Raw genomic sequence first — 72089 nt, 5'->3', positions numbered from 1 at the left:
ATGGACTAATCATTTTTTACCTATCCATCCGAAAAATACAGTAAAAAGAATGAGTGTATACACTGTAATAATTATGAAATAAATAAATTTAAATTTGGTCTTTACAAAATCAATTTTGTAATCCAAATTAAAACAATTTAAAATATTGGATGTTTAATTAGTATCATCGTTACACATTAAAAATTTTTGGTTTCATTTTTCGAAATAATATTAAAAAAATAATATTATAATAATTAATTTTAATTAATATTATAATAAATTTTTATTAAATAAATTCAGTATGAAGTTATCATTAAAGATGAGTTTTTGTTAAATTTTAAATTTTATTTGTTTTTTAATTGAATTTTAGATATTATTTTCTTTGTATTTATTATTAATTGTAATACTTGCATGAAAAATTATAACTTATCTATTCTATCAAAACTTTTCACAGGTAATATTCTTGTACTCTTGAACTTTAAGATTCTTATCACTTTTTTTTAATATCATTAATAAAATAATATTTGAATTGAGAATAATATTATTGATAAAATATTTGAATTGGGAATATAAGCATTTAACAGTTTTATACTTGCATTGATAGTATTTTGAAAACGTTAAAATGTTCTCTTTGATAATACCTTGTATCTGATAATACATATGGTCTTCATTTTTTTTTTGAGTTAGCTATAGGCCTAGGAATACAATTTAAAGATGATGATTATAGTTTTCTCTGGATGAAAATGGAAACCCAGAATTATGAAAATGGTTTAAAGAGTTCTTTAATCCTGTATACAATCTCTTTATTAAAATTGTAGAAGTCAAAACCATCTTTTAAGATTTGGGGTTTGAAGTGTGAACTGACTCATCAGTGTAGCGGAAAGCTATACAATATCATATTCACTTTTGATTTGATTATTATTGTATGTATTGATACAGCTACACCATCAATAATATTTATACCACCAATTCATTCTTCTCTCGTTCCTTCGTGGTTCTTCAAAAGATAAGAAATAAGTCATATATGCATGGTGGAAGAAGCTTAGGTTAATTGGAGCCATATAGCAAGGTCAGCCTTCTGAGTGATGTTGAATTTCTCTTAATTTAATTAGCTTGGTACGTTATAGATTATAATCAATCTTGTTTCTTTCTCAGAGGGAATCATTATCATCAACGAAAGGGAGATTTTGGTTACACTGGCAAAGGTGGCGGGTTCGGACGAGTTTAGAAAGTTGAAGGCGGTGGAGGATGAAGAGGGTGGAGGCTCATCATCATCACAAGGTTGTTCATCAATAGTATCAGAGCTGGAACAACTAGTATCAGGAACGCACGCCAACCCACAAGAACAGTGGTGGGGCCATGAACAACAACAATCTTCTATGATGCATCAACAGCATCATCACGATGATGATGTTTCTGCCTCTGTTCTTTGGGGTGGCCATAAAAGAGGGCGTCAGGAAGAAACTAATATTCAGACTGCTGGTACATCTTCTCATAATCAATTGTTACAACATGTCACTACTCTTCATGCATCACAACCAAGTGCAGGAACAACTTCAAGCGAAAGTGGTACATCCTACGAAGAGACAGGAGAGAGAAAGAGGAAATACAGAGGAGTGAGGCAGAGACCATGGGGAAAATGGGCCGCAGAGATTCGAGACCCTCACAAAGCAGCAAGAGTTTGGCTTGGAACCTTTGACACTGCGGAAGCTGCCGCAAGAGCTTATGATGAAGCCGCATTGAGGTTTAGAGGAAACAGAGCCAAACTCAACTTCCCTGAAAATGTCAAAGCAGTCCCAGTACCACCACAACAAACAACTGTCCTTCAGGCATCTCCCGTACCAGTTTTTCGGCCGGTGATGCAGGGGCCACGGCCTCCTCTTCAGGTCTCTCCTGAGCAGATGATGAATGACTACTTGCAATATTCTGAGTTATTGAAGAGCTCTGGTGACCACTTTCATGGACAGTGGCTTTACCGTTCACAAATGAATTTGGCAGATCAAACTTCGTTATTATTATCAACGTCTTCGGGTTCGTCTTCGCTTTCATTTTCGTCTTCATTGCCGGCTGAGTTTTCACCGTCTACGAGTCAATCCTCCTCTGCTTCATTTCCTCTGCTGTTTTCTTCAGTTCAACAGCAACCAGGACATCAACCAGGATTTTTCCGTCCACCGAGATATTATTCTGACAATATCAGAGGAGCAAGCGGCGGATTGAGTTTTCCACCACCTTCAACGTGGTCAGATACCCATGGCTATCCTCCTCCGAATTGACGTGGAATTTTTTTTTTTTTAATTATAGTGAAGACTCTAGTTGTAAGTAATTAAGAACTATTGCATAAACCTTTTAACTTATAAAATTATTTTATAGTTTTTAAACATTAATTTCATATAAATATAATTATATATTTTTATTTTTAATTTTATATATAGTTTATAGAAAAAAATTGTTATATTTCTTTTTTTAATACTGCTTTTATTTTTAAAAATTAATTTTTTTAGTATCAGTAAAATAGAAAAATTAGTTTCCTCCTTGTATACTTAGAGCCCATTGTATTTTGACGTAGTTTTGAATAGTATTTAATTTTCTTTTTGGTGTTATTACTATGATCAAAGGGATTAGAGTGAAAAAAAAAAAGTATATCCTAAATCAAAATTTTAACATTTTTACTAACCGTAGATAATTAAAGTAGACTTAGAAAAGTAAAGCTTTAATTATATTTATATCTTACATACTTAGCATAAATATTAACAATTTTGTTAATAAATGATTTAATATTTAATTTTTACATAAACCTATTAATAAGGTAAAATTGTTACCTTTTCTAAGTCCACTTTAGTTATCTCCACCAAAAATTCTTGAGTTGGATTTCTGTTAATATAGATGGAATCAAACAATCAATAAATTATGCGGCACTAAATTCTGAATGCTGATAATCTATGGAGGTATCTTTAATTGTTCATTCCCTAATTGATGTAACATAAAACGACAAGTATAATAGTGTTCCAGTAAATTAATTCATTCAAATAGATCTCAATTGCTTTCTATACCTCTTATTAGCAGTGCCAAGAAAATATTAATTTAAAGTACAATGGAATTACGTGAGATTAATGTTCACGTTTGTCGTTGATAATGAATCTAAGTATAAAATCCTGTATGTCATTTTCAGTCTATCTCTATTTAACAATAAAGTAAGACACTTGCAATTCATCGTATATATATTGACTTCGTAGCATTAGCTTTTTTATTTATAAATTTAAATCTAAAATGTATTTTAAGACATTTATAAAATTAGAGTAAAATATATATAATAACAACATAATTTTCATTGAAAACTATAGACATGTTTGGATATGTGATGGTGTCATTTACTATATATATATATATATATATATGTGTGTGTGTGGAGGGGATACTTTGTTATAGATAAGTGTACTCATTGATGTACTCACTAATATACTAGTATTTAAGACATTTATAAAATTAGAGTAAAATATATATAATAACAACATAATTTTCATTGAAAACTATAGACATGTTTGGATATGTGATGGTGTCATTTACTATATATATATATATATATATATATATATATATATATATATATATGTGTGTGTGGAGGGGATACTTTGTTATAGATAAGTGTACTCATTGATGTACTCACTAATGTACTTACTAGTAGAGATATAAATATATCTGTGTAATATATATAAAGTAATTTTTTTTTATTTATAAGACTAAGACAGTATAACAATTGAAATATTCTTTTTACTCTATTTCTCTCTCCAACTTTACATTCTCTCTCTAACTCTACTTTTCTTTAACACAAAGTCTTGAACCGTTTTTACATTTGTACTATTTAAAGATCTTTTGAATTAATCTTCGCATTTCTAATGACTTAAGAAACTGTATGTTTCGTTATTATTATTCCACACAAAAGAAATGTTATACATATATATATATATATGGACTCATTGATGAATTAAAAGGGTAAGCATGAATATACATGATTATGATGTGCATATCAATCGGTTGATGCAATATTCAATGATGTTATAACTAAAAATTGAGAGAGTTCTACTTAGATCGTAAACCCTGTAATCTATAGAATGTAGCATGCTTTTCAAGTTTTTGTTACTATCAGTCTTATGATTTACATTATACAATAATAGTGATTAATTAATATTTAATTTTTTAAACAATATTTAATTATATAAAATCGATGTGCTGTAATATTTTTTGTCTAATATATGTGTAATATAATATCAATCATACAAAAAAATACAATATATGCCAGCTTTAAGTAAATATATATAGGGATCACAATAAATTTCTTCGTTCCATTACTATTGATAAATAAAAATTAACTTTTTATAAAATAAAGAATAAATTATTTTTTATAACATGTCTTATTATGATTATATGAAATATTAAAATAAGTTGGTCTATTATGATTAATTTTAACTTTTAATTTAATCTAAATTTTGGATTCAATTGCTAAAAAAATAATTCATGTCATAAGCTTAATATTACAGTTTGAATGTCTATATTTAAGCAAATTAGGTTTTCTTTGTAGTAAGACAAGTTTCTGCTTTTTAATTTTTCCAATATTTGATCACTTTAGAACATTGAAGGGTACTATTAAAAAAATAAGGAAGAAACGAAAGTGAATATAACAATGAGTTATAGAATTGAACAGCTAAAGAATAACATGATATAATACATAAACAACATAGAAGAGTACTAATAATTTTTTTTAATGGGCCAACTGCTATTTTGGAGCCGATAAATTTTTATTGGGCCATAGTGCCGATTGGTTTCTAAACAAGCCTTCCTTAAATTTGTCACTATCTGTGCAAAAAAAAATTGTTTTTGTCACTATTAATGATTTTCTATTAATAAGATAATTGAAATTGATTTTCAAAAAATGTCTATTTTGATATTTTTTGAATTTTTTAGCTAAAAAAATCCTAATAATAATAATAATAATAATAATAATAATAATAATAATAAGTTTACAACAAACAGACATATACTAAAATGAATTACTTAAATAACAATGTGAAACAGTATAAACAAATTTTAAAATCAACATCAACAATAATATTTTATATTAACTTAATGATTATATTGTTAAAACAATTCAATCATGCTATATTTTTGGTGAATGATTCAATCATGCTATATATACATTAAAATCAGACACTGATATAAAATATATATTAAAATATAAATATATATTAAAAATAAATTAAATTTATATATTTATACATAAATATATTAATAATTAATTTTAATGTACAAATAATCTTTTATATATATATATATATATACCATTATTTGATGAGCCAGTAGAATTCAACTAAATTTAGTATGTAAAAACACGATTGCATAGTCCTCCTCTAGGAGAGCCTACTTATTGCTTTTGGTGTGATGGGAATCACATAATTAATCGAAGGAAAATTGAAAAATTGGTATTAATTCATATTCAGATACTTGTAAAAGTTAACATTAGACATTAGTAATCAAAGAATGAAATGTTACCATTTACAAAATCGCCGATATATTAACTTTTTTATTATATTTTTTTATTAAACTGTCTCAAAAATAAATTTAATAAGATATATCAAGAAGAACGTACATAAAATTTATAATTTTATATCATTATTAGTCAATATTTTTTAATTAGATTATAATGAGAAAATTATTACCTATATATATATATATTAACTGAAAAAACAATAAAAAAGAATGATGTATATTTCTTTTGAATAATTTAAATAACTGAATATAAAAAGTATAACCTATAAATTAATAGGATGAATAATGTGTGAGAGCCGAAGATAGTACCACAATGAAAATAGATCCTTTCAATTTTTTTCATAATTATTTGATAAAGTATAATCTTTCATCATTTAATATTTTTTCTCACATATTTTTTTTAGAACTATTCAAAAAATGCATAGTAAAAGATTATACTTTATAAATCAATTATAAAAATGAAGATAATCCATTTCTCACAAGAACAATATTTATTGTTATTAGCTTTAATTTTTGAAAAAAATTTAAAAAATACTAAAATAAAACCTTTTCTTCCGTGGAAATAGAACTTTTTAAAAATAAATTCTAATTGTCTTATTGATAAAACACTGTTTTTTTTTTTTGGTCAGGGATAAAATACTGTTTAGATGGCATAAAAATCCAAACTGGAATGGCAGCATGGCCCAATAATATGGCCTCCAAAACAGCAGTTGGCCCATTAACAAAAAAATATTAAACCAAACCTTTTATTAAGCACATTTAATTACCTATATAGTGCAAACTTGACCAAGAAAAAGAAGATATCATGTGTGTGAGTGTGGTGTGTGTGAATGTGTAACTTAAAACTGGAGATTGTTGTCCAATTCATAAAAAAAAAAAAAAAAAAACATGCTAGCATGAGACAAAGTTCTGCTGGTGGCAGCCTTCACATAGCATCAAGTCATCAACCGAAGCTGCTATAAAGTTACTCCCATCACGCGTTACATAAGAAAATGTAACCTCTAGAATCTATAGGCGTGAATGTTTTTTACCATCACCATAAATGCTTTTCAAAATAATAGATGAAGTTTTCTAGTAGAAACGAAAAATTTTTTTGAAAAAAATAAAGAAAGCAAGCAAGAGAAAATTATCAAGAGAGAATTTTAAAATTTTTTAAATGTTTTTTGTGTCTTTTGATTTTTTTTTGGAGATTTTTTTTTTGTTAGAATTCATTAATTGATGTATGATTTGAGAAAAGAGGAAAAATTGTAAAATTAAACTTCTAGTAACTTTTATAATTTGCAAAAAAGGTTATATCATAGTTAACTAGTTAGGTTAATAAAATTTAAATTAATTAAAAATTAAAATTAATTATGATAAGTTAAATTTATTTTATTCAATAATAATAAGACATATCATAAGAAATAATTTATTTTTTATTTTAAAGAGGGTTAAATAGATTTACTAAAAAAAATTATATTTTATTTTTATTATTGTAAGATGTTTATATTTATCAATAATTCTCAAAAGAAGGCAGATCTTCATAAGTATAATCTAGGTTTAATGAGTAAATAGTTAAATTTTTTTTTTGAAAAATTATTTATTCTCTAAATTGGTCTCTAAAATATTTTTAATTAAATTTATCTTTTAAAAATTTTAAATTAATTAGGTTGCTTAAAATTTAATTATTTTATTAGTTTCTATAATTTCATCAAATTTATAATTAAGTTTTTATTCTTTAAAACTTTTTAATGAAATTCTTATATCATTTTTTATTTTGTAATTAAGTTATTTTCGTATTAAAAATAATGTTTGTTAATAGAATATTTTTTGTAAATTAAAAATACCAATAATTAAAAAACTAATTAATACTTTTGGACGTTTGCAAAAGTGAGAGGAAGGAAGACTAGTGCGCGACTAAATCCCTTAGGCAGCGTTTGTTTTGAGATACTGGGATAGAGACTGAAAGACTGAGACACTGAGACTCAGTATCATGTTTGTTGGTTTAGAGACTAGTACTAAAATTTTTGTCTCTGTCCCCAAAATTTTAGTATTTTAGTACCTCCAAAAAATAGAGACACATGGAACTGAAATTTTTAGAGATGAAGACTAAAACTTTAATAACATTTTATACCTAAAATACTCTCATTTCAATTAATTAATTTCAATTTTACCCTTTGTGCAAATTAAATTAGAGCTTCATTCTTGTTTCAATTTCTGTCTCCCACTTTGCACCAAACAGAATACTAAAATTTATTTCAGTCTCTATCTCTTAGTCTATGTCTCTTAGTCTTAGTCTTTCAGTCTCTGTCTTTGCACCAAACGCTACCTTAGATTACCATTGGATTTTTGGCAAGGTTTTAAAAATCGGACCGATCATTAAACCGCTCTAATTACTGGTTTATTAGTTTATTGGTCTAATCGGTCTAACTGTGGTTTAACTGAAAAAACTGTTTATAATAAAATAATAGATAAATAATAAATAAACATTCTAAAATATAAATATAGTTTAATATAAATCTTAAAATATATTCTAAATTTAAAATATTACATAAAATGTCATCATCCAAAGCCAACTATATGATCTTATCAAAATACAAATACTTTAATAAATAAATATAGACAAACAACTCTACCACAATCAACAAAAGGTAAAAAGGAAGAGAGAACAGAGAGACAAACAACATATATCACACATTCATGTATACAATAATTGACAAGTAGAGACACGAACTACATAAACAAATTGGAAGCTTGCTGAAAATAGCATTATCAAAACTGCAGTGTCGAGTTTGCAATCTCCCAATCTAAAAACATGAGAAAGTACCTATGAAAGTTCTCAATTATAATTGTTACCAAATAGAAACCAAAATAAAAATGGGTCAAAAAATGCAACTTACCCATTTTTAATCCTAAGCTTCCCTGTATATCCTATCATGATCACCAACCTAAAAAATATCAACTGATACGGTACCTGTATCCTCGGTCGCCCGGAATACTCGGCACACAAATATCCGAGGCTGACGTCACGTTAAACAAGCTCGGAACAAAAGCAGATAAGCTCGGCCTCACCCATTCAAATATAAGACACGTGCATCATAAAGCTCGGTCCCGTATCAGCCGTCCGAAAATCTCGGCACGTGATCAGGACCGAAACAGCATCACTCAACTGAAAATAGGAAACGTGCTCAACTAGTTTATAGCACCAAAACAGAATATCTCAACTAACCTATAAACTAGGACTTATCCACTAACGGGCAGAAGACAACTTCTATAAAACCTAGCTAATATGCTTGGCTAGGTCTGAGGTTCCATCACTCTCAGTCTCTTACTCTATACTCTAAACTCATTTTATTCATTTACTCTGAATCACTACTGACTTGAGCGTCGGAGTATCTTGTGCAGGTATTCCCGCCGCGGTGTTTGATTCCGGCCGACGTAAAGCTCTTCCCCCTTATCGGCGACTTGATCGGAAGGGCTTAAGCTCGGCCGCCCTAGTGTTCGAACGAACCACTTGGCGCCCACCGTGGGGCCCGGAGTACATCTAACCCCACTGTTTCCTTTGTTTAGTCTTTTACCTTATTTTGCAGGATCCCCGATCCTCGGACATGGCTGACAAGGAAAATCCACAACTTTCACAGGATGACCTCCTGGCTCAGATCGTTGAGCTTCAGGCGGAGGTACGAAGGATAGCCGAGTTCTCAACACAAAATAATGGAGAGAACTCCAAAGGCTCAGCTCAAAGTACGGCGGACCCTTTAAACATCGTCCCGCCAAAGGAAAAGCTCACCCTCGACAACCCCTTCTCCGAGGAGATCACAAATTACCAGATGCTAAAAAACTTTACGCTGCCCACCGCGCTGGAGCCGTACAAGGGGTTCGGCGACCCCCGAGCCCACGTGAAGAAGTTCCAATCGATGATGTTCTTCAACGGCCCGAACAATGAGCCCGTCCTCTGTCGAGCATTTCCCGTTTACCTAGATGGTGCAGCGTTACTCTGGTTTTCTAAACTTTCTGCAGGTTCGATCTCCTCCTTTGAAGACCTCGCCAGATCATTTATTGATTACTTCGCTGCATCAAGAATATATGTACATGGCTCGGACTTTCTCGGCACCATCAAACAAGGTCAGCACGAGAGTCTGAAAGACTACATGACCAGATTCGCGGATGCCACTATGGAGATCCAAGACTTGGACCCGGCCGTCCACCTGCATGCTCTCAAGGCCGGCCTCAGACCAGGAAAATTTCGGGAAACCATTGCCATAACAAAACCAAAGACGCTAGAGGAATTCCGAGAAAGGGCGGCTGGGCAAATGGAGATCGAAGAACTCCGAGAAGCCCAGAAATCAGACAAACAGCCACATCGGAGAGATGAGGAAAGGACTTTCAGATCGCCAGGTAACAGGGACACAAAGAAACCTCCTAAGCCCGCGTCAAAGTACAACACATACACCAGATTTAACACTAGAAGAGAGAACATCATCAGAGAGATCCTCAACGCCAGAATCATAAAACCACCAGCCCGAGCAGGGAACTACCAGGATCAACGATTCGTGGACAAGACAAAACATTGTGCCTTCCACCGAAAGTTCGGTCATACCACAGATGACTGCATCGTTGCGAAGGACCTCCTGGAAAGACTAGCACGCCAAGGTCTCCTGGACAAATACATTGAGACCCGGAAGGGCAGAGGAGGAAACTCGGACAAGGCAGAGCATAAGCAAGCAACGGCTGACGACAAAAAAGAGAGGACGACTCCTGATCCGCCAAGAGGAGTCATCAACCACATATCAGGAGGATTCGCAGGCGGAGGAGAAACAAGCTCGGCCAGGAAGCGGAGCTATAGAGCAATGCTGGCAATCGAAGGAACCATACAACCAAAGAAGGGCAAAGAACCAGACGTCACAATATCCTTCAACCAAACAGACTTCAAATCGGCAAGCCCTAACCTCGACGACCCCGTGGTAATTTCCATCCAGGTCGGAGAGCTGTTGGTAAGAAAAACATTGTTAGATCCAGGTAGTAGTGCTGACGTTTTATTTTACTCTACTTTTACAAAAATGAAATTATCAGAGAAATTGATACAACCCTCCTCTGGAGAGCTAATTGGGTTCTCCGGAGAGAGAGTCCCCATCATGGGGCATATATGGCTAAAGACCACAATGGGAGAGATCCCTATGTCAAAATCAATTGATATTCAATATCTAATAGTAAACTGTTACAGCCCTTATAATATTATACTTGGGAGACCCGCACTGAACATATTCAGGGCAGTGGTGTCCACATTACACCTGTGTGTCAAGTTTCCAGTGCAGGAAAACAAGATCGCTACGGTGTACGCCGACCATCAAGAAGCTCGGCAGTGTTACAACGCTGGTCTAAAACCAGTCCAAACAGAACAGGAAGCTCGGCCCCAGGTTCAAGCAATCCACACGACGGCCAACTCAGCAACACTAGCCGATCTAGACCCAAGGGAAGACCTCGGCAAAAGACCTCAGCCAATGGACGATCTTCAACAAATAACACTAACAGCAGACGACAAACAATGTACATATGTGGGAGAGGCATTAGAAGGAGCAGACCGAGCAAGACTCATTCACATACTGCGTCAGAACGCCGACCTTTTTGCATGGACACCAGATGACATGCCCGGAATCAACCCAGAAGTCATCTGCCACAAGCTAGCAATCGACAAAACAATCCTACCAGTTGCACAAAAGAAAAGGAACCTCGGAGAAGAGAAAAAACAAGCAGCACTCGAAGAAACCCAGAAGCTCCTCAATGCAGGTTTCATCAGAGAGATTCGCTTCACCATATGGTTGTCCAACGTCGTAATGGTAAGGAAGAGCTCAGGTAAATGGCGCATGTGCGTCGACTTTACAAATTTAAATAAAGCTTGCCCTAAAGATGCATATCCACTGCCTTGCATTGAGAAATTAGTTGATAACGCCTCTGGTTATAAAGCTTTGAGTTTTATGGATGCATACTCTGGCTATAACCAGATTCTAATGCACCCAGAAGACCAAAGCAAAACAGCTTTTATAACAGAACACGGGAATTTTTGTTACAAGGTAATGCCCTTTGGCCTAAAGAATGCAGGTGCGACATATCAAAGGCTAATGGACAAAGTGTTCCAACAACAGATAGGCCGCAATATGGAGGTATACGTAGATGACATGGTAGCAAAAACACCTATGCAGAGGTCACACTGTGACGACCTAGTAGAAATCTTCAGACAACTCCGAGCATATAACATGAGACTTAATCCAGACAAATGTGCGTTCGGAGTATAAGGGGGGAAGTTCCTGGGATTCATGTTAACATCTCGAGGCATCGAGGCCAACCCAGAAAAGTGCAGGGCCGTGCTGAACATGGCAAGCCCAAAAACGGTAAAGGAAGTCCAGCAACTTGCAGGACGAATAGCTACCCTGTCACGTTTCCTACCTGCAGTGGCAAACCGATCTTATCACTTTTTCCAGACATTCTCTAAAGGCAGGAAGTTCAACTGGACAGACGAATGCGAAAATGCTTTTACCGAACTTAAACAACACTTAACATCACCACCAATCCTCCAAAGACCAGAGACAGGTAACCCACTGTATTTATACCTATCAGTATCTAACCATGCTATAAGCTCGGTTTTAGTAACAGAAACAGGAAGAAAGCAAAACCCAGTATACTTCATCAGTAGGGTGCTACAACCAACAGAAACAAGGTACCCGAAGATAGAACAACTGGCGCTAGCACTAATCACCACAGCAAGAAGACTGCGGCACTATTTTCAAAGCCACACAATCATAGTACGAACGAACCAACCGCTAAGGCAGATATTAACCAGACCCGAGCTCGCCGGCAGATTGATAAAATGGTCGGTTGAGCTCTCCGAGTTCGACATCCAGTACGAACCAAGGAAAACACTGAAGTCACAGGTGCTGGCCGACTTTATATCGGAGATGACTAATGACACACATAATACAGAGGTCAGGTGGAGCATGCATGTAGACGGAGCATCAAACAAAGAAGGCAGTGGGGCAGGGATACTACTAAAAGAAGGAGACAAAGTGGTGGCCGAACAGTCACTACAGTTCCGCTTCAACGCAAGCAACAATCAGGCAGAATATGAAGCCCTACTCGCTGGGCTAAAGCTCGCCCTACAACTACAAGTACCCCGAATAACAGCCTACTGCGACTCTTCCTTGGTGTACATCAAATAAAGGGCGAATTTCAGGTAAAAGATCCTGTTAGAGAAATATTGGCTCATAACAAAGGATCTAATTTCAAAATTTAAAGAGTTTAATATTATCCATGTAAACCGAGAACAAAATACCAGGGCCGATGTGTTATCTAAGTTAGCCACAACACGGCAAGCCGAAAACACATCGGCACTGTCCCAGCTAACACTTGACAAACCCAGTTTTGAGCAAGAAACAATTTTGAGTATTACACAGGTCCCAGATTGGCGAACACCTTTTATCGATTACATTAATACAAGCACCATTCCAAATGATGAGCCGAACTTGCCGCTCTTCCGAAGAAGAGAAAGCTTCTATACACTGCTCGGAAACACCCTATACAGGCGAGGACACTCACAACCATTGCTCAAGTGCATCAGCAACGAGGAAGCCGAGGAGGTTATGGCCGAAACGCATGAAGGAGTCTGCGGCAACCATATCGGCGGCCGAGCATTAGCAGCAAAGATATTGCGAACAGGATACTATTGGCCGACGATAAAACGGGACTGCATCACAAAAGTCAAAGCATGCGATAATTGTCAAAAGCATGCCACCCTTTCAGAGACCCCAGCCGAGGAGCTCCATACCATAGAGGTAAGCTGGCCTTTCGATAGGTGGGGATTGGATATCCTCGGACCCTTTCCGAAAGCGCCAGGCCAGGTAAAGTTCCTCCTAGTGTCAATCGATTATTTCTCTAAGTGGATAGAAGCACAACCACTAGCACACATAACATCAGAAAAAGTACAATCTTTCCTATGGAAAAATATCATATGCAGATTCGGTATCCCAAGAGAAATAATCTCAGATAACGGAAGACAATTTACAGACCATAAGCTCGCCACCTTTCTGACAAATTTTAACATCAAACATCATTTCGGCTCAGTAGAGCACCCGCAGACTAATGGACAAGTTGAATCAGCTAACAGAATTATCTTGCAGGGATTAAAGAAAAAGCTCGGCGAAGCTAAAGGAGAATGGGCTGACCTCATTCCAGAAGTCCTATGGAGTTACAACACCAGCATTCAATCCGCCACAGGGGAAACTCCCTTCAAATTGGTATATGGCGCAGAAGCGCTCATCCCAGTAGAGGTCAGCGTCCCCACGTTAAGGACCGAGCTCTACAATCAACCAAACAATCAACAAGCTCGGTTAGCCGAATTGGACCTCGTAGATGAAGACAGAGACATCTCCGCCATAAAGCAGCGAGCCAGAAAACGATACCTAGAGCAAAAACACCACAAAAGAGTAGTTCACAGGTCTTTCAACAATGGAGACCTTGTACTCAGACGAACAGAAGATGCACGTAAACCACCAGCACATGGCAAATTAGCGGCGAAGTGGGAAGGTCCTTTCCGAGTTCTCCAAAATCTCGGAAAGGGGGCTTACAAACTAGAAACCCTTAGAAGAGAACAACTCCCAGGAACATGGAATGTCTCCTCTTTAAGAGAATATCAGTCATGACATAGCCTGTATAATAGCGAATGATGGTACTCTTTTTTCCCCCCGAAGGTTTTTTCCCAAAACGCAAGGGTTTTACTCGGAAAGGGTTTTAATGAGGCCAGACGCAAAAAATCATTGTACCCATACAACTTAATGTGCAACCAAAACAGTTCTCATTTTGACAGTTAGCATACATTTCAATTAGTAAACACTTCAAATTATCCGAGCATAATCCTCGGAACCCTACCATCACGATCCGAGCTTATTCCTCGGAAAACCTTCACCACAAAAACAAGTCAACGTTTTTTCCCAATGAACAAACTAATCCGAGCTTCATCCTCGGAAGTTTACAAGCACATACCGAGCATAAATACTCGGACAAGTACAAAACTAACATTTATCACGACGATTTCTACCATACAAATAAAAATTTCAAAGAAATCCGAGCTTCATACTCGGAAAGCAACATACGCACGCCGAGTATACTACTCGGAGGAAGTACAAACAAACAATATCATCTAAATTAGTCAAACAAATCTTACCGCATTTCCATTCAAAAATACAAGAACTACGTTTAGAACATCTACTCTCATTTCCAACAAGTTCACCTAAACAGAGAATGGCTTTGGCCATCTTCGATACACATATACGATTACTTCCAACACACAATCATAAGTTTATCCAAAAAATCAAAGTTTATAAGATAAGTCATCATCAAGCCGAGCTATATGCTCGGAAAACAAAAGTATCGCAACCGAATTACATACTCGGTACCCAAAATGTTATCGCCAAATATTCGAAAACATAGTTCAAGATAAAACAACCACAAGTTTCAAGCATGCTACAAATATACAAAATAAACAAGATCAAATACTAAAAGACTAGTCTGCCTTGTCACCTATGCTAGATCCCTCACTCTCACCAGCACCTTCATCTTCAACAAGTTCACCGTTAACAACCACTTTCATGACATCAAGTTTTGAAGGATCAGCTTCCGGATACACCACCTTGACCTGGGAAACAGCACGGTCAAACCCTTGGGCAAAAGCCTCATAAACTCCGCCTTCCAACTCTTTGACCCGAGCAGAGAGCTGATCGTTCTCAGATTCCACAACCTTCAATTTTTCAGACAAGGACTTTTGAAGTTTTTTCTCATCGGCCAACTCCAACTCCTTTTTCTCCATAGAAGCAACAAGCTCAGCAATTTTCTTATCTTTTTCCTGAATGATCCCAGACAGCTCTTCTACACGGGAAGCTTCAATCTGCTCCCGATCCAGGGCAAGCTCCTGTGCTCGGCCAATGGCAACAATCCGAGCACCAATCACCTACGACAATAAAATAATGTAATAAGAGACATCAAAAAGCCACAACCATAAACAAAATAAACTATACCTGCAGAAACCGACTAACACCAGCTCGGCCGACTTCCTCAATCATTTTCATATCGTCCGGAAAACAACACAGTTCGTCAGCCATAGTACTGAAAGGATACAACTTTGCCCACAGAGACCTAGCGTGCTCATTCTCGTCATAACCGTGAAGCCTTTTCTGCGACTCGTATGCAGACTCAACCTTCTCCAAAATCATAGAAGACTCCCCCTTACCCTCCAAAACCTCGGCAAGGCTGCCCTGGGCTTGTCCCCTCTTCCTCTTATGTTTCGGCCCATGATGAATCAAGGCAGCTACACCTTTTCCAGCATTCGAAGACACCTCCTTTTCACCTTTCTTGCGATGATTGAAGAAAGATTTCAGGCCCGCGGTTGTAATGGCAGGAGCCCTCTCGGCTGCAAAACAAAGACAAGCAAATAAAAACCAGAAGGAGCACCTTATAAAGGAAAGACAGAAGCATGGCAAATTACGTTACCTATGTGATCATAAACAGCCTGTCTATTAGTATCCCATTTCAACATCTCGGCAATCGATAACAACCCCTTCGGACCCAATGATTTAAATAAGAAGCTCATCATAATATCATCATCTGGATGCCTATCATCTACGTCTAATACCTGATAAGGTTCGGGACACCAAGACAAGGGGAACTTTTCGACCAAGTGCTCATTCAAATAGAAAGGAAACTCCTCGGGCACACTCCTCACCTTAACAAACATCGACTTAAAATCCTTAAAAGAAGATTTATACAGACCAAAGATAGCCCGACGCGGATAACTACTAAGATTTACCCACAACCCACGTCCCACCCCCTTAGCTTGAAACAACGAGAAGAAAAGCCTCAGAGAAGGGGGTAATCTAATAACCCCATCAATACCTCGAAAGCCCGCACAAAACCCCAAGAATTCAGGTGCAGCTGGGTAGGGGCGCAGTTTAACCAGTATAAGACCCCACATTCAAATTCGGTAAAAGGCAGTTTGACCCCCAATTCGGTAAACAAACAGCTATACATATAAAAGAAAGACCAATCCCTCAACTGGTCACAGACTCGGTCCTCTTTACCACACGGCAACAACTCTATCCTAATGTTACTACCCTTTCTAACCCACAAGTCTGACCCCAGTAACTTTACTGACTCTTCATCATCAAACTGAGACGCATATTCCCTCACCCTGGCATCAACCCACCCACACGGATCAACCACATCACAGTTCTCCATTGCAGACAAAGAAAGAAAAAAAAATAAAGCACAAGAAGGAAGAAGAAAACGTGAATTCAGCACTGACCTTTGCTAGACATTCTCAGACAAGAAACCAAACCAAAACTCCTTTTCTCCAGAAAACAGCAGCAAATAGGATTTACAAAAAGCAAAGGTAATAAAGGAGTAAGCCCAGTAACCTAAACGGTTACACAAAAACCCCACATTAAATCCTCGTCGTCAAAAAAGAGAGGAATTTAATGACCTCCAAATCCGACGGACAGGGGTACCTGGGGATGCGGGGCACGTTTCACGTCAATCATGTCAAGAGGCGCGAAGAACGAAGCAAGTATTAAACACATAGAAAACCGTTTCGTAGTCCAAACAAGACCAAGCCGAGCTTGGGGGCTACAACGACCATATGCAACAAACAAATTCGGCAACCGAGGATCCAATACTCTTGGTCCAAAAGCTCGCCTTAGTCCTGTCCACACCAAGGCAAGCTTGGGGGCTATGATACGGTACCTGTATCCTCGGTCGCCCGGAATACTCGGCACACAAATATCCGAGGCTGACGTCACGTTAAACAAGCTCGGAACAAAAGCAGATAAGCTCGGCCTCACCCATTCAAATATAAGACACGTGCATCATAAAGCTCGGTCCCGTATCAGTCGTCCGAAAATCTCGGCACGTGATCAGGACCGAAACAGCATCACTCAACTGAAAATAGGAAACGTGCTCAACTAGTTTATAGCACCAAAACAGAATATCTCAACTAACCTATAAACTAGGACTTATCCACTAACGGGCAGAAGACAACTTCTATAAAACCTAGCTAATATGCTTGGCTAGGTCTGAGGTTCCATCACTCTCAGTCTCTTACTCTTTACTCTAAACTCATTTTATTCATTTACTCTGAATCACTACTGACTTGAGCGTCGGAGTATCTTGTGCAGGTATTCCCGCCGCGGTGTTTGATTCCGGCCGACGTAAAGCTCTTCCCCCTTATCGGCGACTTGATCGGAAGCGCTTAAGCTCGGCCGCCCTAATGTTCGAACGAACCATCAACCATTTGACAAAGAATTCATAATTTAGTAACAGTTTTCTATTAGCATTTATGTTGGGCCTGATAACAAGATAAATTCACAGCTTAGATATTCTGAACACATGAAAATACATGAATTGTGTAGATTATATGACCAATATGATTTCTTTCTTGATTTTTTGTAAAGCAGGTTCTGTTAACAATTTAATCATCAATCCTCAATTTAATTAACAAGATTAATAAGATTTTCAATTTAAATAAGAAGTGAGCAATGGGCAACGACAGATTCATCAATCATCATCAATCACAGGTTCACAAGAACCCACGGCAAATTATTCAATCAACTCAATAACAAGTAACAACAACAAAGTTCACAGCTTAACTAACAATAATTATTCAACAAAGTTCACAGTAACAAAAAATTATTCAATTATAGTTAAAAATTATTAAGAATGAAAAGCATATTCAATAATCATGCAATGATTTCTGAACAATGCATAAAAAAAATTAAAAAAACGAAGAACAAATGAGCTCTGAGTCACTGACCTTCGGTCGCTGAAGATGACGGATGGCGACAGACGACGGCGACAAGATGATGGCCGCCGAGCACGAGGAAGAAGTAGCGCACCTCCGACGGGGACTGCGAACAGATCGAGGACTTGGAGAACTCCCCTGACTGCGATGCACGAAGACTCGAGGAGACAAATCCCTGACTGCGACAGATGGCGACAGACAACGGCGACAAGACGACGGCCACCGAGCTTGAGGGAGAAGCGGCGCACCTGCGACTTGTGATTGCGAACAGATTGAAGACTTGGAAGAAATTCCCCTGATTGCGACGCACAAAGACTCGAGGAGACAAGCTCCTGACTGCGACGGACGGCGGCAAAGACGACTCCTCCTTGCGACGGTGGTGGCGGCTAGGATTTTTTCCTTGGTTGAGGCTGGGCGTGTTTTGCTCGAAGGAATAAGGAAGGAGATGGATAAGACGCGTTTTGGCTTCTTTGATTTCCCCTTAAGTGCAAAACTATATCGTTTTGTTCAAACTGGCCGGTTTCGGTTCCGGTTCGACCGACCAATTCTCGATCAATTTAGTAATTTATGGTCGATTTTGTAATTTTCGATTTCAAACATCAGACCGAACTGTTATTATCTTCAGTTTGCGGTTAAATTGATTGGACCGGCCAGTTCGATCTAGTTTTCAAAACCAGATTTTTAGGTGAGTAAATCCCACGATAACAGAGTTCATAATTACACGCCATCATTTTTTATAGGAGTTTTTGTCGAAATTACTTTTTGACGGTGAGATTTGACGGAAAATAAAAAATATCATTTGTGTCATACTTTCTTATGCTTAACATCCAATGGAATTTTTCATTGGAATTTTCTGATAATAATTCTAATAGTACTGACTGCGTTTTTAATAGTAAAATTTTTGGTGTGTACAAAGTATTTTTGAATTAGAAAATAATATAAAAATCTATTTATATTATTCTAAAATCAAATAATTTCAAACATATGAAAGTTTCATATATTGTTAATCATAGAGGTGACAACGGGGCGGGTAGAGGCGGATTTTTGGTCTACTTGATTTCGCCCCGCTGTACAACAATCTGCGTAGAATTCGTTCCGCTTCTACCTGCGAGTAGTAAAACGTTAAACCCTAATCCGTCCCTGCGGGTACCCGTCCTGCTGCTACCCGCCCCTATAATTATTAAAATTAAACAAATAAAATTAAATTTCAAAATTTATATAACTATCATCACATACATAACATAAATTAAAATAAAAATTTAAATATGATACAATATTATTAATCATTTACTAATTATTTTACATATATTATACATGTTATATATTAAAATTATATATATTATATATATACTAGGGTGAGTAGGGGTGAGTATTACTTAAACCCGACTCCGTCTCATTCCTCCCAAGAATCCGCCTCGGTACGGAGCGGGTGATTACCGCCTCAAGCGGGTAGGTGGATACCCACGAATTCGGGTGGTGTTGCCATCTCTAGTTAATTACACTTCTACTGTTCTACAATAACATTGTCTAAATTCATTATTAACAAAATTAATAATAACTTAAATTCTAATTTTAAGTTTTTATATTGATATAATCAAGAATTACATTGTAATTTTACAAGTCACGAGTATTTAATGAGTATTTAGTGGATTTCTATGAATTTTGAGACCTCTCTCAATTCTCATCCCCGTGATAGTATATCTCAATTTTCGTCCCTTTGGCAGGTGATGACCTTGTGCTCGGATAGCCATCTGCAAAGTAAGTAATGAGAGATTAAAATTAGTATAGTTGTAACTGATTTAAGAGACTTGGTTACTTAAAGTTAGTTTGTAATCTCTAGGCGGTAAAAAATAATAGTCTTAAGTCTAGTGTTTTCAGTCAGAGATATAATGAAACAACTATATATATACAAAAATCAATCATTAAAATTAATTATTAGTATAAAATATATATTAAAAATAAATTAAACTACATATATTTATATATAAATGTATAATAGTTAGCTGATTTTTATAATAAAATATTAGTGTAAATTACAAGATCCATCACTACAAAATCCTCTTCCTTTTTTTCTCTGCGATCCACTCTTTCTTCACGGGGTGCTTTAATAAGGCCGATCCAATCAATTTATTAACAAAAATATTATTAATTAAATAAATTAAATGATTTTTAGGAATAAAACTAACAATAATCATCAACCCAAATCTACTCAAAGTGGTATGGTCCTTAACAATAAAACTAACGAGTTGAACAATTCAAGAAAATTGTTATCATCGATACTCCCGCCCTAAATATTGCATCTACGACCATTTTCTTTTACCGCGAGAATTGCAGCCAGCTAACTCAAGTTGGGTTTGTTATCGCCTCCCACACCACGTTAATCAAACCATGCTATTCAAAAGCACAAAAAAGGGTTATATAAAACCGATAATTGCTCATCGCCACAAATCAATTTTGCTCATTATAGCCTAAATTAGTATACGATAGTCACTATAAAGAGAGAACCCAATATCAATTAGAACTCACCTCCTTCCACCAAACAAATACAAGGGGGATCCATTTGGTTCTAGCACCATTTGGATTCCTCCGCCAACAATATGAATTCCTCAACACAATCCTCCCTATTGCTCACTCTAGGCTTGATCCTCGTCATCTTTCAATCATCATATGCCCATGAAGATCCATGCCCACCACCACAACCAACAAAAGGAGGTCTTGGACTAGGAGTTGGAGTTGGTGCTGGTGTCGGCGCTAAAGTAGGACTTGGACATGATGAAAAACTCGGCCTAGGAGCTGGTGTTGGAGTTGGTGCTGGAGTTCAAGCAGGACTTGGACAATACGAAAAACTCGGCCTAGGAGTTGGTGCTGCTGCTGGCGTCGGCGCTAAAGTAGGACTTGGACATGATGAAAAACTTGGCCTAGGAGCTGGTGTTGGAGTTGGTGCTGGAGTTCAAGCAGGACTTGGACAACATGAAAAACTCGGCCTAGGAGCCGGTGTTGGAGTTGGTGCTGGAGTTCAAGCAGGACTTGGACAACACGAAAAATTCGGCCTAGGAGTTGGTGCTGGTGTTGGTGTCGGCGCTAAAGTAGGACTTGGACATGATGAAAAACTCGGCCTAGGAGCTGGTGTTGGAGTTGGTGCTGGAGTTCAAGCAGGACTTGGACAACACGAAAAACTCGGCCTAGGAGTTGGTGCTGGTGTTGGTGTCGGCGCTCAAGTAGGACTTGGACATGATGAAAAACTCGGCCTAGGAGCTGGTGTTGGAGTTGGTGCTGGAGTTCAAGCAGGACTTGGACAACACGAAAAACTCGGCTTAGGAGCTGGTGTTGGAGTTGGTGCTGGAGCTCAAGCAGGACTTGGACAGCACGAAAAACTCGGCCTAGGAGTTGGTGCTGCTGCTGGTGTCGGCGCTCAAGTAGGACTTGGACATGATGAAAAACTCGGCCTAGGAGCTGGTGTTGGAGTTGGTGCTGGAGTTCAAGCAGGACTTGGACAACACGAAAAACTCGGCCTAGGAGTTGGTGCTGGTGCTGGTGTCGATGCTCAAGTTGGACTTGGACAACATGAAAAACTCGGCCTAGGAGTTGGTGTTGGTGCCGGTGTCGGCGCTCAAGTTGGACTTGGACAACACGAAAAACTCGGCCTTGGAGCTGGTGTTGGAGCTGGTGCTGGTGTTCAAGCAGGACTTGGACAACACGAAAAACTCGGCCTAGGAGTTGGTGTTGGTGCTGGTGTCGGCGCTCAAGTAGGACTTGGACATGATGAAAAACTCGGTCTAAGAGCTGATGTTGGAGTTGGTGCTGGAGTTCAAGTCGGACTTGGACATGACCAAAAACTCGGCCTAGAAGCTGGTGTTGGAGTTGGTGCTGGAGCTCAAGTAGGACTTGGACAAGATGGAAAACTCGGCCTAGGAGCTGGTGTTGGTGTTGGTGCTGGAGCTCAAGTAGGACTTGGACATGACGAAAAGCTCGGCCTAGAAGCGGGTGTTGGTGTTGGTGCTGGAGCTCAAGTCGGACTTGGACAAGATGAAAAACTCGGCCTAGGAGCTGGTGTTGGAGTTGGTGCTGGAGCTCAAGTCGGACTTGGACATGACCAAAAACTTGGCCTTGAAGCTGGTGTTGGAGTTGGTGCTGGAGCTCAAGTAGGACTTGGACATGATGGAAAACTCGGCCTAGATGCTGGTGTTGGTGTTGGTGCTGGAGCTCAAGTCGAACTTGGACATGACGGAAAACTCGGCCTAGGAGCTGGTGTTGGAGTTGGTGCTGGAGCTCAAGTAGGACTTGGACATGACGAAAAGCTCGGCCTAGGAGCTGGTGTTGGTGTTGGTGCTGGAGCTCAAGTCGAACTTGGACATGACGAAAAGCTCGGCCTAGGAGCTGGTGTTGGAGTTGGTGCTGGAGCTCAAGTAGGACTTGGACATGATGGAAAACTTGGCCTAGGAGCTGGTGTTGGTGTTGGCGCTGGAGCTCAAGTTGGACTTGGACATGACGGAAAACTCGGTCTAGGTGCTGGTGTTGGAGTTGGTGCTGAAGCTCAAGTAGGACTTGGACATGATGGAAAACTTGGCCTAGGAGCTGGTGTTGGTGTTGGCGCTGGAGCTCAAGTTGGACTTGGACATGATGGAAAACTCGGTTTAGGTGCTGGTGTTGGAGTTGGTGCTGGAGCTCAAGTCGGACTTGAGCATGATGGAAAACTCGGTCTAGGAGCTAGTGTTGGAGTTGGTGCTGAAGCTCAAGCAAGACTTGGACATGACGAAAAACTCGGCCTAAAAGCTAGTGTTGGAGTTGATGCTAGAGCTCAAATAGAACTTGGACACAATGAAAGTTCCGTCAATCACAAACCATCAAGAAGAGACCTTGGTTTAGGAATTGGAGTTGCAGCCCATGTAGAGATTGGAGTTAAAGCACAAGTAAATGTTGGACATGATGGAAAACCCACCGAAACAAAACCAGCAACCGAAAGTGTTGACAAAAAGGCTGTCAAACAAGAACCAGCAACCGGAAGTGTTGATAATAAGGCCGTCAAACAAGAACCAGCAACCGCAGTCAAACAAGAACCAACAACCGCTAGTGTTGACAAAAAGGCCGTCAAACAAGAACCAGCAACCGCAGCAACCGCAAGTGTTGACAAAAAGGCCGTCAAACAAGAACCAGCAACCGCAAGTGTTGATAATAAGACCGTCAAACAAGAACCAGCAACCGGAGGTCCTGACTCAAGAGTTAATGCCACCGGAGCGCAAGTAAAACCTGAGCAAGACAAAAAGGTCGTCAAACAAGAACCAGCAGCAAAGGCTTCTGGCGAAAAAGTCGGAGCTGGAGCTCAGGTAGGAGTTGGAGCTGCCAAGAAACCTGTTGACGTTCCCAAAGTTGCTGTGGAAGTTTGCAAGCTAGTTCCTTCAGAGGAAAGGTCCAAGTGCATGCTAGTCATGAGACAGAACTCCAAATTCTTGTCTTGCAAAACTCCCCAAGATGTCTTAAGGGCTTTGCTTGAGTTGGAAGCCAACAAGACCAAATACGTGCATGAGCTACTCAACAAGTTGGCATTGAAAACCACCGTCGACAACACCAAAGCTGCCGGGGAAGCCACTAATGCCTGCCAAGTAGCCCTGGCTAAAGAACATGTTGATGTCCAAGTTGTTATCTCTCTTAACTTGGAGGTCGCTTTCATTAACAAGCTTTCATATCTTGTAGCAAGCAACCAATTATGAGAGTAACTCACTAACTAGGACATTCCAATGGGGGGGAATTTATGGGGAGGGATCCTATGCTATTCTTTTCTGCAATTTTATTTTGTTTGTGGACAGAGGAATAAATGAATGAAAAAAGAAATACTTGTAGTAGTATTTGCTCCTACATTTTTTTAAAAAAAATATTATTGTGTCATTTCTTTCTTTAATTGCTCCTTTTCATGGTTTAGTTAACCAATTTATACTATTATTAATCAGATAAACAGATATTATGGAATTTATACTTAATAAAGAATATTCTTAATTATATACAGAGCTTATAAATATAAAACTTTTTAATTGTTTTATTGAAAAAGTTTCAGTTTCGAATAGTAAACAATTTTCATTCATTTTTTTAACCAAAAGTCCAAAGCCTTCAATTAAATTCTTTATTATAGTAAATTTGAGTTAGAATGAAGTAGGAGGCCTAAACATAATGTCATAGTGGAGGGTGCTGGTACCTCTTAGCTAATTTCTTAATCTCTTTTCTTTCCTATATATAATTTAAATTTTAAATTTAAGATTTAAAAATTAAAGTTAAGATTAATGATCATTTTAAAAATATTAATTAATATTAACTAAAAAATAGTTAGTTCTTTAATTAAACTCATTAAGAGGTGTTGTTATTTATTTATTGGTTAAATTAAAATCACACTTCCTAATGTTCATAAAGTTTATCATCATACTTTTTCCCAATATATACATCAACGTTTTACCATTAAAGAGAGAAAAGGTATAAACATATAAATAAATTATAACTTCACAATTTTAATTTTTTTCAATTAAAATTTCTTAATTGATGAACACTATATATTTAATAAATTAATACATATAAAATTTTTACTATATTATGTATATACAAAAAATTATAGTACATATTAAAATACGAAATATATATTAAAAATTATGAAATAACTCAAGTAGATATAAGAAATATCATGCTATTTTGGTAGTTAATTTTCATGTAAACACTTAACGTTTTTAAAAAAAATTATGTCTTTTTTTTATCTTAAATCAAATAAATATGGTTAATTAAAAGCAAATTTTCTGGCAGTAAAATTGTTGCATGATATATCCATAGTTTTCGAGTTTAAGCCTAACACATGGTTATTAGCAATAACACAAAGTTTTTGTTTTCTTGTGTATATATAATTATATATACACAACTGCAATGCCATATTCGGAATATGAGAAGCTTGCTTGGACTCTCTAACACGATCGATGGGTATTCTTAAAGTGAGAAAAAAAAAAAAAGGAAAGGATCAAACGTTATCCATAAGTCCGTAACCCACTGCTTTTTTTCGATCGAGTTCCATGGCATTTTCATTTTGTTGTTTTGTTAAATTATCTGTTTTTGCTAATTTATGTATAATGGAATCTACAATTTACAATTCGAAACTGCTACTCATCCAATAATAATTCATCCTTTAAACATTTTTTAAATTTAATAATTCTATTATATTAATTTTTTAATCAACTAATTAATTATATTTCCTATTTCAAAAATACTAAAAAATAGCATTTTTTATTTCAAAATAATTTAAATAATTAACCTGCCCTGTTTATCAAAATGTTCAACTCTGTCCATATGTAAACTACTTGAAACTAACGGAATTATAAAAGAGTAAATTAAAGAAAAATCAAACAAAAGTAATTAAACAAAATCTAATGGTTTGCAGTGCAAATAAATAACTACAATAAATCAAGGTTAAAGATGTTGATGGAAGAGCTGCGATGAAGACCACAGAAGGCGATGAAGACCAAGCTGAAGGCAGCAACGTTCAAGTTGCAACGAGGGAAGACAACGAAGATTCTAATGTCAAGAGGGCCAAATTTTCTTAAAAAAAGAATAAATTATTCTCTATCTTCATTTTATTTTAATAAATTTGGTTTAATTTTATATATACATTTTAAAATGTGACTTTAATTTTAGATATGTTTACAATTTATTTTGTATATAATTATATTATTTTAGATGTGTTGTGAATTGAGAATTAAGATTTATTTAATTAATAAAAATATAATATTTCTTAATTAATAAATAGCTTTTAAGAGTGAGACATCTTTAAAAAAAATCAAAATTAAGTAAATAGATAAAAACATATAAAAAAAAGTTTATCATAAACAAAAGGACACACTAAAATTTATAAATACCAAAAAATACATTCTAAAAATTTATTTTGATGGACAAAAATTTTATGCCGACAGTGAATATATAAAGACGAGATATATTTTTGTCCAACGAAAATAATCTTTAAGGTGTACTTCTATATTTATAAAAAAAAATTTAAAATTAATAATTTTTAGTATATTTGATCATTATTAGTCCGTACAAATACTAAGATTAACAAATAAATTTTATTAATTTATCGTGTAAATTTTAAAAAATATAAATATAAATTATATTAATTTATGTATATAAATTATATATTTATTATATATAAACGTCTGAAAATATGAATATAAATGATTACGAAACAAATGCTGACAAAAAAAAAAATTTACTAATCATATAACATTATTCATTTATGATTTTTGATGTATACTTTTATCCATCCAAACCCTTTCACGTGTAATTTTGTGATTTACTCATCAAAATTTGATGTTTGATATTGAAAAGAAAATAATTAAAATTACACAAAAATTGATGTGATGACAAATTCAACAAGTTGGTAGTCATTTTAATTATTTCCGATCAACCCACACACTACAAACTGAAAAGGATGTCATTAATAAAATTCCCCCATAAAATTCCGATCCTCAACACTAGTCCCTCCTCTTAAATTTTGTTTGGAATAAAGTTTGTTGCAGCAAAAGCTATGCCTGAAAGCAACCTAATCTCCTTGTTTAGTTCGGTAATAGCAGGGTTAACGATCTTTTCACTTTCCAAACCTCTGTCGCAGGTGTCAGGGCCATCGCTGGCGACCTTGGCATCATAATTTGCAGTCATGGGATCTTCCTTGATCTCGCCAAGAGCACTCTTGAAGGATCCAACGACGCCATCATAGTCGAATCCGGCGCATTGTTCAAGCGCCGGGGACTTGCTCTTCTTTGCCAACTCCTTAAGGAATTTTTGTCCCTCCTTGCCCTTGCTTATGCCCAATTCAAGGATGGCTTGTGAGAGCTGAACAATGTTCTTTGCTGATAGCATCTTAGGGTTTGATCTCATGATGTCCATGCATTTTGCCCTTTCTGTTGCTGTAGCGTCACAAACTTTAATCACCAACTTCGATAAGTCCAAGGTTGCTGATTTTTCTTCGGCTTGTGCTACATTGGCGATGATGAGGACCAAGCCAAGGCTGAACAAAATGAAGGACTTTGTTGAGGAATTCATCTTCATAACGGTGTATGGAGAGAACCCTAATGCGAATTGGTTTTGATTTGATGGGGGATGATGAATTCTAAGTCGTGTTCGGGGCTCTCTTTATAGTACATCGTCATTAATTATGAAACCCTAAAAATTTAGGGTAAGAGGATAACTAATTTTGGAAGTGTTCAACAACAAAATAGATATATTATTAACTTATTTGTTGGGTTTTCCTAATTAAGTATAGAATCGTGTCATAATCTCATCACTTTTGGACTGATTCTTCTTCTTTTTTTTAATCTTTTGTTTTACACATATCATGTCCACAATTTTGGTCCGAAATTAAAATTATTAATATGTACCACATTTTGAACAAAAAAGAATAATATAATATAATTATTTTAGAAGACTAGAGTATTTTTCCTTTCAAATAAATTGTGTTGTTTGGAATTTTTAATGGGAGTTTTAATTATGTCTTAATAATTGAATATTTTTTTTATTTGTGAGAGTTTTATATATTATCACAAAAAAATGTTGTAAAGATTTTCAAAAACGAACCTTTACTAAAATTCTCACACAAATAAATATAAATAATTACTAGTTTAAGCATGGAATCATCATGTGTTCAATTTTTATTTTCCTTCTTTAAGGTGAAAAAAAGAAAAATTAACATTGTGATAGATACTACTTTTTTACTGTAAGTAGAATTTATTACGATACTAGAATTGAGATCTAATAATAGGCTTAGAAAAAATATAAGAGAACAATATTTTTTTAACAATTCAAATAATAGGTTAAAAAAAAGTTAATTTTAATTTTAAAAATTAAATTAATTAGATATTATTCTCTTTTTGAATTTGACTTTCAATAAATATATAATAAGACGAGAAGACACCATCTCCAACTCAAAAACTTAAGATATTAAATTAATGAATTTCTTATCTTATAAATTCCTCACTCTTCTTTACTTCTTTTGATGTGGGACTAACTTCATACACTTTTCACACTTGTATCATTAACATTACTATGCATGAGTCTTCCAACATGAATATATAATTGCATTCATAAAGTCTTGAATTCGGTCTCTTATTTAGCTCATCATTCCAGCTAATCCTATGGTGATTAAATACTAATATATCTATGTGAACTTAGTTGAAGGGAAGAAGAGATATCTGAGGTCTGAGATTAGAGAGAACTCATAATCTTGTGTTGCAAGAAAGGCAGAGTATTATATTAATCATGCATTTCTTTGTATTATGTACATGATTCTCGTCCAAAAGAGTGTAATCATAATCCCTTAATTCACTTAAAACCAAAAACTATAAACCAACAGAATTTTCTAATATTTATAACTTCTGATTACATTAATTAATACCATTCCAACACACGTACATCAATTCCGCCATCCGCGTATGTGAGTCGCTACCTAATATATCTCTTCTCTAGTTGAACATTTCCATAATTAGTTTATGATGAACTATAAAGAGAGCCCCTAACACCACTTAGAATTCATCTTCCCCCACCCAAATCAAACAATTATCTCCCTACACCACCATTATCAATATGAATTCCTCAACAAAGTCCTCCATTTTGTTCAGCCTCGGATTGATTCTCATCATTGCCAATGTAGCACAAGGTCATGTAAAGGTAACAGCATCCTTGGTCCCTAAACTTTGTGAGTCAGGACTGGTGGAAGAAAGGGCAAAATGCATGGACATTTTGAGATCAAACCCTAAGATCCAATCAGCAAAGACCTTTCGTGAGCTCTCAGAGTTGATTCTTGAGTTGGCAGTGAACAAGGCGACGGAAGGACAGAAATTCCTTCAGACATTGGCGGAGAAGGACAAGTCCCCGGCGATTCAAGAATGCGCTGGATTCGATTATAATAATGCCGTTGTGCAGTTCAAGGGTGCCCTTCGTGACCTCAAAGAAGATACATCGGCTGCAAATTACGCTTCAAAGCTCGTCGGCGATGACGTCAGTAGGTGCCACACCATTTTGGCCCGAGCGAAAATCGTTAACCCTGCTATTGACCAGCTCAACAGTGACATTAGTTTGCTTTCAAACGTGGCTTTTGCTGCAACATCCCTAATAGAGAAAAAATACCAAATCGATCTTCTCTTAAAGGATTAATGCTGAGGAATTTATGGGGGACTTTTCAGGTGGGGGAAGGTCGGAAATAATGAAAATCATTATCAACTTGTTGAATTGACCTTATCAATTCTTATGTATTTTAATTATTTCCTTTCAATATTTAATATATAATCATTTCACCTTTCTTCGTAAAAGAAGAAGGTTTATCCTTAAACTCTCTTTTTTTTTTTTTAAGCTCATATTATCTTTCAATTATAAATGATAGATTCTGTTGCCGGGCAAAATAGATAGTTTAACAAAATAGCAAAATGAAAAATGATTAGTTATGTTATAACGTTTTTATTACATGATGAGCCATAACTCAATTTTAAAGTAAAATATATTTTTTTTAATCTTTAAAATTTGTTAAAAATTTTAAAAATATATACTTCTAAAATATATATATAATGTCGAGCAAGTCTAAAAAAAAAAAATATTACTATTTAAAAATAAATCTAAAATATGATGCAATTTTTTTTTAAATTATGGAGATACTACATTTAATCAAGACTCAAGAGCAAGTCCGAAGAGTCACCAAAAAAAAAGAGCAAGTCCGAAATAAAAAACTATATAATTAAAAAACAAAGGTACAGTATTTTTTATTTTATAAAAGGCTTGATTGTACAACTTTGACATGTTTAATTATTTTATTATAAATATTTTGATTATTTTAGTTTGAAAAGTTTGATTAGTTTCATGGTTGATCATGGTTAGAAAAATGAGGTAATCATATATATAATAAACAAGTATAAAAAATATTATGTATTGTGAGGGTATCAAGCTTGAAGTGAAAGAGAGTGAAGAAGGAGCAGAGAAGTGAAGAAGTGCAAAGAGAAAAGGAATAGAGAAGTGAAGAGAGAAAAGGCTATCAGTGTTTCTTCAAAGAAAAATGAATTAGCCTGTGTTATTTTGCAAGTTCTACATATATATATATATAGTTGGTGGGTAACTTGATTTGGTTATCTAAGGTCTAACTAATTTCTTCTGGAAGATTCTGATTGTAACTAATTCTCTAACTGAATGCTGGTTTGCCACTTGTGCTGCTTCAAGCTTGCTTGTTATTATTGCTAACATCAACTTTACTGTTTTGTCTGTCTGAGTTTTCTTTGGCAGCAATGTGTTTATTGGAGCTGTTGATTTGGATTCGTTCTGTGATTCTGAGCTTGGATCTGAATTTGTGGAAGTTGAGGCTGGAGATGGGTTTCGTGAATATGTCTGCTATTTGGTCTTGAGAGGGAATGTGCAAGACACTGACTTTCTTTTGAGTAACATAGTCTCTTACAAAGTAAAGGTCAAGTTCAAAGTGTTTGCTTTTGTTGTAAAGAACTGGGTTTGCAGCCATTAAAATTGTACTTTGGCTGTCACAGTAGAGGTTGGGTGTGATGGAGCATGGGATTCTCATTTCACTCATTAAATTTTGGATCCAGAGGATTTCAGTTAGGCAAGCAGCTAGTCCTCGATACACTATAAGAAAACACGTCTTTTGCCACTCTTTTAAAGCGTGGCGAAAAGCTGAAAAAAGCGTGGCGATAGCTTTTCGCCACGCTTTTTAAGCTATCGCCACGCTTTCGAAAGGGTGGCCTATCAAAGGGTGGCGGTTGCTCTATCGCCACGCTTTTTGCAGTCTATTGCCACGCTTTTTGTTTGCCACGCTTTTTTACAAACTGCCACTTGAAAAAGCGTGGCTGTAGGTGGGAAAAACGGCCACACTTTAAAAGCGTGGCGATAGGTAGAGATATGGCCACGCTGTAAAAGCGTGGCGATAGGGTAGATCTGGCCACGCTTTTAAAGCGTGGCGATAGGTGGAGATACAGCCACGCTTTTAAAGCGTGGCAATAGGAAGAGATACGGCCACGCTTTAAAAGCGTGGCCATAGCAAAATATACAGCCACGCTTTAAAAGCGTGGCGAAAGCCTTGTTAAATTAAAAAAAAAATTTCTTTCCGTTACTTGATCTTCATTGCTACACTATAAATTTTCATTTCTTTTTTATTACCAAACCTTCAAATATAGTATGCAATTTTTATTACAAGACAAATCAAACAATAATTAGTGAGATATATAATTTACTATAATTGTTTTATACATTAAAAAACTATTACTTAAATACAAAATAAATCTCGATTAGCATAAGAACAGAATGGATCTGTATCAAGAAAAAGGAATACGTAAGTTAGGGGTAATTCACTAACTATATATTGACAATTTATATATAATAATAGTCACAAATATAAGGGCTTAATATAGATTAGTAACTTCAACTTGTGTAATATTATATGATTATCTTGTGTTATATATAAATGATTGTATTAAAAACTAAACCCAGTCCCAAATCAGTTCAGCTACTACTTCATCAATGTAATGGTAGGAGAAAAAAGCCACCCCTGAAGTGTATGATCCAAAGCCAGACCATGACAATAGCAGCCATTGCTAGAAGGTGAGCCACAAAGGTAAATGGAAGAGCAAGAACTCCCAACCCCATCTTCAATCTTTTCTCCTTTTGTCTCCTTCGCAAGCATTGTCTGTAGAGGAAGCATGACCAACTCCTTCAAGGTGTCTTTCACATTTTCTAAAGCCCCAATATCATCAAAAGTGACCCCAATATCACTTGGAGAAATCACATCAAGCAGTTTTTCTCAAATTCATGTTCAGTAACTAAATCCTGAGCAAAATGGGGAAGGGGAAAAAGAAAAACAACAATAGGAATTAATAAGTGAAGAATAGTCCTCATATATTTTAGTAAAGAACCACCAACGAAACAAGTAATTGAAGTTCCATCTAAAACAACATGTTTACGAGGCTACAATGCAAAATTCAATTACAGTTGGCCATGGGTGCTGAAGATTTGATTCAAACAGTAATAGGCACAACAAAAGAGATGAAAATCAGCAATTAAATTACCTTCAGCGATTTCTTTGAATTCTTGTTTTCACCTTCAATGCCCTGTAGAATGTTCAGCCCATACTTAAGGCTGAACCAATAAAATGTAAAAATAAGTGTTACAAGATGAATTTAAGTTCATATAAAATGTAAAATAGTGTTTATAGGTGAACTTAAGTTCACATAATTCTATTTGTGTAGAACTATATGTGTCCTTTAATAGTTACAAGAAGGAAAATTGAACCTGTAAATATCTCTATGAGGTAGAAACTCTGTTTCCAAAGTAGCTTCCCTGTCCTGCTCAATCGCATATAGTTCTGCAGGATCTTCAGGAAGGGTAAGTCTTCTATTCCGGACTGCAGCAACATAGACCTGGAAATTAAAAACATGAATAAGTGCAATAAGGAGTTTGCAACCACTATAGATGTCATCGTCTGGGGTATTAAGCCTATCAAAATTCGAGAGTAATGCTGATTAAGTTAAAACCAACACCACTGAGGCATGTATACAACAGATACCTGCACGATCTCAAGTAAAGCACTTGTTCCTTTAGCAGGATGAATTCTGTATAGTGGCAATGCAACAGCAAAGATAATGATGCCAAGTAACATAGCAGTGGTGCCAATCCCAAATCCCCAATCCCATCCTTTATGGATTTGTATCCACATAATGAAGGTTAAGCTGACAGCACCACCAAGGCACACTGCAAGCAAGACTGCAAGAGTGTGTTGAAGAATGTTAACATCAGCCTTGATTCTTTTGGGTCTGTTTCATCAAACTGGTCAACATACCTGCACATATTTGTGCATTCAGAAAACAACCACAGTACTGCTATTTAACAAACAAAATGCTTTTGCTTAACCATATTAAGATAAAAAGCATATAAAATAAACCACAAAACATTATAAATAAATTTTGAATCACAATAGTAACAGTTTTATGTGTTGTATATTCTATAAAGAAAAGCGAAACCATCTATTACATTTAAGAATTAAAAACATTAGTTAATTCGATTGAATTATGGAAATAAATTAAAAGTAAGAAAGAACTTACTTCCCAGAACTGCTCACAGAAAGAACGGAGTATGAATCATGTGGAATAGGTGTACTAATGTGCTTCTTCCCCTTGCTTCACAGGCAATGGTTCAAAAAATCCCTTTGATCTTCAAGTTTCTGACAAGGAGCTATTATAATAACCAGCAACATACATCAGCCATGATATGCTCACTTTGTTCAAAACATGATAAATTTTATATATGGAATCTTAAGAATAACCAAGAAAGATTAGACAACCAAAAGAAGACATGCAAGATCCAGGAAGTCAAGCCATAAGAATTGCAAGGAAGAACAGAAAGGTCAACCTCTTTAGTTACAAATAAGATTGACTAAACAGAAAAAAACTAGAAACTAAAAACCACAGTGCATTAAAAGAATAAATTTTTTTTGTCAAACAGGAAATCTCGTATTATTGAGAGCAAGGTATTAGACGGAGAACTTCTTTCATTAATGCCACAGTAAACAAGAATATGTGAAGCAACAATTGTAGAAAATTAGAGCTGCAAAGCAGAAAAGAAAAAAGAAAAAAAGGGACAGAGAAACAAAGAGAAGAAGAGGCCAAGGGGAGAACCAGATACGAAACAAAATGGGACAGAAACGGAACAGAACTGAATAGTCATAATTATCAGACAAAGTCTTCCCTAAAGCAAAGAAATCCAGTGTTCAAATCACTAACATTTTAGTTAAAGCTTAGTTTAAGTCACAATCCATTTCCATTGCAACTAACCAAATTTCAGTTTTTATGAGACATTTTAAAGCAATAAAATAGTAAAAAAAAATATCTTAACAGAAACTACATTGGCTACAACATACTTAAGCAGCAGTGATAAGCACTGCTCGAGCAAAGCACAAGCACAAGCTACACTAAGAACCTTAGTCATTCAAGAGAGCTCACCTTCCTTATTACATTCAGGGTCTTCGGGAATCATCAATTCATTATTAGGGTCATCTGGTAAGTCTTGGAGCCTATCCTCAAACCAGGTTCAAAAACAACAGCAGATTATCAACTTAACAGGTTCAAAAACAGAAAATCACAACAAAAAAAATAAAATAAAAATAACAGAAGAACAACAGAATAACAACACAAGAACAATTAGCAAATTAACAAGTTCACACTAACAGTTAAAATTTACCAGAAGAACACTAATGCAAGTGGAATCATCATGCTAATATGTTTTCTACAAAGATGCTATTTTTGCAGCTAAAATTTCCTAATTACTAAGATCTAATTATTCTAATTTCACATGCAATCAACTTACTAAGTTTCTAAAAGCTAGAAATGATAAAACCAACCCGAAATATGGTTAAAGCATTTCATCAAACATGTTGAGTGCGAAAACTTGAAACGAAATAAGAGAATTCAAAGCTTAGTATCAATGTGATAGAGAAGAGAACATAACTATTGTATACTTTAATTCAGTCTATGAAAAAAATCTAAACCACTGCCAAATCAAATAGTTACTTATTGTAATAGAAATAAGAAGTTGCAGAGTTTCAAGCAGAGTATTGGTGTTGTGTGAGTGTATTGTCTGGTGGTGGGTTTAGGGAACTCACGGCGGCGACAAAAGAGAGCAGTTCGACGGCTAGGTGGAGCGCACGGGTTGGTCGCAGAGTTTGAAGCAGGGCAACGTGGCTTCCAGACGAACGCGAACCCGAACGGTGAACGGCGAGTGAACGCGAACGGTGAACGCCGAGCAAACTTGAATGGCGAAGAACGCGAACGAAGACGACGGCTGAACGAAGATGCGAACGTTAACGGCAACCAACGGCGGCGGAAGCGCGGCTGAGAGGGATTGGAGGAGAAGAAGAGGGAGGAGCTTGCTGTCGACCATGTTTGCTGGAGCTTGAAGGTGAACAGAGAGATCCACAATGATTCGAAGAAGAACAAGAAAGAGAAGAAGGGTACGAAGATTAACAAGATGAAGAAGAAGTGGTTTCCATCAGTGACGAAGGCGAAGGCGAAGGGTGAAGGGTGAAGGGAGGAGCTCTTCCGATACAGGCGAGTAGTTTCGAAGGTGAAAGAGAGATTAGGGTTAGTGGTTTCGAAGGGAAAAGAGAGATTAGGTTGGGGATCGGGTTGGGGGCCGGGTTTGGGCCGGGTTGGGAGCCGGGTTTGGGAGCCGGGTTTGGGTCAATTGGTTGGGGCCCCTCTCGCCACGCTTTTAAAACGTTATTGTTGCTCTCTACGGCCACGCTTTTGAAGCGTGGCAGAAAAGAAACCTTTGGCCACGCTTTTAAAGCGTGGCCGTAATGAAACCCTGTTGCCACGCTTTTAAAACGTCCTTGTTTCTCTCTATGGCCACGCTTTTGAAGCGTGGCAGAAAAAAAACGTGGCCTTTTGTATAATCAATTGCCACCCTTACAAAAGCGTGGCCGTTGATCTTTTTCGCCACGCTTTTGAAGCGTGGCAAAAAAAAGTGGCCAAATCTCTTATCTATCGCCACCCTCATAAAAGCGTGGCCATTGACCACTTTTGGCCATGCTTTTGAAGCGTGGCAAGAAAAAAGCGTGGCCATAGGCCTTTTTTCTTGTAGTGATACTCTGCCTCTGTGGAGCTCCTAGAGACTGCATTTTGTTTTCTGCTTGACCATGATACTAGGTTTGGTCCGAGGAATACGCAGAACCCTCTGGTTGATTTCCTGTCATCAATATCACTGCCCCAATCGGAGTCACTGAAGCCATAGATTCTACATTCACTCATTCTTTGGAATCTCAACCCCCAGTTTGATGTCCCAGCAAGGTATCGTAAGATCCGTTTGACTGCTTTCTAGTGACTTTCCAGAGGAGTTTGCATGAATTGTGAGACTTTGTTCACAGCATAGGTAATTTTAGGTCTGATTATTGTAGCATATTGGAGTCCCCCAACTATAGACCTGTAAAGAGCTGGGTTGTGGTAAACGTCCTTGCCATGAGCTGACAGCCTGACACTTGATATCATAGGTGTTGTTGCTGCTTTGGCATCGCGCATTCCCGCCCTTGTTAATAGGTCTTGGATGTACTTTGTTTGGCATAGGAGTATGTCATTGTCATTGAATTTCACAGTTTCAATGCCCAGGAAATAATTCATATTCCCCAAATCTTTGAGGGTAAACACAGCATTCAACTCAGAGATTAGGGTAGAAATTTCAGCTTGAGAGCTCCCGGTGACCAAGATATCATCCACATAAATGAGAATGTAGATGACTGAGAAAGGGAAAAACCTGGTGAATAGTGATGAATCAGATTTGGTGTTCGTGAAGTCAAATCGGTTGAGAGTGTCCTTGCGCTTTATAAACCAGGCTCGAGGAGCTTGTTTAAGGCCATAGAGGGACCTTTGGAGCTTGCAGACATGGTGAGGTTGAGTGGGAGAGGTGAACCCTTCTGGTTGAGACATGAAAACGGTCTCATGTAGATCCTCATTGAGGAAGGCATTATTGAAGTCAAATTTCCGGATGGGCCATCCCTTGGAGAGTGCGAGGCTGAGCATGATGCGAACTGTGGGTGGGCGGACGACAGGGCTGAAGACTTGGTCATAGTTGACCCCTTCTCGTTGGTGAAACCCTTTCGCGACAAGGCGAGCTTTATACTTCTGAATGGTGCCATCTGGGTGCCTTTTGATGCGAAACACCCATTTGGAGCCAATGACGGGGTCAGTGTGTGGTGGGGGGTTTGGGTACCAGCTGCCAGGTTTGGTTGCGCATCAGAGCATAAAACTCCTCCTGCATGGCTTGTTTCCAGTGGCGGCTGGCCAGCGCCTATTGAACAGAGGAAGGGAGAGATTCAGTGAGATCGGAGGCAGGGGTGGCAAGGACTGCAGCATAGGTTTTGGGCTTGAGGTTCTCTATCTTGCTCTAAGTTAGCATAGGATGACGATTGATTGGCGCTGGTTGAGGAAGTGGCAGGACAACTTCAAGGCGACTTGGCTGCAGGGTACCTATGGTGAACGAAGGAACACTGACAGGGTCATTAGCAAAAGCAGAAACACAATCATGAGTTACAAAGCCAGGTAATGTAGATAATGAATCAGGCACTGAATTAATTATATTGAAAGTATCATTCAATGTATGCAAGGGTGGAGGGAGGGAGCTGGGTAGTGGGGATTGGGTGTGTTGTGGAGTCATGGTGGGTGGGGATGGTTGGGGTGGGGAAGGAACTCTAGGTAGGATAACAGTTGGGGTATTGGGTAAGGGTAGGTAGAGAGGAGGAGAGGTTTGGGATAGTGGGACAGCAGTGGTTTTGGGGGAGAATAGCTCATTGTAGGGGAACTCAGATTCATTGAAAATAACATCTCTGGATGTGAACTCTTTTCCATTTGAAGAGAGGCAAGTGTATCCCTTATGATCTGCAGCATAGCCAATGAAGATGCATTTCTATGATCGATGGCTGAATTTGGTTTGGTTATATGGCCTGAGGAAGGGATAACAAGTGCAGCCGAAAGGTTTGAGGAAGGAGTAATCAGGTTTGGCGTTAGTTAGGGCTTCATAGGATGAGATATTGTTTAGTTTGGGATTTGGCAGTAGATTGATTAGGTAGGTTGTTGAGAGGGCTGCTTCTCCCCAAAAGGTTAAGGGAAGGGTTACTTGGGCTAATAGGGTTAGGGTGGTTTCTGTTATGTGTCTATGCTTTCTTTCTACTTTACCATTTTGCTGGTGAGAGTAGAGACAGGTAAGTCTATGCTGGATTCTATTGGTTTCAAGAAATTGAATGAATGCTGCAGATAGGTATTCCTTCCCATTGTCAGTTTACAGTGCTTTTATTTTCAGTCCAGTTTTGAGTTCAATTGCTGCTTTGTACTTTTGAAAGGCAATAAAGGCTTGTCCCTTTGTTTGTAGCAGATAGATGCTGGAGTATCTTGTACTGGCGTCAATGAAGCATATGTAATACCTGCAGCCATTTCTACTATACATAGGAGCAGGTCCCCAGAGGTCAGAGAAAATCAGATCTAAAGGTGCAAAGCTGGTGTGTGAGTCAGGGTGAGGTAATTGATGTATTTTGCTGATACAACAAGCATGACACAATGATGGTTCAAAACTCATTTTATTTATTGAATCATTGTCAATTACATTGCATTGCTTCATTACAATAGAGGTGACTTTTTCAGATGGGTGGCCCAATTTTCTATGCCATAGTTGAGCAGTGGGACTTATCTTTTTACAGGTTAGCAGTGCATTTGCACTGGACAGGTTCATATCTCTATTTGGTATATTTGTTATTACATTGGTAGAAAGTAGAACATTAGCAGACTTCACTTGCTCTTTTGGTTGGCTGAGTATGTTGTGAGTACTTGACTGCTTGTCGTGTGAGTGTGGTTGTTGTGATATTGGTTGGGATAGTGCATAGGTTGTAGAGGATGCGATTTGGGTTTTTGCTGAGGTCTTTGAAGGCAGCTGTGAGGTTGAGTTAGGGGTGGGAGTAGGGGGCTGTGCTGTGGTGTGTGTAGCTTTACTGGTGATGGTGGTAGGGCTTTATGTGGTTTGGTGTTTGCTGTCAAGACTGGGCTTTGATTTTCTGAAGTATTAGGAGATGGTGTGATCTTTGAAGTTAGCTGCGAGGGTGAGTAAGGGATGGGAGCAGGGGGCTGTGTTGTGGAAGGGTTGGTAGCAAGGAGGTGTGTGGCTTCATTTGGTTTGGTGTGTGGGGTATGATATAAGGGTGGATTAAGGTTGGTATTTGTGTGGTAGCAGGTTGAGTTGGTTATACTGTGATTATTGAGGCTGGGAGTTCTTTGAATGATTTGAACTCCCTCAAACCTGTACAGTCCATCCTTAAGCAGTCCTTGGAGGAGGACTTTCTTGGATATCTGGCATTTTACATAGCACAAGTAAGGCCATAATTCAAAGTAGACATAGTTGTCTAATGCAAATTTGGCTACACTTATTAGGTTTTTAGATATGGTAGGGACATGGAGTAAATTTTGTAATTGGAAGGGTTTGTTTGATAATGATGCATGCATAAATGTACTTCCAATATGCTTAATTTTCATACCTTGACCATTACCTCCAAAGACCTGTTCTGTGCCATCATAACTGGTTCTTGTGGCTAGGTTCTGTGCATCATAGGTGCAGTGGTGAGAGGCTCCCGAATCAGGATACCATGCTGTGTCTGGCATTGCTGAGGGGACAGTGAGGAGAGCCTACAGATTTGGGGAAGCCGGTTGTGCTTCATTTTGAGATTATTGTTGTTGCTTAGTGGTTCTTGAGTTGGAATTGTTGTTGTGGAAGGCAAAGGATGGGGGTTGAGTTGTGTTTAGAGGTTGAAGATGAGGGTTCATGAAATCTTGGTCGAAGCAGTGATAGCACTGAATGACTGTGTGTCCAATCTTGCCACAGAGTTGGCACTGTGGTCTGTTTCCTTGCCACCAGGAGGAACGGCTGCCTCTGGACCCTCGAAAGCCGCCTCTATTGTTATAGTTGCTATAGCTTCTTCTTTGAGAGTTTTCTTGAATTTCTTCATTGCTTTGAGCTACATTTACTTGCATTGCTCCTAGTTCTGTCTTTCTGAATCTTTCAATTAGCTCTTCTTGAGTTAAGAGTTGTGTTTCAAGTTCACTTTCAGTGGTGTGATCTATTCTTGCTGTTGCAACAGCGACAAATGTATTGTATTCTTCACTAAGTCCTGCCAAGGCTGCTTCAATGTAATCTTCCCTTGAGAGTGGAGCTCCCAGTGCTTTCAGTGAATCTGCCACCTGGTTGATCTTTGCCATATATTCTGTTACTGTTGAGCCATGCTTCTTAAGCGTTCTCAGCTGCGTTTTCAGTTGCTTGATTCTTATTTTCACTCTTGCCGCAAAGTACTCCTCTAATGTGAACCAGATCTGGTAAGCATACTCACATTCGATCACTCGGTTTACAAAGCTTGGTTCCATGGATGCAATTAGCCAGGCAACCAGCCATTGATCATGAATTTCCCACTCTTCATATTCTTGATTTTCAATTCCGTTCACTCGATTTAACTCTGAACTGAATCTTGCTGGAATCTTCGAAGGATTGAGGTGACTCTGCAATTTGTTGACCTTGATGCACGCAAGGGCTTGCTTTTTCCATGCGTTGTGGTTGTTTTTGTTGAGCTTGATTGCAGCGAAGGCAGCGAATGCGTTTTGATTCGGTGCACTTGCAGAAGCACTGGTGGTGAACTAAGGTGTGTGCTCCATGGATCAGCAAGCTCTGATACCATGTGAGGGTATCAAGCTTGAAGTGAAAGAGAGTGAAGAAGGAGCAGAGAAGTGAAGAAGTGCAGAGAGAAAAGGAACAGAGAAGTAAAGAGAGAAAAGGTGATTAGTGTTTCTTCAGAAAAAATGAATTAGCCTGTGTTATTTTGCAAGTTCTACATATATATATATACAGTTGGTGGGTAACTTGATTTAGTTATCTAAGGCCTAACTAACTTCTTCTAAAAAATTCTGATTGTAACTAATTCTCTAACTGAATGCTGATTTGCCACTTGTGCTACTTCAAGCTTGCTTGTTATTACTACTAACATGTATATATAAAAATTTAGTCATGATATATTTCTGTATAAATATATATATTATTTAATTTATTTTAATATATATTTTATATTTTAACATATATTTTATATTGTGGCTAATATTTTTGTATACATATAATAACATAGTTAAACAAATATATAGTTGAAGCATTAAAAAAAATAAAAGAGTAATGTATTTATTTAGTCTTTAATAATATTTGGACTAAGTCTTAATTTCATTTTTAATGTTCGAAAAATCTTATTTTATTTTAATATTTTATTTTATTTTATTTTAATTATTTATTCAAAATAAAAAATTTGTCTTCCAAAAATATTTTTTTAATCATATTTTTCCTAAATAACGATGAAATCATAATTGTAGTAATCACGGTAATTATTGTTGTAGTAATTTTATTGATTTGAGAGCAAAAATAATAAAATAATATAATTAAAAAAAAATAAGAATAGATGAAAAATAGTATTTTCAGAAGAATAACTTCTTGACCTGCACAACCAACGTTACATAAAGCCAAAAAATTAATGACTTCTTAAAATTAATTTGTTTTTAATTAATTCTAACCAAAAAATTAAAATCAAGTTATTCATAATAACAAAGTAATTAAGCATTTTCTCAGTCACCTAATCAAACTCTTATAAATATAAAAAAAATAAATTACTATTTTTATCAATAGAAATTCAGAACGTTGATAAATCTACTCACAAATTCATAAAATTATCATTTTTATTCATGAAAAATGAATTTTTACTAACAAAACTATCTAAATTCTAAAAAATTATTAAAATTTTCAAAATATCATCTAATATAACCAAATTCTAATTTTTTTTACTTCACACTACCACTCCTCCAATTCCAAACCTCGTGTCAGAACATCAATTCTAACAATAATATTTTAGGGTTACGAATTTATAGCCAAATCCAACGGAAAAATTGTCGCTAACTTTTGATACTAAATCCGATGATAAATTCGATGGTATTCAGTATTTTTCTTGTAATGATTTAGGCTTTAGGAGTAATGTTTTTTAAAAACCAAATAGGTTCTAGTTTGGTTCAACCGACCGAATTTTTGGTTCAATTTCGGTTTTTAAAATAAACAGTTTCGTATATGGACCAAATCGAATTAATCATCAATTTTCGGTTTAACTGATTTGACCGATCGATTCGCTTTGATTTTCAGAACATTAGTGACCGCAATGGTAGCTTGGCAGTAGCGATTCCAGTAGCAGTGATGACAAGATCTGCACATCATCGCTGCCCTTGCCCGAAGATCTGTGTTTGTCATCGTTGCTGTTCCATCAACGAGGGCCATGAACTTTTTCTACCTTCCCTTCGCTAGCACACGAGGTCTTGCATAATGGTAGCACTCTCGATTCCCTTGAGCCCTGCTTTGATGACCAAATCCTTGGTCTTCGTATTTTTTTTTACAAGAATATGGTGGACTCTGATTGGGACCATCTCAGACAACAGTCTCCATGCCAACGTTTTGACCTTGAAGCGTTGCTCACGGAGCTTCGAGGCTGGGGACTGAGGAATTCGAAGATTTGGCAATACGTCGTCATCACAGTCTTTTTTAATTTTTAATTTTTGTTGCTTTATTCTCTAATTCTGCATCTCTATAATCTGACTTATTATTGAATTGTAGATCTATGATTGTTGAATTTGAATGCTCCACTTCTATTGTTGTGATTTGAATTTGTGTATGCAATTTTGTTGTTGAACCTGTAATATGATTTTGTTGCAGCATTATTATTTGAATTTGAATGTAATATTCTGAATGTTTCTCCTCTTTAAAATAAAATTTTCAATGGTGATGAGTAATTTCTCATTTTAGTTATTCTCTCACTCTTTTTGTTTCGACTTTCTCTCTTATTCTTCCTCCGATCCATTTTTTGGTGGTGGTGGTAAAGAGAAAGATTTGGGGATGGTGATGACGTTAGTGATGGTGGTGATTGGGGTTGAGAATGGTGGCCTGGTGAGGAAAGATTTGGGTGGGAGTGGTGGTGCGGAGTAAAAGGAGAAGTTAGAATTAGATTATATTAAAGGGTATTTTGAGAATTTTAAATAATTTTTTAAGGTTTGAATAATTTTGTTAGCAAAAAGTCAATCTTTCATGGATAGAAATAGTAATTTTATTTATTCGTGAATAGATTTACCAATATTCGAAACTTTTATAGATAAAAATGATAGTTTACTCTATACAAAATAATCATCACAACTTTATTTTTAATTACATGTTTTTTTATTTTGGACTTGTTCTGAATTAAAAGTATTATTTCCATAACTGTTTTTTAAAAATAACTTGCATCATATTATAGATTCGTTTTCCAACTACTAATATACCTTTTGGGACTTAGCTTGCAAGAAAGGCAGAGTATTATATTAATCATGCATTCCTTTGTATTACATAATTCTCGTCCAAAAGAGTGTAATCATAATCCCTTAATTCACTTAAAACCAAAAACTATAAACCAACAGATTTTTCTAATATTTGTGACTTTGATCACATTAATTAATACCATTCCAACACGAGTACATCAATTCCGCCATCCGCGTATGTGAGTCGCTACCTAATATATCTCTTCTCTAGTTGAACATTTCCATAATTAGTTTATGATGAACTATAAAGAGAGCCCCTAACACCACTTAGAATTCATCTTCCCCCACCCAAATCAAACAATTATCTCCCTACACCACCATTATCAATATGAATTCCTCAACAAAGTCCTCCATTTTGTTCAGCCTCGGATTGATTCTCATCATTGCCAATGTAGCACAAGGTCATGTAAAGGTAACAGCATCCTTGGTCCCTAAACTTTGTGAGTCAGGACTGGTGGAAGAAAGGGCAAAATGCATGGACATTTTGAGATCAAACCCTAAGATCCAATCAGCAAAGACCTTTCGTGAGCTCTCAGAGTTGATTCTTGAGTTGGCAGTGAACAAGGCGACGGAAGGACAGAAATTCCTTCAGACATTGGCGGAGAAGGACAAGTCCCCGGCGATTCAAGAATGCGCTGGATTCGATTATAATAATGCCGTTGTGCAGTTCAAGGGTGCCCTTCGTGACCTCAAAGAAGATACATCGGCTGCAAATTACGCTTCAAAGCTCGTCGGCGATGACGTCAGTAGGTGCCACACCATTTTGGCCCGAGCGAAAATCGTTAACCCTGCTATTGACCAGCTCAACAGTGACATTAGTTTGCTTTCAAACGTGGCTTTTGCTGCAACATCCCTAATAGAGAAAAAATACCAAATCGATCTTCTCTTAGAGGATTAATGCTGAGGAATTTATGGGGGACTTTTCAGGTGGGGGAAGGTCGGAAATAATGAAAATCATTATCAACTTGTTGAATTGACCTTATCAATTCTTATGTATTTTAATTATTTCCTTTTCAATTTTTAATATATAATCATTTCACCTTTCTTCGTAAAAGAAGAAGGTTTATCCTTAAACTCTCTTCTCTGTTTTTTTTTTTTTTGAAGCTTATATTATCTTTCAATTATAAATGATAGATTCTGTTGCCGGGCAAAATAGATAGTTTAACAAAATGGCAAAATGAAAAATGATTAGTTATGTTATAAGGTTTTTATTACATGATGAGCCATAACTCAATTTTAAAGTAAAATATATTTTTTTTATCTTTAAAATTTGTTAAAAAATTTAAAAATATATACTTCTAATATATATATATATATATATATATATATATATATATATATATATATATATATATATAAATAATTATATAATGTCGAGCAAGTCTCAAAAAAAAATATTACTATTTGAAAATAAATCTAAAATATGATGCAATTTTTTTTTTTAAAATTATGGAGATACTACTTTTAATCAAGAGCAACTCCGAAATAAAAAAATATATAATTAAAAACAAAGTGTTCGGTAGATCGGGTACCGGACGGTTCGGGTTGGTATCCTGGTTGAAGAAGGGGAGGTCTCACCTGGTCGTAAGTTACTGGGTTGGGGTAGACGACTTCCCGAGCACTTCGCGTGAGGAGGGGGGTGTCACCTGCAAAGACACTCCGACGCTCTAGTCAGTGAAGTGTGCAGGTGAAAAAGGGTTAAGTGGTATGTGACGTACCTTGGGGGAAGGGTAGGACCTTCCCCGTATATACCGTGTCAGAGGTGGGCCCTGCAAGGATAGACCCACCTTCTTCGAGGCTCCCTCCGCACAGCTGTAGCAAAGATGTCAGGAAGGCGTATCTGGGTCGACGTCTGGGCGTCTTGCACCCAATCGTTCAGGTTGGGTGGTTAGTGGGTCGGGCTGGCCCACATTCCATTTGGGCCAGGCCGTAACAGTTCCCCCGACGCGTCGGCAATGACCATGAGGGTCGTTGGTGCCGTGTCATTTCTTCTTTCATGTGTTGTCGCCAGGTCGTCCGTCCGTAGAGGGGACGTGCTTCTTGCGCGCGTGTCTGTTCGTTGTTGGAGTGACCGCTTGTCGCCTCGTTATTCGCGCAGAGCATTAAATGCTCATAATGGGTTGAAAATCCCGCGTACAAAGACTGTTTTGCCCTTAGGATTTTCGCGCTCCTCGAGTGGAAGTGGCAGTTTTAAAACAGTTTTTGCCTTTGTTTTCTTCTCATATTTTCGCTGTAACCTTCTCCGTCTTCTTCTTCTTCTGAGTTTCCTAGAGTGTCATCATCCCTGTATTCTTGCGCATTCGCTCTTCTTCCTCCTTCAAATTTTCGTAACCAGTTCAGGTAAGCACTCTTTTCGTTTTTTGCTTCATGTTTATTTTGTTGTTCTTCTGCATGCACGCTGTTTGCTTGGTTGTGTTATGATGGATGGCCTTTAGTGTCGAATAGGTGCGTTAGGGGGGTTACCATTCCAGGGTAGACTTTTATCTGGATTTTGCTTTAGCTGTGTTTGATTTTAGTGGTTTAAATAGGCTAAATGTAGTTTTTGGGCTTTTTCCGGACTCCCGACCTTATAGACTAACGGAGTGGTACCCCAACTGTAGGTATGCCTCGCGTTGTCTCTCGAGCTTCCACCTCTGCCGCGAGTTACGATCTCTATGCCTGGGTCGTTTCCGACTTAAAGGTCTCCCCAAACCAGATGGGCGAGGAGGAGCTTACCAAATTTTGTCAAGCCGAGTTCTTGTGCGGGGGCACTGACAAGGAAGCCAACTACGACGTTTTTGTTCCTGCCCCCGCTGAACGGTTGTACGAGATTAACTTCCACTCCCCCCGGGTTTCCGATTGGATCTAGTTTTACAAAGCCATGTTCACCCAAGTGAGGGTTCGCATCCCGTTTTCCGCTTTTCAAATGGCACTTCTTAACCGGATATCCGTGGCGCCGTCGCAACTGCATCCGAACAGTTGGGCTTTCATCCGCTATTTCGAGATGGTCTGCGAATATTTGGAGCTGCCGGTGTCTGTTGATGTTTTTCTCTTTTTCTTCAACCTTACGAATCCTTCCAAGGAGGGGAAAGCTAGGAAGGGGTTCATGTCCTTCCGATCTGCCCAAGGTCGAAGGACCTTTGGCTTGTTCGAGGACTCTTATCACGGGTTTAAAGACAAGTACTTTAAAGTGCATCCAGTCAAGGGTCGTCATCCCTTCTGGTTGTCGTTAGAGGGGGAGCGCCTCATTCCGACGTACTGGAGTTTTGGGGCGAGGTCCAACACCTTTATCAAGGTGACTTATAAGGGAATGTCTGCCGTGAATAAGAGAATTGCCGACGTGCTGTGGGCCGTTTTTGGGAAGAACCATGTGAATCCCCACCTCCTTATGGGTGGTCGGGAGGTCGCCAGGAATTATGTTTGTGAGTTGCTTTGCCTTGTGTTTTTGCATTGTTATTGCTTTGCCCGGTCATGCCAGTTTCATGACTAACTTGGTTACTTATTTGTTGCAGTGGAGATGTCTGCTTCGGTGACAGGGCTTGAGGGCTTGTACAAGACCTTCTTGGCGGACAGTGATGAGGAGAAAGCCGACGAGAAGGTTGTCGGGACGCTGGAGAACCTTTCTGAGGAGAAGAAGGACCGGGCCGTGCCTTCACCTCATGACACCGAGATGTCAGACAAGAACTCTGCTGGGGCGCATACTTCCCCTATTCCCGAGGAGACGGCTGGCTTTGGGCATTCATCCTCCACCCAACAAGAGGAGGATGATTTGAAACTCGTTTCTACCCCCAAAAGGCAGAGGGCGTCTTCCAGCCCTGAAGGCGCTCTTACTGTGATGGAGAGAAACTTCGACGCTGGGGCTTTTATTGATATCCAATTGATTCCTGGCACGGAGGAACACTTTCTTGGCACCGAGCTTGCAGGGCAGGCGAGGTGGATGTACTGTACTCTTCTTCGCGGAGCCGTAATAGCTCGAAAGGCCGAGTTTGAGTTGTCGGGGATGCAGTCACTGCGAAGGAAGCTCGAGACTGCTGCCAAGGCCAACAATGAATTCAAAGTTCAAGTTGAAGCGCTTCAGGAGCAGCTGTCCGAGGCGGGGGAAAAACTCAAGGCTGCTGAGGAGAAAGCTACGTCTGCCGAGGAGAAGATGAAAGCCTCCGATGAAACCGTGTCCCGTTTAACCGAGCGGGAGATGACTCTAGAGAGCTAGCTGAATGCCGCGCAAGGTCGGGTGGTGGCTTTGGAGAGAGAACGTGACGAGGCCGTCTCGTCGGCTAAGGCTGTTCAAGCCGAGGTTGAAGAGCTTAAGAAGAAGCATAAGGAGATTAGAGAGCAGGTAAAAAGCGCGATCTTCATGACCGAGGAAGCCCTCAAGGCCCAGGTGAAGATTGTGGCTCCAAACTTCGACACGTCGGCAATCGGAGTTTTCAAAACGATCAAAGATGGGAAGATTGTCGATATGCCTAAGAAATGAGCTCTTGTACCTTATGCTTTGTATGGATTTGTGGCGTTGTTGTAGAATTTGTGAAACTTTGTTATACTTTAATAGTTGCCTGGTCGGCTTGTGATTATCGCCTTTCTTTACTTTTGGTAGCGTTTGTTTTGTTACCGTTATGCCGGTGTTGGCTTGCCGTTCTTGTTTGTTTACCGTTTTGTTGGTAGCTTTGGCGAAGCCAAGTTGTGGCTTTGCTATCGCTGTAGCCGTTTGTTATGGTCTTTATTTGGGTGGCTACCGGGGTGATCAGTCCTGGGATGCCGTATCGTGGTTCCGTTCCGTGTTTTGTGGAGTTTGTTGTCGCGGGATGTGTACGTAGGGAAGGAGAGAAAAAAATAAAGGTAAAAAAATAGAGGTAACTTCAACAAATAAATATTAATTGGTAATTAAACGAGTCTATTACCATGGCAAGTACAAAGGTAATTAAGCTCGTTAAATCGCCTGGCCGGCACGCTTGAGCTAGGGGTAAAACCTTCTCAGGTTACCCGCGTTCCAAGTTCTCGGGACCTCCCTTCCATCGAGCTTCTCCAACTTGTAGGCGCTTTGGTATTGTAGCGCAGGGCCATTCTTTACTTTAGTGCTAATTCTATCAGGTGGGCCTTCTCCCTGGTCTCGTCTACTAAGTCCTTCTCTACAGCTTCTTCCACCCCCTTGAGAAGTATCCGTGGGCTCGGCTCGCCGATCTCTACGGGTATTAATGCGTCTACCCCGTATGTTAGGCGGATGGGGGTTTCTCCCGTGGCGGATTGCTCGGTTGTACAGTAGGACCAGAGGACCGAGGCGAGTTCATCAGCCTATACTCCTTTTTTGTTGTCTAGCCGCTTCTTGAGGCCTAGCAAGATGACCTTATTTGCGGACTTGACTTGTCTGTTTGTTTGGGGGTGCTCTACTGAGGAGAATTTCTGTTTGATGCCCAGGCTAGCGAGGAACTCTACAAACTTCTTATCGGTGAATTGCGTCCCGTTGTCTGAGATGACGACTTCCGGGATGTCGAACCGAGTTATTACCTGCCTCCACATGAATTTTTTACAATTGGACGAGGAGATAGTGGCCAGTGGCTCGGCCTCTATCCATTTGGTGTAATAGTCGACGACGACTATGAGATATTTGACTTGCCCTGGACCAACCGGGAAAGGTCCCAAGAGGTCGACTCCCCATTGTGCAAAGGGTCTGGAGGACGTTATCAAGCTTAGTTCGGTGGCCGGTGCTCTGTGGAAGTTGGCGTTCTCTTGGATTTAACGCATTTTTTCACGAACTCCTTGGAGTTCTCCATCATTGATGGCCAGTAATATCTGGCTCGAATGAGCTTCCTAGCTAGGGCTTTGCCCCCGATGTGGTGACCACAACACCCCTCGTGGACTTCTCTGAGTACGTAGTCCGTCTGGTCGGGATGTAGGCACTTCAGCAAGGGTTGGCTAAGTCCCTTTTTGAACAGTTGGCCTTGTATGATCGTATATTTGGCGGCCTCCCTTCTCAGTGCTTTAGCTTCCTTCTCGCCTACAAGGAGTTTGCCGTTCTGCAAGAAATCAGTGATGGGGTCCATCCAGGAGGGGCTTATCTTGGTCAGGTGGAAGGCAACTGCTGGTTCTTTCATGATGCCTTGGATGAGGGATCGATTGCCGGCTCGAGGTTTCGTGCTCGCTAGCTTGGATAGGAGATCTGCCCGTGTGTTCCTTTCCATCGAAACGTGTTGGACCGTGACCTCCTCAAACTGTTTGCTCAGTTCTTTGACCCTCTCCAAGTACTTCTGCAACAGTGAGTCTCGAGCTTGGTAGCTTCCATTTACTTGAGACGTGACAATCTGTGAGTCGCTGCATGAAGTGGGCCCAAGCACACTGTGAGCTGGTGTTTAACTCCAAGAAAAGTCTCTACACGAAAATGCTTCAATGCTCAGCCCAAGCACACACCAAGTGGGCCCGGAAGAAGATTTATGCATTAATTACCTATTTCTGTAACCCTAGGCTACTAGTTTTCTATAAATAGGACCCTTTGCTATTGTATTTTCATTTTTTACTCATACTTTTCATACACTTGATCACGTTTTGGGAGGCTGGCCTCACGGCCATGCCTGAACCTTGTTCTTATGTATCTTCAACGGTGGAGTTTCTACACACCATAGATTAAGGTGTGGAGCTCTGCTGTTCTTCATAAATTAATACAAAGTACTATTGTTTTTCTATTCAACTCAAGTCTATTTCTTCTCCAAGATATTCATTCGTTCTTCAACTTGATGAATGTGATGATCCGTGACACTCATCATCATTCTCACCTATGAACATGTGCATGACAACCACCTCTGTTCTACTAGCAATGGCTTGAATGCGTATCTCTTGGGTTTCTAATCTAAGATTGGAACCTTCGTGGTATAGGCTAGAATTATTGGCGGCCATTCCTGAGATCCGAAATGTCTAAACCTTGTCTGTGGTATTCTGAGTAGGATCTGGGAAGGGATGACTGTGACGAGCTTCAAACTCGCGATTGTGGGGCGTGTGACAGACGCAAAAGGATCAATGGATCCTATTCCGACATGATCGAGAACCGACAGCTGATTAGCCGATGTTGTGACAGAGCATCAGGACCATTTTCACTGAGAGGACGGGATGTAGCCATTGACAACGGTGATGCCTAACATAAAGCTTGCCATGGAAAGGAGTATGAATTATTAGAAGAAGGCAATAGGAAAGCAGAGGTTCAAGGGGAACAAAACATCTTCATACGCTTATCTGAAATCCACCAAAACATCTTCCATTTACTTGATTGACGCTCATGATTTTCTTCTCGGTTATGATGATCATTGTTGTGCTCTAGCCGAGCATTAACTAATTGCGCAAGTTGATCTTGCATTCTTCAATTTTCCTCCGCCATTTGTTGATTTGCTTGTTGAAGCTCGGTCACCATCCGTAGGAGCTCGGACGGGATAGGAGGAGGAGCATCAGCCATGAATGTATTTTAAGGGTGTTTTTGGGACCTTTGTGAATGATATTTCAAAGTTGGTCGGCCCTTCTTCTAGCGCCAAATGTTCTTGCCTGGTTACTCCGAGATATAGCTCGTCCCCTGACAAGGTCGGTGAACTTCCAGAGTAGATCAAAATATACGTCGGCGATGGATGAACGGCGAGGGTGGGTACCTGCAAAGGTACTCCGACGCTCAAATTAGTATAAAGTGGATAGTAGATCTTATTTTTGGAAAGATATATCATACCTTTTGTCAGCTTTCCTTGTCTGCTTTATATTAGTGAAAAATGGTCGACCGTTTTCCTTAGGTTGTAACGCCCAAGAGGAGGATTAATTGTAAATCCGACGTTATTGATTAATGGTTGTTTATGGTCATTATGAAATCGTCGGTTATGATCGGATTTCAGACGTTACCGAGCTATAACTTGTAACCGATGCTTACTGGTCATATCAAGTTTCATGGTTGATCATGGTTAGAAAAATGAGGTAATCATATATAATAAACAAGTATAAAAATACTATGTGTTGTTGCTAAATTTGGCCGTTGTATAGCTCGTTCATTGGTGAATATTTGTAAGTTCTCCGTCAAGATGAGTTATACGTCAGTAAGGAAAGAATAAAAGGGTGAGTACTTGCAAAAGACACTCCGACGCTTAAGTCAGTAAGTGTTTAAGAGGTATAAAAATAATTCTATGAATATAGAATGTAAGACCTGAAATAAAAGTTATAATGTGTTTTGTTTATAATAATTCTATGAATATAGAATATATATAGAATGTATATAGAATCTATCTAGTATGTCCGGTGTATATATATAGAAATTGGTGCCTTTTATAGGCATAGAGTTGATGAATAGAGTTGATGGTATGACTGTTAATCATATTAAGTCAGAATAATGGTCATTAAGTCGGTAATGAAAATGTCGGTTACAGAATGAATGATAATTAAGGCCGAGTTATTACTTATAATGCACAATAAAGACCGATTTATAAGGCGACAGATTATAGCCCCAAGCTTTGTCTGCCAATCATATGATCCAAGCTAAGCTTAGAAAATAAAATGATTTATAACTCGGTTAAAAGATAAGTAAATAATGATATGGTGAGCCCCCAAGCTTAGTCGGGTTATTATGTCAGCACTTTTCAAAAAATAATTGAGTGATAAGAGTCATTCAATCAAGATAGTTGTGTGGGAGATACTTTTCCGCTTAAGAACAATTTCAGCATTTGATTATTGTATGTGAACTGAAAAGTTCAGAGATAGATATCCATTGACAGAATCGATTGTACGATCCGAGAATATAATGGTTAATTGTCTTAAAAAAATTTTCGGCCCACAACAACTTATTGATAAATTTCTCGCTCAAAGCAATTAGTTATTGAATATTTATAATTTATAGTGAAAGTCTGACATGAATAAGATAAATTGAGAAAATGAATAGGGATAAAGTCGCAAGTCGCAACATATATTGAATAATATATATTGTAAAAGTAAAATAGTTCAAAGTAAAAAAATATACCTTGAAAGTTGATAATTGTAGAGAAGAAGACGACATATATAAATGTCATACATGCCAAATGTGAATATCTGAATTTTGTTTTGTATGACATGCTTTAATTTGATAATAAAGCAATAAGATAACAGTTATTGAATTATACATTTAATATAATATTTCTAGCAGTTACAATATGACGAAGGATATTTATCGTCCAATAATAGTAAATTTTGAATGTTTGCATGTGTTTTTTCTTAACTTTTTGTATTAAACAAATAGCAACATAAAAGTTAATAGCATAAAGTGAATAATGTAACAGTTATATATAATTGATATACAATTAATTTTTTATGGAATCCAATTTTAAGATTTGAACTCATTATTACCGTCATTAATTGTATAAATGAAATCATTAAGCAATAAGAATATAATACATAATGAAATAAAAATACAATTGACATGGTTATTATATGTCATTATTGTATAGAACATATATTAAGGTTTGAATATAACTAATAAATCAGTAAATATTAGTTGCACAAAATATAAATACAAAAGTATGTTGAATAAAATATATACATATTTACTTGTGTAAATAGAGAACTTTGAAAAAATTAAATAAGCAAAATTGATAAGTTAGTTTGTGCTCGGATTGATTGAAAATCGAGTTTGTTCTCGAATTTTGATTGAAAGCCGAGTTTATTTTCGGATTGGTTCATTGATCGATTATGAGATGTGAAATATTATGATACATAAAATTGAAGCAATTTGAATATATAAAGTACATACTTTATAAAAAATTTCGATAGATTAAAATTTGATAAGAGGTATTAAATAAAATCTTAAACAAGATTGGTTCAAAAATTTGAATGTAATTCAAGTTTTGTGAACCAGAGGAGAGTAGGAATTATTTTACTCGACCCCACGGTAGGCGCCAATTGTTCTTGCTGAGTTTGGCCGCTGTATAGCTCATCCATCGGTGAATATTTGTAAGTTCTCCGTCAAGATGAGTTATACGTTGGCAAGGAGAGAACAAGGAGGTGGGTACCTGCAAAATCCGACACTCAAGTCAGTAAGTGTTTAAGAGGTATAAGAATAATTCTATGAATATAGAATGTAAGACATGAAATAGAAGTTATCATGTGTTTTGTTTATAATAATTCTATGAATATAGAATATATATAGAATGTATATAGAATCTATCTAGTATGTCCGGTGTATATATATAGAAATTGATGCCTTTTATAGACATAGAGTTGATGGTATGTTCGTTGATTATTAAGTCAGAATAATGGCGATTAAGTCAGTAATAAAGATGTCGGTTACAGAATGAATAATGATAATTAAGGCAGAGTTATAACTTATAATGCACAATAAAGATCGAGTTATAAGGTGATGGATCACAAATATACATAAAAATTAAGCCATGATATATTTGTGTATAAATATATAAATTATTTAATTTATTTTTAATATATATTTTATATTTCAATATATATTTTATACTGGTAATATTTTTGTATACATATAATAACATAGTTAAACAAATATATAGTTGAAGCATTAAAAAAATAAAAGAATAATGTATTTATTTAGTCTTTAATAATATTTAGACTAAGTCTTAATTTCATTTTTAATGTTTGAAAGGTCTTATTTTTATTTCAAATATTTTATTTTATTTTATTTTATTTTAGTCATTTAGTCAAAATAAAAATTTGTCTTCCAAAAATATCATTTTTTATCATAATTTCTTTCTAAATAACGATAAAATCATAATTGTAGTAATCACGGTAATTATTGTTGTAGTAATTTTATTAATTTGAGAGCAAAAATAATAAAATAATATGATAAAAAAAGGTAATAATAGATGAAAAATAGTATTTTTAGAAGAATAAGTTCTTGACTTGCATGCCAACAAGTTATAGCTCAAATAGCATAGTCTTTCTATACTCATCTAAAATTTGCGGCTTTGAATCTCCCTATCTTCGATAAAAAAAAATTTCTTGAGTTGCACAACCAGCATTACATAAAATGAAAAAATTAATGACTTCTTAAAATTAAATTATTTTTAATTAATTCTAGCTAAAAAATTAAAAATCAAGTTATTCATAATAAAGTAATTAAGCATTTTCTCAGTCACATAATCAAACTCTTATAAATATAAAAAAAATAAATTGCCATTTTTACTAATAGAAATTCAGAATGTTAATAAATCTACTCATAAATTTATAAAATTACCATTTTTATTCATGAATGATGAATTTTTGCTAACAAAACTATCCAAATTCTAAAAAGTTATTTAAAATTTCCAAAATATCCTCTAATATAACTTAACTCTAATTTTTCTTTTTACTTCACACCACCACTCCTCGAATTCCAAACCTTGCGTCAGAACATCAATTCCAACAATAATATTTTATGGTTACGAATTTATAGCCAAATCCAACGGGAAAATTGCCGCTAACGTCCGATACTAAATCCGATGGTAAATTCGATAGTATTCAGTATTTTTCTTGTAATGATCTAAGCTTCAGGAGTGATGTTTTTTTAAAAATCGAATATGTTTTAGTTCGGTTCAACCGACCAAATTTTTGGTTCAATTTTGATTTTTAAAATAAGTAGTTTTGTATATGGACCAAATTGGATTAGTCATCGGTTTTCGGTTCAACTGGTTTGACCGATCGATTCGGTCTGGTTTTCAGAACATTAGTAACAGCAATGGTGGCTTGGCAGTAGCGATGCCAGTAGCCACGGCGACAAGATCTGCTCATCATCGCCGCCCTTGCTCGAAGATCTGTGTTCGTCACTGTTGCTGCTCCATCAACGAGGGCCATGAACGTTTTCTGCCTTCCCTTCGCTAGCACACATGAGGTCTTGCATAATGGTAGCACTTTCGATTTCCTTGAGACCCGCTTTGATGACCAAATCCTTGGTATTTGTATTTCCTTTTACAAGAACATGGTGGACTTTGATTGGGACCATCTCCGACAACAGTCTCCATGCCAACGTTTCGACCTTGAAGCGTTGCTCACGGAGCTTTGAGGTTGGAAACTGAGGGATTCGAAAATTTGGCAATACGTCGTCGTCACAATCTTTTTTAATTTTTAATTTTTAATTTTTGTTGTTTTATTTTCTAATTTTGCATCTCCATAATCTGACTTATTATTGAATTGTAGATCTGTGATTGTTGAATTTGAATGCTCCACTTCTGTTGTTGTAATTTGAATTTGTGTATGCAGTTTTGTTAGTTTTGATGTTAAATCTGCAATATAATTTTGTTGTAGCATTATTATTTGAATTTGAATGTCAAATTCTGATGAATGCTTCTCCACTTCAAAATAAAATTTTCAAGAGTGATGAATAAATTCTCTTTTTAGTCATTTTCTCATTCTTTCTATTTCAACTTTCTCTCTTACTCTTCCTCTATTTTTTCGATGGTAGTGGTAGAGAGAAGAATTTGGGGATGGTGGTGACGTTAGTAGTGATGGTGGTGGCTGCGGATGAGAGTGGTGGCCTGGTGAGGAAAGATTTGGGTGGAAGTGATGGTGTGGAGTAAAAGGAGAAGTTAGAATTAGATTATATTAGAGGGTATTTTGAGAATTTTAAATAAATTTTTAAGGTTCGGATAGTTTTGTTAGCAAAAGTCAATCTTTCATGAATAGAAATAGTAATTTTATTTATTCGTGAATAGATTTATCATCTGTATTCAAAATTTTTATGAATAAAAATGATAGTTTATTCTATAAAAAATAATCATCACAACTTTATTTTTAAGTACATGTTTTTTTATTTTGGACTTGTTCTTAATTAAAAGTATTATTTCCATAACTGCTTTTTAAAAATAACTTGCATCATATTATAGATTCGTTTTCCAACTACTAATATACCTTTTGGGACTTAGCTTGCTCTTAAAGTCTAAATTAAAAGTATAAGTATCATAAGTTTTTAATTACTATTATTTGTTAATTTATGCTAATTTGGTTAAGAATACAGTATTTTCAATATACAATAAAAAATTTATCACGGTTAAAACTCAAAGTGAATTAAGCCAATTTACGAGGTAACTTTAAGTTCAACTCTTAAATATCTAAATAATTTAAATTTATAAGTTTGTGATCCGAACTCGAACCTGAATTTAATTAACGGTGAATGTTATGGTGTCTATCATTTTCTACTTAAGTTAGTAAAAAAAGTAAATAAATAATATTTAATAAATTTTATATAATTTATTTTTTATTTTAAACATTTTCTTTTTTACTTTAAAAAAATTAAGCAAGTCAGAGACACCGTAATAAAGACCCTATAAAACTCACCTTAATATTATATATTAAATATTCGAGTTTAACTTTGGATAAATCAATTTTATAACTATATATTACTTGTTATAATTATATATATATATATATATATATATATATATATATTATCTATTTTATAATTTTAATTTACAATAGTGTTATATAATTTTACACGCACACAATTATAAATTAAAATTTATGTTTGTCAGTTATATATAATCTACTTATATTAATTCGATCTTTTACAATTCCTATTTTATTTATCACTTAAGAAAAATTCCAAACTTCTCATATTTTTTGTTGAATTAATTAATTTACTTTTATTTATCTAATAATTTATTATGCTTAATTTGTTAATTTATGAATTAAAAAATTCTAATTACATTTTTAAGAAAGCATACCAAAGCAACAAAAATTCCAAGTTATAAAAGCCCTATATATATATATATATATGATTCAGGCCATTTCTGTTACAGATATTCTTGAGAGTGTAACGTATTTCCTTAATTCACTTAAAACCGAAAACTATAAAGCGACGGATCTTTCTTAAATTTATAACTTTAATTACATTAATTAATTAATTAATTAATACCATCCCCCGTATCATCCTTAAAAAACAAAGACGTTTTTTGCGACAGTACGTGAGTTGCTACCTAATATATCTCTTATCTAGTTGAACATTTCCATAAGTAGTTTCCGTCTTACTCTAAATTTAGCGTTTCATAATTTATGATGAACTATAAAGAGAGCCCCTAACACCACTTAGAATTCATCTTCCCCCACCCAAATCAAACAATTATCTTCCTACACCACCATTATCAATATGAATTCCTCAACACAATCCTCCATCTTGTTCAGCCTTGTCTTGATTCTCATCATTGGCAATGTTGCACAAGCTCGTGTAAACTTGGGAAAATCCCTTCCCATAAGCGACTTGATAACTAAAGTTTGTGACGATGAACTGGTGATAGAAAAGGCAAAATGCATTGACATCCTGACATCAAACCCTAAGATTCTAGCAGCAAAGAGCCCTCTTCAGATCTCAAAGTTGATCCTTACCTTGGCAGTGAACAAGGCCGCCAAGGGACAGAAATTCCTTCAGACTTTGGCGGAGACGGACAAGTCTCCGGCGATTCAACAATGCGCTGGATCCGATTATGATGCTGTCATTGCATCCTTCCAGAGTGCCCTTAAAGGGATCGAGAACGATCCCATCACTGCAAATTATGATGCCAAGATCGCCGGTGATGACGCCGATAACTGCGCCAAAGGTTTGGCCGAAGCGAAGATCATTAACCCTGCTGTTACCAAGATCAACGATGAGATTATGTTGCTTTCAGACATAGCTTTTGGTGCAACAAATCTTATTGAGAGAAAAACTCCTCAATAGGGGATGGATTACTGTTGAAGAGTTTAGGGGGGACTTTTAGGGTGGGGGAAGGTCGGAAATAGTGAAAATCATTAACAACTTGTTGAATTGATCTTATCAATTCTCATGTATTTTAATTATTTCCTTTTTAATATTTAATAATATATAATCATTAAAAGATCAGAAGAAGGATTATTCTTAAACTCTATTCCTAGATAAGTGTGTTGTCACTTGCCAATGTGATGCAGCACCTTTCTCGGATTATCTCTCACCTTTGCTTCTGGTTTCTTTTCTTTTAGTTTACAAGGAAAAAATAATAATAATAATAAAAACTCACGTAAAATTATTTTTCTGTAAAGTTACTAGTTAAAAATAATTAGATAATTATTTGACATATTTAATGTTTTAATTTTTAATTATTAATTTTATATAAAAATAAAGGTAATTTACCAAATTAAAACTTTTGAGTCTTAATATTATCAATATACAACTTTTGAAACTTTGATATGAAAATGCAATTTTTGCCAACTTTATATAATTCGTAGGAGGGGTACTACGGATTAGTAATGCATGTAAACCGTAGATGGGATACTACGATTTACGTTGAATGATGAAATGCATAGAAACCGGGGTAGAGGTTTTACGGTTTTTATTGAAGTGTGCAAATAAGCATAAACCGTGGGAGGGATCCAATTTATGTCTGGACCTATTTCGCCTATAAATACCCACCCAGGAGAAGTATTGTGATGTAGAGGGTCATTTTCACTTCTTTAAAAATGAGTGAAGAGAGTTTTTTGGTCCTAGTCCACGGCTCTAGGAAAATAAAAAAAAAAGCAAAAGGCATGGAGTTAAGTTCACTGACAAGGAACCGGTTAGTGTTTTTGTGCGTTCCACGAATACTCTGTCAGAACTAAAGATGAGCATTTTGCAAAAGGCAAGGCTGTGTGGGTCGAAGTGGGTGAAGAAGCTGTTTTACAAGATTCCAATTGCGATTGTTTCAACTAGGGTACAGTATGAAACGTTTGTGATAGGGTCTGACGAAGACATGCAGGTTTTGTTTCATTGTCGGCGTAGTTTTTCGGAGGTAAGAATACATGAGCTTTATGCCAAGTTGGAAGATGGTTTTGATAGTTCTAGTGCATCGGCACCGAATCCTCAGTCGATGACGGTGGGGGTGCGTCAACTTTGATGCCTGTTGTTGCAGCTGGTGGTCTGTTGGCTGAACCTCCATCTGTTCCAATTGCGGCAACTAGGTCACTTGGTTTGATTCCTGGACTGTTTGGTGAGGATGAGCCAAAGCATATTGAGAATGCGATGCGAGAGGATGATCTGGATGATGAGCCAGATCACATATTGGGAGAAAGTGAGGAGGATACTCCCAGGATGCCACCAGCACCTCGGGGGCCATCGAGTTCTGGTTTAGGCCAACAACCGCCACATTTCTCCACGTTGAACTTGGATGCAATTGGCCAGCACCCGGACATAGATCCCACCTCCGAAAGGGAGGGGTTACACGAGGGAAATCTTTCTGGAGAGTTTTAGATTGGCCAATCTTTCCAGACTAAGGAGGAAGCTGTGTTGAGTGTTAAGGATTATAGCATCCGTCATGGAGTTCAATATCGGGTGATGGAGTCAGATCATTTGAAGTTTCATGGGAGATGCAAGGAGTTTGGGAATGGTTGCACGTGGTTGGTTCGCATCACACTTCAACAACGTAAGGGTACTTGGGAGGTTAGAAGGTACAACGGACCTCACACTTGCTTGGCGACTTTGATTTTCATCGACCATCGACAACTCGATCACCATGTCATTTGTGCTAGGATATTTCCATTGGTTAGGGCGGATGCAGTGGTTACGATAAAGGTGCTGCAAGAAGCTATGGAGGCAACGTATGGATTCAAGCCTAGTTATAGGAAGGTGTGAATGGCAAAACAGAAGGCAGTTGCACAGATATGGGGATTGGAAAGAGTCCTATACCGAGTTGCCCTGTTGGATGCTAGGGGTACAGGCCACGATGGATGGTACCGTGGCAGTGTTGAAGACTTCTCAGGTGCGTGTTGGTGATCAAGTTGATGAGTCAACGAGGTACTTTCATCGTCTTTTCTGGACATTCCCTCCATGCATTGAAGCATTTAGGCATTGCAAGCCACTAGTTAGCATCGACGGGACTCATCTGTATGGGAAGTATGGTGGGACTTTGCTGCCGGCAATCGCGCAAGATGGAAACTCGAACATCTTGCCTGCAGCCTTTGCTCTCGTGGAGGGTGAGAATGCAGAGTCTTAGGCTTTTTTCTTATCCCACTTGCGTCAACATGTGACCCCACAAGAAGGCATTCTAGTAATTTCTGACAGGCACAATGGCATTAAGGGTGTATTGGAGGCAACTGACAGTCCGTGGCAACCACCTCACGCGTATCGAGCATATTGCATTCGACATGTTGCCGCTAACTTTGCCCTAAGTTTCAAGGGTCAGGATGCGAGGAGGCTCCTAGTGAATGCAGCGTACGCAAAGACTGAGGCAGAGTTTGACTATTGGTTTGATATCATGAGGACTGAAAATTCGGCCATGTGTGAATGGGCCAACCGACTAGAGTACGATAAGTGGACCCAACACTAGGATGGAGAAAGACAGTTCGGTCACATGACCACGAATATATCTGAGTGTGTAAACTCTTATTGAAGGGGACCAGGAATCTGCCGGTTACTTCACTAGTGAAGTCTACATATGGGAGGCTGGTAGAGCTTTTTGTCATCAGAGGACAGACCGCAGAGTCACAGTTGGGATCTGGGCAACGATTTTGCCAGGCAATGGTGAAGGCCATAGAGTGGAACTTGAGAGACTCCAGATGCTTCACTGTTACTCTGTTTGATAGATATCAGTCTAAGTACACTGTGGCTGAGACAACTCCTATTGGTAACTTTTCGCTTGGTACGTATCGGGTTTTCCTCAGGGATCGCACTTGTGACTGCGGGTATTTTCAGGCTCTTCATTACCCGTGCTGCCATGCGATTGCATGCTGTGCCCAATCCCGGTTGAATTGGGCTACCTACATTCATGAAGCCTATACCTTGAGGGAGGTTTTTAGTGTATACCAGATGGGGTTTCTACCCCCTATTCCAGAGGGTCTCTGGCCACCTTATGATGGTCCGGCGGTCGTACCAGATCCTAACATGAGACGTGCAAGAGAAGGTCGACCAAGCTTTACCAGAATCTGTAACACGATGGATGAGGCCGATACTAGTAGGCCGAAACGTTGTGGCCTATGCAGACAGACAGGACACACTCGCAGGTCTTGCCCTCAACGAGCATCAGCACCCGGGGCCGATCCATAGGTGTTATGATTATGTATTTTCCATATTTGTTAGGGTGTTATATGTTGGTCTGATGGGTATGTAGTTTCTATTTTTTTTCTTTTGTTGTATTTTGTGGTTATGCTTATGTAGCTTTTAAATTTGTTAGGGTGTGATATTTTGGTATTATCATTATAGAGTATGTACATTTTGTGTATTTCATTTAATGTAATGTGGTTATCATTTGTGACCTTCAGCTTAACATGTGATTCTCTTGAGTATAGTTGATTTTCTGTTATTCGTGGTTATGTTCATTACACGAAATAGAACTTCATAATTAAACATAAACATAAATAAACCGTATACATTAAATAAACATGTTCACACTTAACAATACATAAATGACACAAAAGCCGGTGACAATAAACATAAATAACCAAAAGCTAAATAGCTACATAGCTACGGATCCTGGTGATCCTCATCCAACATGTGGCTGTCGTCTCCAAAAGCTCCTAGAAGGTGCGACCCTGTACCACACCGAGCAGCTCGTCTTACTCTGACTGGCCTTTGAGGCTGCTCTGAAGGAGGATCAACCTGCATACCCACACCATATGCAGATAGAGGTGTCCCTCTCATACTAAACCAACTATCATACGGGGTACTAGCAGGCTCGTTTAGGTCCACATGAAGCTGTGGCTAATGCTGAGGTGGCTGGGGCTGGTATGCCTGAATCTCCTCCATGTGTGGACGGTATCCCTGCACATCATCCATCTGGTCCTGAGGTGCCTGTGAAGGCTGATACTAAAAATGATGAGGAACCTCATCCACGATGATATCTGCGAAGTCGGCAAAGAACTGTGAACTGCCGGCATGAGCATCTATGTCCATAGTGAATGTCGGGCCCGCCAGGTCATCATACATCTGGTGGGGGCTTTCATACACAATCTGAGATGTCGAGACATGGGTCAGCGGAACCTCATGGGAACCCTCCTCACCCTGTGCTGTGGATGTCTCCGCAGGCCAAGCAGAACCAACCCCTGCTCCACCACCCCGCCGTCTCGCTCGGCCACGACAGACACAATGGTCAGCCTGTCCTCCTCCATCGCCATGGGCATCCTCATCCTGAATCATATCATCCAGCCATCTCCACTCCCGGTCAGTCACCTGGGTACTAATGCATCGTCGCCTCTCCACGCGCCTGTTATCAGGCACATGGGGCATCGGTACCCGCGGCGGAGCCTATGAAGACCCTCTTTGGATGGCCTCCTGAGTGATCTTCTCCACTTTGGGATCGGCAAATGACAAATCGGGGGACAGAAACCTGTGGGCTACACTGTACCACCAGCACAAAAACTCTGCTGACAACCTGGGATTAGCCACCCAGGGGACACTCAAAACGGCGTCCACTCTGTTCTGCCAACTCAGATGCCACACCTGATAGTATGACGAAAACCACCTATCCCCGTCCCTACCATCCTTGGCATGAAGCCAGTCAATATTCGATGCTGTGTCTGGCACGTGCTGAACGCCGCTGAGTTGCGGCAACACCCTATCCACCTAGTGCTACTCAATGACGGCGAAGTAAATCAGACAAGTACATGCACGCCATAGTCGACTATGCTCCTCGGCTAGAATCTCCGGATGAACAACGGCCAGCACCTCCAATGCAGCATAAGGCTCCCAAACAATCTACAATGTTTACAGCTTGATCAATTAGTCTGTTAAATACTTATCAAGTATGAAAAAAGGAGCTAAAATTGGAAACAACAGACACAAAACTTACATCTCGATCACCTAAGCGGTCCAACAGAAGTCTACACTGGATGACTCTCTCCTCCCTAAAGTCGGATATCGGTAAATACGTGGCCCACCTACACAAAGATATTGTTAAATAAACATATAAACTGATAACAGATAAGTTAATTACTTTAACCTTAAAAATAAAAACTGAAATGGCAACTGTCTTGAGTATCGATACCTGGAAGCCAACGAAAAAGAAAAATTGTCGAATCCACGCGGTCTGAGACTAGGGAACTGCCAGAAGATCCACGACTACAGTAACTGGAGGGGGCCGGCCAAGTTCGTCACATTTCTATTTGCAACCCGACACATACATCGATATAGCCATGCTAATGCTGCCGAAGCCCAACTGTAACTGCCCATCTCATCAAGTCTCGCCACAAAGGGTAACCACCGAATGTGAACCCGATTTGCACTCTTATCACCGAACAACTGAGTGGATAGCAGCATCATAATATATGCTCGTGCATATATCTGCACAGTATCCTCAGTGGCATCCTGCGGCAGCACCCTGAATCTCTCATGAAACCAGGTGAAGTGAACCGTAAACTGCTTCACCTTATTCGGTGGGGGAAGCTTGCCAAAGAGTTCTTGAAACCACTCCCAAGCGAGTCGGCCATCCTCCATCAGCTTCTCAAAATCTATCAGGCACCCGGATACAGGTAAACCATCCACGGACAACCCTAGCTGGTATGCGACATCCTGTAGCGTGATGGTGCACTCATCAAATGGCATGTGAAAGGTGTGCGTCTCAGGACACTACCTCTCAATGAATGCGCTGACGAGGGGTTCATCCATCCAGAACCACCTCGTGTTGAGTCTCGCCAGGTGGTACAGACCTGCCCTCTCCAGATACGGTATGATCCGGTGATGCAGAGGCATGTTCTGTTGCCTCCGGACACTAGTGATGCACCTACTAGGCTGTAACAGGTAACATAAATAACCAAAAATCAAGTCAGATTGCATCACTAACAACCATTCTAAGTTCAGATTAATAAGGCTATAATATACGACACAAATCTTTAAGTCAACATAAGCAAATACTAAACATAACATGATATAGTCTAATTCTTACGTTCAACAAAGCTAAAAAACAACACTTATCATTTTTTAAATTTAAGAGCGCAGATATAACCATGATGTTCAAGTTACAAAATCTACCTTTTAAACCTACATGTTTAAAAGTTCAAAAGTCAAAACTTTGTTTTCAAACATGAATGCTTCGAAAACATCAAATTTGAGTTTGAACCCTATGTTTTAAATATGAGAGGAACATCACAATACTTAAATATTTGGACCTATTTCCTAATTTCAAAATCCTAATCCTAATTAACAAATCCTAATCCTAAATAACCCTAATCCTAATCCTAAATAACCCTAATCCGTAACCTACATTTCTCAGTTAAATGAAATACAATGAATAAAAGATAGCAGGCTTACCTCTTTGTTGATGCTGCCGGCTACGTGCGCAACACCGTTCAGATGGTAAAGACTGCGTTCGTCTACTATGATCCCGACCCAAAAAAAATTCCAATCACTCCACTTTTCCTTCTCTTCCTCTCTCTAGAAACGAAACTTTCTCTCACTAAGATCTTTGGAAGTGTTTCGAAATGAATAATCTGCTGAACTCCTTTCACGTATTAATAGTAGAGCATAAACCGCTGGACCCTTTCTACGGTTTATGCGTATTTGCACACTTCAATGGAAACTGTGGAATTCCTACCACGATTTCTATGCATTTCATCATTCAACGTAAACCGTGGTACCCCATCCACGGTTTACATGCATTACTAATCTGTGGTACCCCTTCCACGGATTACATAGAATTAGCAAAAATTGTATTTTCGTCTCAAAATATCAAAAATTATATTTTGATGATATTAAATCTCAAATATTTTAATTTGGTGAATTGCCGTAAAAATAATTACAAATATCTACCAAAAAAATTTAAACTCAACTAACAGACAACATAACAATGAAAGCCTTAACCGTTTTTCCTCTTCCTTCCATTTTTTTTCCAAAACTTATACTTATCTCTTAATTATAAATTATTATAGATTTTGTTAATAGGCAAAAAAGAAATGAAAACGTTGCAGTCAATTCTTTGATGCAAAAGCTGTATATAATTGAAAGAGCAATGCTAAATGTTATGCGACTAATTTGCACTTATATTTATAGATGTACAAAATATATAATTTTATGAATTAATATAATTTATAACTATGAATGAATTAATATAATTTAGAGGTAAATACCAAATTGGTATCCAAAAGATTTTGACACTGACAAAATGGTACTTGATTTTTGTTATTGATAAAATGATCCCCAAAAGATTTTAAAATTTGACAAAAACGACCAACCGTTAATTAAGTTACCTGAAGTTAAGGTTCAAAGATGACGTGTCAATTAATAGTTATAATAATTACAAAATTTATTCACTTTTAATTTTTATAATTTTAAAAACACCCCCAATTTCAATATTTTAAAAACCCTAATCCCCTTTCTTCTGAAACTCTCATCTCTTCCCCTTCCTCATCATCATCCGCCAAATTTCTTTCTCAATTAAATCCTCTTCATCCGATATTGCCTCTACCTTCTTCCTTCTTCTTACTCTTCTAACCAAAGATGCTTCTCTAATACTCAATCCCTTCTTCTCAAGACTCAACCCCTTCTTCTCCGATGCCAAACCAGAACCAGACTCATACTCAGAATAATCATCAACACAACTCACAAATGGATCTGCGTTGATGGCACCACCAACACCAATAGCTCCTCCATGATTCAGATCGTAAACAAACTCTAAGTTGAGGTTCAGAGTCCTTGCCTGGTTGTTTATGTTGTTGTTGTTGTTGTTCTTGGCATCACTATATTTATACAGAGGAGGATGATTACTCGATTTTTAAATGGGAGGAGGAGGAAGGTTTGGAATAATGTTGCGAGATTGTTGAATGGAGTGTTCGTCATCCTCGTTGGGAAAGTTCACTTTAGCTTTCTTTCCATGAATCTTACGAGCTTCTTTGTCATAGGCCCAGGCGGCTTCTTTGGTGGTGTTGAAGGTTCCAAGACAAACACGAACAACTTTCCTTGGATCGCGAATCTCTGCCACCCATTTTTCCTCTTCACACGCCTTTCCAATCACAAACTGAACCATTATTTCAAGAACACAGGGTCTTCCATGCGATGCCTCTACAGTAGATCCTACCCCTTCTGCCGCTATCACCACCACCACCACCACCACCACCACAACCACAACTACAACCAAAGCCTTGTTAATCATTACCTGATTCCCAAAAATGGCATCGTTGAGAGGAAAAAGAAGAAAAAAGGAGATTAGGGTTTTAGAAAATGATGATTGTAACAGCCCAGACCACCCGCTAGCATGATATTGTCCGCTTTGGCCCACCCTACAAGACTCCTTATATAATAACTCATAATATAATATACATATAAAATATACAATTCCTATCCCTCTTACAAACTCGTAATAACAAAGAGGAGGGAAGAAAATAATCTAATTAATACATCTTATAAACCAAACGCAGTATATCTCTTCTTAATGCTTCTTCATCCGGTTCCTGAAAAGGTAAAGCTGTAGGGGGTGAGAACCTAACCACACGGTCTCACCACGGAGTTTTAAAGTTGTTATAAGAAGATATTTAATAAGAAACTATTTTCAAGCTCAGTGATTATCATTGCCTTATGAATCTTTTAAAACCAATAGGAAATCGTTCAAAACCCTTTTCAAAGAAACAATGTTTAATCTTTCAGAAATCCAAAATCTTTCCTTTCTTATAAGAAAATCTCAATCAATAGAAATCAACCACGCAATCAAACAATACAATCGTTAATTCAGCATCCAATTTCATTCCCAAATGTAGCACGCCAGAACAAACACAGGCAAGACAGACAAGGAAAGCACAAGTAGGTAGCAGTTACAGCAAATAGTTTAAGTAGCAGTTAAGAACAGTTTAGCAATTAGGCAAACCAAAACAAGTTCAAACCCAAGCAAAGCATACAAATGCATATGATGCATGCCTGTCCTATGGCTGATGAGGCTCATCTGTCGGTTATCCAGCCAACCCGACAAGTCTGAATTGTCCTTAGACCGTCCCCCGACGTGCATCCCCAAGAGTCTATGCATAGCTTTTTCTCAAATAATCAATATTACTCAATGGGGGTATCATTTCCAGGAATTTATATAGTGCCCGGTCACACTTACGTCGTAGGGTCAACAGAGTATCGAGTTTTCAACCTGGTACACGTGGTGGCAAGCCACGACACTTAATCCAGGGAACCTCGTATCTCAGATATTTCAAATTCATAAGCCACATAAATAATTCATTCATCATTCATCAACATCTAAGCCATTCTCAATATCATCATCATTCGTCAATCCATATCCTATTTCCAAATTCATTCAAAAATCATATTTCAAATCAATCCTCATCATCCTTTTTTTCGTTAATCAACAATCTCAATTCAAAACATAATTCTTTCTTTTCTAAACAAATCAATCTTAAAACATATAACGTTCAAAAACTAAATCTTTTTAAATCGTCACTTCAGGCAAAACTTTCAATTTTATAAAATTTTGGCAGCATCTCCTCTAAAACTCGAACACTGCCACCCTTTTCGGGTCCCAACCAAACCAAACCAAACACCTGTTAATCAGTCAAATCACTTCCAACAACCATTATCACTGTAACAGTACTCAACCCAAGGAAATTACAAAATCCATATTTCAATCAACCAATCCTATAAATCACAATTTAAACCGACTTCAACCAACAGCATCAATCAATAGTTAAGAATTCTCGGTCTTCTCAAACAGTTTCAAACCAAACCATTCCCTCAAACACTTTTCGAATCATTTCCAAAATAGCAAATCATTCTCAATAAATAACCCATTTTCAAATATCAAGTCTTTTCCAAATTTATTTTAAAATCAAATTCCAATATCAAATCGGGTTTAATATCAAATCAAACTAATGATCTCATTCATCCAAAACAACTCAATTCAATTCATAAGACTCACGAAATCACAAAAATGTATTTTACGCATTAATATCGATTTATAACAACCCTGTAATGTAAAATAGATTTAAGAAAAACCCCTACCTTATTCACGATTCAACTACGCAACAAACCGCATTTTTATTCTTATCCCACAGCAACAACATTAATACTGACCGTCCCCGCAGCAGCCACAGCCTCTAAACACAGCCTTAGCCCAATCCTAAAATATTAATGTCTTGTAAAACTCAATAATCTATAACATAACAGCAACTAAAAGAGTTTGGAACAAGGAATGACTTACTGGGCTTACAAATAATCAAGAAAACGGAGCAACAGCAGCTCCGGTGACGACGCAACACCTTGATGCTGTATGCAGCAATCATAGAACTCAGCAATCAAAGCCCGTAACTTGATCCTATGACACCAAGACCTCAGATCCTCAAACAACTTAAAACAGAAACACCAATTTAAAAGTTTTAGAATGCATGGCTTACCCAAACAAGGATGAACGGCTGAACTGAAATAACGGTAACTCCGATGGTGGTTCCGGTGATCACCCACGCCACACCCGGTGACCAGAACGGCGGCAACGACGGTGCAGTAGTTCAGAACAACAAGCAGCGAGGGCGGGTGATTGAAATAAGCATGCAGTGACGATAAAGGTTCCCGAAATCCAAAAGAACAGAAACCAAACTTTAAAACCCTTACCGACAGTGCATTCTCCGCCGGCAGCAGCAGGATTTCGAGCGGCAGAAGCGGCGGTGGCTGGCGCGGGTCTCTCTTTTCTCTCCTCTGCTCCCGAGCTCGCTCTCTCTCGCTCTCTCTGGATCCTCCATAAGTGGCGGCAACCGACTCCGGGACGAGAACGACGACGACGCGGGTACAGTAGCGGCGGCGACGGCTTCACGATGTGGGCGACGCTCGCGACGCGAAAAGGGTTCCGACACGGTGGTTGGACCTCAGCTCGGCTTGAGATCCCGCTCTCTCTCCCTCGCACGTCTCTCCTCCCCGCGTGGTCTCCTCGGCGCTGGCGCCAACGGCGACGCGATGCGATGCGACGCGACGGCGGTCCTGAGCTGCGCGGCGGCTTCCTCGCGGTACTCTCCTTCTCTCTCAGATCTCCTCTCTCTTCTGTCAGCAGCGGCGACGAAGGTGGCATTGACACCCACCGCGCTGCCTCCCTCTTCTTCCTCCCCTTTCCTTCTTTCTTTTCTTCGTTCTTCTGCTTTTGCTTTTCTTTCTTTCTTTCTTTCTTTCTTTTGATATGTTTACTGAAGGAAAGAAAATAGGTGTGGCGGCTAGGGTTAATTTAGGGGGTTAGGATTAATTTGGTTAAAATTAGGGTTTGGATTTAATTTAGGAAAATTTGTCTTTAAAAATTTTAATCAAATTAGGATTTGTTTTATTAATTTCAAATCTAATTTAATTGTCAAAACTTGATTTAATTACTTCTAATAAAATAATTTCTAAAATAAAATCTTTAATGAATAAATAAATTGAAATTAACTCATAATAATATTTTTTTGAAAATTATGGGTCTTACACCCTACCCACCTTATAAAAATTTTCGTCCTCGAAAATTGATACAAAATAAAAGAGATTTTCATATTACTTCACTCTTGAACTTATTTAAAGAAAAGGCAAAAAGTTCTTAGTATATATATATTCATATAGTTTCAAATACCAGAATTTTCATATGGCATAAAAATATAAAGGGTATAAGTATGATGTGAAACAAAGTTACAAGATAGACTTTATGCACAAAATAATATGTTTCAAACGTGTGATAGTAAAGCAAGGCGACAAAAAAGGTATATAACAAGCTGGGGTCAAAATGATGTGCTCAACGTCCGGATACTAATCTCATACCAACTGCAAAGACTCAACTATTCGAACTTCAATATAACTTATCTCCACCATTCTTAACTGTACTTCATTGAGCTCTCATCCGAAGGTTTTCAACCTTGTCATCACTTCGTAAATCTTAATGGTCACAAACCCAACATCAACAAAATTCTTTCACATGAAATAAGGTTCCACAACTCCCTGCAACATCGTATATTTACAAATTTTCAACTTTTGAATTCACCAAACGTGTCCTAAAGAGCTAATGTGTTATTTACTAAGCGTACGGTCGCACAAGACATCAAAACTAATCTCGAGTATACTCAGAAGGATCATAAACCATAGAAAAGAAAGAACAGTGACAAAGACCGTGTTCGCGAGAATTTGAAAGAATTGTGGAAATCACAAGTAGACAAGGATGAACAAGTAATAAAAAGTGCTGGAAAGAGAATCAACTGATAACTTTAAAGGTAACTCTTGAATCGAAGGAATTTAATAAGACCAATAAGATGAAAAACAATGTAGTATTTTGAAATGAATTCAAGCTGAGTCAAATAAATATGAGGTTTACAAAAGTAGAATATCCAAAACCAAAGACAAAATTCATAGAACCCAAGAGTATGATTTAAAGATACTCTCGAATGCATTGCTCATAAGGAATGAAAAACTTAAAGAAAAATCATTTTATGTTCTAAAAGAGAAAATGAGTAACAAACATCTTTCAAAAGAGTAATAAAAATGTAGATGTGGCATTATTTCAATATAAATTCAAGTGAAAATAGATTACACAAACTTTGTAAATGGAAAGATTAATTTGGCTAAGAGCAAAATTGTATTTTCTCTTCTTTTTTTTAAGCATGTATGAAAACTATAATTTTGTTGGAAGAAAATCTAAGATAAAGTTTTACTCATAAAAGAAAAGATGATGCATTACAATCAAACAGGTTTAAATCACATAGAAATTTTCAGAGTATAAGGTAAAGGAGTGTAAGCTAAATTGAAAGCGATTTTATTAAAACTTCAATAGAGGTATCGCCCCAAAACAAGTTCAAATCACACCAAAGAGAGGCACTGCTCAAGTAAAGCATTTCTAGTCAGGGACAACTTTGCATAAAAATAAATCGAAACTTGTTTAAAAAGGTTTAAAACAAAACTTCAATAATATACTTGAAGTCACAACTTTATAAGGATGTTCAATAATATTATTATGTGCTAAAAAGGAAACTAACTCAATTTAAGAAAGAGACTTAAATTAAAGGATTTCAATTAGGATTCATAAAGCATGTCACTCATAGAAACAAAAAGCTTAAGAAGAAACTTAACAACTTAAAAAGTTGATTCAAAACTTAAATTTCTTCAAAAGAATTCAAAACCTTTTCAAAAATGGTTCAAAACAAAATTCTGAAAGTATACTTGAAATAACCACCTCGCAAGTATCATTTAAGAAGATCACGATGTGCTTAAAATGAAATCAGCCCATGGAAGAAAGGACCTTTAAATTAAGGGAATTCAAACAAGAATTCACTGGGTATGGATTATCAAATGAGTTTCCAATTGGTCTAAAGGAATACAAAACGCGCCAGGAAGACAACTCAATCAATAGAAAATTCTCAAGAAAGAACCTTTGACTAAAGAAAGACAAATAAAAGGACAAATAGTGCATTAGATGGAAACGAATTCAAGTTGACTCGGACGAGCAGGAGATTCACAAGAAATGGAGAACTAAGGCTAATGATGACGTTCAAAAAAATAAGAGAGTAATTAAAAACAGAATTAAATATGACATTCTCAGAAATAAAAAGCTTAAGGAAAAAATTGGTCTATTCACAAGAAGATATGAGTCCGACATTTTTTTTTTCTAAAAAAAATAATTGCATAAACAATGTGGTACGCTAAACCAAATTCAAATTAAAAGTAAAATAGGTGAAGTCTACCAAACAAAAACCAAATGGGAAGAGATAAAAACCTTTCTTTGAAAAATATCTAAATATATAATCAAATAAAGATATTCGTAAAAACTGTAATAAAATTGTTAGAAAATCAAATTGTATTTAAAGTATATATACATTTCCATAAATCAGTGAAAAAACAGGCGAGGTATTAGAAATAATTAGTTTTAAACTGCATAAGAAACTTTCAACGTTTATATAAAGAAGTATATATCAAATTAAAAGCGATTGTATATTTCAAATCAAAAGCGGTTTTGTTAAGATTTAAAGAATAGCTGTAATTATCGTCAAATAAGAAGAAAACTAAGTTACAATTTGTT

The 72089-nt window shown here is 37.4% G+C and overlaps 8 protein-coding genes across 8 annotated transcripts; 5 read left to right on the top strand and 3 right to left on the bottom strand.

The window, feature by feature from the left end:
• The first annotated feature begins 575 nt into the window (after positions 1-575).
• On the top strand, positions 576-2357 carry LOC107616660 (ethylene-responsive transcription factor ERF112). Its single transcript, XM_016318615.3, has 2 exons — positions 576-1048; positions 1135-2357. Exon 2 carries the CDS (start codon positions 1359-1361, stop codon positions 2250-2252), a length of 894 nt encoding a protein of 297 aa, XP_016174101.1. The 5' UTR covers positions 576-1048; positions 1135-1358; the 3' UTR covers positions 2253-2357.
• A 6750-nt stretch (positions 2358-9107) lies between these two features.
• LOC107616300 (uncharacterized) lies at positions 9108-11792 on the top strand. The gene has a single exon (XM_088499377.1). The coding sequence runs from the start codon at positions 9108-9110 to the stop codon at positions 11790-11792; it is 2685 nt and encodes an 894-aa protein (XP_088355503.1).
• A 14821-nt stretch (positions 11793-26613) lies between these two features.
• LOC107616301 (uncharacterized) lies at positions 26614-27462 on the bottom strand. The gene has a single exon (XM_016318277.3). The coding sequence runs from the start codon at positions 27401-27403 to the stop codon at positions 26843-26845; it is 561 nt and encodes a 186-aa protein (XP_016173763.1). The 5' UTR covers positions 27404-27462; the 3' UTR covers positions 26614-26842.
• A 1413-nt stretch (positions 27463-28875) lies between these two features.
• LOC148546817 (uncharacterized) lies at positions 28876-29678 on the top strand. Its single transcript, XM_088500253.1, has one exon. The coding sequence runs from the start codon at positions 28934-28936 to the stop codon at positions 29501-29503; it is 570 nt and encodes a 189-aa protein (XP_088356379.1). The 5' UTR covers positions 28876-28933; the 3' UTR covers positions 29504-29678.
• Positions 29679-32119: 2441 nt separating this feature from the next.
• Positions 32120-33050, bottom strand: LOC110269196 (protein NRT1/ PTR FAMILY 8.1-like). Its single transcript, XM_088498184.1, has 4 exons — positions 32901-33050; positions 32627-32754; positions 32404-32473; positions 32120-32164 (listed from the first exon to the last, which is right to left on the bottom strand). Exons 1-4 carry the CDS (start codon positions 33048-33050, stop codon positions 32120-32122), a joined length of 393 nt encoding a protein of 130 aa, XP_088354310.1.
• A 6538-nt stretch (positions 33051-39588) lies between these two features.
• Positions 39589-40281, bottom strand: LOC148546816 (uncharacterized). Its single transcript, XM_088499376.1, has one exon. It carries the CDS (start codon positions 40279-40281, stop codon positions 39589-39591), a length of 693 nt encoding a protein of 230 aa, XP_088355502.1.
• Positions 40282-43548: 3267 nt separating this feature from the next.
• On the top strand, positions 43549-44352 carry LOC148546815 (uncharacterized). Its single transcript, XM_088499796.1, has one exon. It carries the CDS (start codon positions 43607-43609, stop codon positions 44174-44176), a length of 570 nt encoding a protein of 189 aa, XP_088355922.1. The 5' UTR covers positions 43549-43606; the 3' UTR covers positions 44177-44352.
• Positions 44353-57273: 12921 nt separating this feature from the next.
• On the top strand, positions 57274-58046 carry LOC107616302 (uncharacterized). The gene has a single exon (XM_016318278.3). The coding sequence runs from the start codon at positions 57323-57325 to the stop codon at positions 57887-57889; it is 567 nt and encodes a 188-aa protein (XP_016173764.1). The 5' UTR covers positions 57274-57322; the 3' UTR covers positions 57890-58046.
• The last annotated feature ends 14043 nt before the right edge of the window (positions 58047-72089 follow it).

The sequence above is a fragment of the Arachis ipaensis genome, chromosome B9 (assembly GCF_059453495.1).
Source record: "Arachis ipaensis isolate K30076 ecotype BB chromosome B9, ASM5945349v1, whole genome shotgun sequence".
Lineage (NCBI taxonomy): Eukaryota > Viridiplantae > Streptophyta > Magnoliopsida > Fabales > Fabaceae > Arachis > Arachis ipaensis.
This window is presented reverse-complemented; position numbering and strand designations above follow the sequence as displayed.

What these genes read in the sequence shown, in the direction of transcription:
- LOC107616660 (XM_016318615.3), top strand. Translation starts at nt 1,359, where the DNA reads ATGATGCATCAACAGCATCATCACGATGATGATGTTTCTGCCTCTGTT.
- LOC107616300 (XM_088499377.1), top strand. Translation starts at nt 9,108, where the DNA reads ATGGCTGACAAGGAAAATCCACAACTTTCACAGGATGACCTCCTGGCT.
- LOC107616301 (XM_016318277.3), bottom strand. Translation starts at nt 27,403, where the DNA reads ATGAAGATGAATTCCTCAACAAAGTCCTTCATTTTGTTCAGCCTTGGC.
- LOC148546817 (XM_088500253.1), top strand. Translation starts at nt 28,934, where the DNA reads ATGAATTCCTCAACAAAGTCCTCCATTTTGTTCAGCCTCGGATTGATT.
- LOC110269196 (XM_088498184.1), bottom strand. Translation starts at nt 33,050, where the DNA reads ATGTGGATACAAATCCATAAAGGATGGGATTGGGGATTTGGGATTGGC. An exon ending in CTTTACTTGAGATCGTGCAG is followed by an intron (nt 32,755 to 32,900) that starts GTATCTGTTGTA and finishes TTTAATTTCCAG; the next exon opens with GTCTATGTTGCTGCAGTCCG. An exon ending in ATTCAAAGAAATCGCTGAAG is followed by an intron (nt 32,165 to 32,403) that starts GTAATTTAATTG and finishes CATTTTGCTCAG; the next exon opens with GATTTAGTTACTGAACATGA.
- LOC148546816 (XM_088499376.1), bottom strand. Translation starts at nt 40,281, where the DNA reads ATGGAACCAAGCTTTGTAAACCGAGTGATCGAATGTGAGTATGCTTAC.
- LOC148546815 (XM_088499796.1), top strand. Translation starts at nt 43,607, where the DNA reads ATGAATTCCTCAACAAAGTCCTCCATTTTGTTCAGCCTCGGATTGATT.
- LOC107616302 (XM_016318278.3), top strand. Translation starts at nt 57,323, where the DNA reads ATGAATTCCTCAACACAATCCTCCATCTTGTTCAGCCTTGTCTTGATT.